This window comes from Varroa jacobsoni, unplaced genomic scaffold (genome assembly GCF_002532875.2).
Source record: "Varroa jacobsoni isolate VJ856 unplaced genomic scaffold, vjacob_1.0 contig01789, whole genome shotgun sequence".
Taxonomy (NCBI): Eukaryota; Metazoa; Arthropoda; class Arachnida; order Mesostigmata; family Varroidae; genus Varroa; species Varroa jacobsoni.
In genome coordinates, this window is record NW_019214694.1 from 3 (window position 1) to 72,091 (window position 72,089).

The 72,089-nt window shown below is 40.0% G+C and overlaps 3 protein-coding genes and 3 long non-coding RNA genes across 13 annotated transcripts; 2 read left to right on the forward strand and 4 right to left on the reverse strand.

Moving 5' to 3' along the window:
• The first annotated feature begins 323 nt into the window (after positions 1-323).
• Positions 324-8,129, forward strand: LOC111272217 (uncharacterized). Its single transcript, XM_022853529.2, has 8 exons — positions 324-1,035; positions 1,364-1,557; positions 1,775-2,053; positions 2,264-2,574; positions 2,764-3,507; positions 3,754-4,328; positions 4,488-5,241; positions 5,609-8,129. The coding sequence occupies exons 1-8, from the start codon at positions 572-574 to the stop codon at positions 7,673-7,675; spliced, it is 5,388 nt and encodes a 1,795-aa protein (XP_022709264.1). The 5' UTR covers positions 324-571; the 3' UTR covers positions 7,676-8,129.
• A 69-nt stretch (positions 8,130-8,198) lies between these two features.
• Positions 8,199-15,938, reverse strand: LOC111272218 (protein phosphatase methylesterase 1). 4 transcript variants are annotated; one of them, XM_022853533.1, is made up of 9 exons: positions 15,890-15,938; positions 14,316-14,563; positions 13,313-13,491; positions 12,911-13,001; positions 12,433-12,617; positions 10,421-10,637; positions 9,887-10,122; positions 9,423-9,645; positions 8,199-9,251 (listed from the first exon to the last, which is right to left on the reverse strand). In XM_022853533.1, the coding sequence occupies exons 3-9, from the start codon at positions 13,489-13,491 to the stop codon at positions 9,165-9,167; spliced, it is 1,218 nt and encodes a 405-aa protein (XP_022709268.1). In that variant the 5' UTR covers positions 14,316-14,563; positions 15,890-15,938; the 3' UTR covers positions 8,199-9,164. The 4 variants fall into 4 exon arrangements, with proteins under 4 accessions (XP_022709268.1, XP_022709266.1, XP_022709267.1 ...); XM_022853531.2 differs by having other exon boundaries at positions 15,665-15,929; XM_022853532.2 differs by having other exon boundaries at positions 15,642-15,929.
• A 5,863-nt stretch (positions 15,939-21,801) lies between these two features.
• Positions 21,802-26,924, reverse strand: LOC147751890 (uncharacterized). Of its 2 annotated transcripts, none has more exons than XR_015315640.1 (2): positions 23,178-26,924; positions 21,802-22,419 (listed from the first exon to the last, which is right to left on the reverse strand). It is a non-coding gene; the product is annotated as an uncharacterized LOC147751890 (long non-coding RNA). The 2 variants fall into 2 exon arrangements; XR_015315639.1 differs by lacking the exon at positions 23,178-26,924 and adding an exon at positions 22,759-22,898.
• On the forward strand, positions 22,413-47,745 carry LOC111272214 (arylsulfatase B). 2 transcript variants are annotated; one of them, XM_022853525.2, is made up of 11 exons: positions 22,413-22,525; positions 40,445-40,695; positions 41,459-41,618; positions 42,029-42,252; positions 42,670-42,852; positions 43,201-43,399; positions 43,725-43,883; positions 44,345-44,500; positions 44,879-45,010; positions 45,375-45,547; positions 46,139-47,745. In XM_022853525.2, the coding sequence occupies exons 1-11, from the start codon at positions 22,522-22,524 to the stop codon at positions 46,256-46,258; spliced, it is 1,761 nt and encodes a 586-aa protein (XP_022709260.1). In that variant the 5' UTR covers positions 22,413-22,521; the 3' UTR covers positions 46,259-47,745. The 2 variants fall into 2 exon arrangements, with proteins under 2 accessions (XP_022709260.1, XP_022709261.1); XM_022853526.2 differs by lacking the exon at positions 40,445-40,695.
• On the reverse strand, positions 38,302-40,436 carry LOC111272215 (uncharacterized). Its single transcript, XR_015315641.1, has 2 exons — positions 39,472-40,436; positions 38,302-38,970 (listed from the first exon to the last, which is right to left on the reverse strand). It is a non-coding gene; the product is annotated as an uncharacterized LOC111272215 (long non-coding RNA).
• LOC111272216 (uncharacterized) lies at positions 42,240-56,072 on the reverse strand. Of its 3 annotated transcripts, none has more exons than XR_015315638.1 (4): positions 48,104-56,072; positions 44,271-44,433; positions 42,715-42,829; positions 42,240-42,445 (listed from the first exon to the last, which is right to left on the reverse strand). It is a non-coding gene; the product is annotated as an uncharacterized LOC111272216 (long non-coding RNA). The 3 variants fall into 3 exon arrangements; XR_015315637.1 differs by lacking the exon at positions 48,104-56,072 and adding an exon at positions 44,865-44,954; XR_002687387.2 differs by lacking the exon at positions 48,104-56,072 and adding an exon at positions 44,594-44,850.
• Between the last annotated feature and the right edge of the window lie 16,017 nt (positions 56,073-72,089).

The following is a 72,089-nucleotide window of genomic DNA, read 5'->3' on the forward strand; positions in this document are numbered from 1 at the left end:
GGTAGTGGTAGTAGTAGTGGTAGTAGTAGTGGTAGTAGTAGTAGCAGTAGCAGCAGCAGCACCACCACCACCAGCACCAGCACTACCACCACCACCACCACCACCACCATTGCTGCTGATACCGCCACTTCTACTACTACAACGATCTAGTAGCTTGTCGCTGACTTCCTCCTCTCCTCGGCCAGCAGAGCCGGGCAGAGCAACAGACAGCGGTGGCTGCAGCAGCCGCATACAGTTTCACAGCAGCATCCTGCCGCCATGTGTTGGTCCTCCTCCCCGGGGCGGCAGTAGTAGCGTTGTTGTTGTTGTAGCCACCGCTGTTTTCGCTGGCTGGACGGTGATCTTCACTGAAATCTCCACTAAGACCACAGGAGCAGGCAGGCAGGCAGGCAAGCCGGGTCGAGTCGCTTAAGTTCCACATGAGTTGTTGTTACTGTTGCAGAGCTACGGCATAATGCTGCGGCAGCCGCCAGGGTGAGCTTCCCTGGTTGCTGCGTTTCCCAGTGCTCGCTAGGCTTCGTCTAGTCTATCTCGTTTGTGTCGAAGCGAATGGTTGCTTGTCAACGGCAAGATGATGCAGTGTGGTTCAAGTGCAATTGGCAGCGGTGGGACAGGAGGTGAGCTGGTCGTCGACGGTTCGATGCCAGGCGAAATGGAGGGAGCCTCTATTGGAATTGACGAGGCTACTACAAGCCAAGAGGATGAGGGGGACGCCGCCGTCACATGCGACCTGTGCGGAATCTGCTTTCTCAGCCTTTCGGACCTTCTTGAGCACCACAAGAAGGAGCATATGAATGAAGCTGAGGCTGAACAAGCTCAGATGTTACGGACTAAACCGTCGTGTATACCGTCACCGCCAGCATCACAATCCGTACTGCCAGCAGCAGCAGCAGCAGCAGCAGCACCTCTTCCTCTTACTAGTTCTCCTCATAATGCAGCAGGCCCATCGGGTTCAGGCCAGGATGATGCACTGGCCAGGCTACAGAGTAGGCTAGGATTGAGCATCACCCCGGTGGCTGGACCTTCTGGAGGAGGGTAGGTATTCACTTAAGACAAACGAGTGACAAGGATTAACAAGGCGGCGGATAATAACGAGCATCTTAGCAGCTAACTAACCACAAAATGCGATTAACGGATGTGCTCAATCAAAGCCGTGGAGCAAGGTGGTTCCTCCCTGGAAAAAATCGACCGTGAAAAGCGCAATTTTTGTTCACTACTATAAAGCTTAGAAAAAAGAAGGCAAATCAATGCTGAAGTTGTGTGACGGCTGAAAGTTTGCTTGACGTTATTGAAATTCAATATTCGTAAGTGATACGTGTGTCTGGAGAAATTTGACCGGTGGAATTGTCTGTGGTTATTGCAGGAATGCGGAGAGCTCCACGCGAAGTAGCGGCGCTTCAGCGCTGTCATTAAAACCCCCCGGTCAGCGCTCCGGTACGATTTTTAAGTGCCGCTATTGCGCGTATTCAACTCGTGTTAAGCAGGAATATCAGAAGCATGAATACATTCACAAACCACTTTCGTGCGAACTTTGCCCCTACAAGACGGTCTGGAAAAGTAAGCATAGACAATTGAATGAAGATTAAAGCAAATAAGTTTTCGCCACGTGGTACAATTATAGTAACAACTGCCCGTACTTTAAAACTCATCGTATATTTAATTTTATTGAATTAATTGTTTATACATAGCAGTAGATGCAATAAATCAGCAGCTTTATTTTAATTATGCGTTCGTTCCATATGCTTTATTTATGCGGTTTCTCTATTCGTATCAGATGATCTCAACAAACACATGACGAAATACCACGATACACCGCCCACTGACCAAGAATCGAACCAAACATCTGCTCCGCCACTGGACCAAAACCAAGAAAAATCATCATTGACAACATCGCTGCTACCCTCCGGGGGCATGCTCAGGAATCTATTGAGTACTCACCCTGACACGGCAACTCAGTCGAGTGGTACGCCAAACGAGTCGCTTCTTTACAAAACCATTCAGAAGGTGACGGAAAGCACGCAACAGTCACAGCAAGAGAACGTCGACCGCGAAAGTAAGTGACACGCCATGACATGATCAAATATTTGGGTAAACAATGGTTGAAAATACTAGTGAACATCGTTTTTGTTGTGTAAACTTTCCGAGCTTATTACATTTTTTCTGTCCCTTAGTCTGTTCGTTTATTGTGTATAATTTAGCTCATGACCTACAGCCCGAACTGCTACTGATAAAAACCAATGTTTGAATATTTTTGGACTTGCAGAATTCGCTGTTCAACAAGATCTGCAGAACTCGGTACAGAAGACACCCAATAATGCGCACTATTTTTGCCCATATTGCGATTTCTTGACGAAAACCGCGTCTCGATTTCATATTCACTATATGCAGCATTTAAATGTTCGACCCTTTGAATGTTCGGCTTGCAACCTAAAAAGTAATTACTATTGGGACATTAACAAGCATATTCGGGGCCGAATAAGCAAGGGCGATCGTCTTCATCGCGCTGCCCGATGCATTTGTATCAATGAAGCGGGCCTGAGAGATTATAGCAAGTACCAATGCTTTATCAAAGAGGTAACTAATACAAAGCTTTATACATGCAAGCTTCGTTCATGTACTTGCTCGAAATCGGTAGCAGCATGCCAAATGGCCATAGTTTAACAAACACAATTGTATTTTCTCGAAATGTTTCTTATTCAGTTTTTCAAATGACCTACGTAACTACTTAGGCCGCATTTTAAAGACTGAAGATGAACGTTACAGGGGCCAGCAAATGGAGAACACATGGAAACGCCGGATGATCAGGCCGAAGCTGGTGTAATGGCCACTCAAGGCCGGATACATCCGTCCTTCATGGGCGATCCAACTGTGCAGGCACGCATTCAGCAATACCAACAACAACAGCGACTTGTTACTCCTCAAGATCGTTCAGTACAGCAGCTTCACACATCACCACAACAACAACAGCAGCGGCAACAACAACAACAACAGTCACCTGTATCTTCGCAGATAAATGCGCGACAAGTGGTACAAGCCCAGTTAGCTCCGGTGCCTGTGGGTTCGATGATCGCTGCGCAGAGTGTAGCAGCTATCCAGCAGGCTATGCGACAACAGCAGCAGGCTCGAACAAACAAGCAGCGAGAGGATACGCACAACTACATGATTCAGCAATTGCAGAAAAAAGAACAGATACGACAACAGCAGCAGCAGCAGCAGCAGCAACAGCAAACTCTGCAACAGCAACAGCAGAAGCAGCTTCAGTTACAACAGCAGCTTCAGCAACAATCACAACGATCGGCTACAATATCCCCGGCAACGTCTGAAGCACCTACAACGAACGGACCACCAGGAGGCGCACTAAAATGCGCCCACTGTGAGTACACATGCGATCATAAGGACATTATGCTTGGCCATTTGGGCGCGCATGCCAACGTGCTCCCGTTCATCTGCACCAAATGTGGTCTTGCTAATAAATGGCATCACACCGCCTGGATACATTTACAGCAGGTACGTTTGTTCCGAACACTTTTGCTTGGCGTTACAGTTGGGTTAGTTTCCTATGCATAGAACGCATAAAACGGAAATGATTTCTACAGTATCTAGGTCAGGTAGCCTTCAACTGAACAGGACGATATACCTATCAAAATAAAAAGTGCTTTTGCAAAACAAAGAATATAAACATATTCCAAAAAGCAAAAAGCCTTTACATTTTATTGAAGCAAACCAACTAATTATTTTGTTGCAATCTTCAAGGTACATCGTGATACGCCAGTAGACCCGAAATATATCCGTTTGCAGCTTACTTACCGACAGAATGGAAATGTATTTCAAATGGACGAAACATCCCAGATAATTAATAGAGTGGAAAAAGTTACGTCCAACGCAGAGCTAACGGGCGTGACCCGCAAATTACGCTGTAACAACTGCCCGTACCGAACCGTTCAAAAATCCAACTTGCAGCGGCATCGTGAAGGACACATTCGCGCGCGTCCTGATTTAATGCGATACAAGTGTCCTTATTGCGACTTCTATCAGGAGACCCGACGACGAATCCAGCGGCACATGTGCTTGCACCCGCAACACGTCAAAAGAGGGGCTCAAGGAGTTCTAGATACAAATGGAGTTGGCCTCGATATAACAACGACAAGTCTCGCAGCGATCTTCTCCGACGTAACCGCCGAGCGCCGCCGCGAAGCTGGAACGGTGGAGGCTGTCAATTCAACGCGAGACGCCGGCGCAGAGGCCAACGGACTTGTGCTCAAGTGTGACACTTGTCCATTTGTAACAAACTCAAACTCTCAATTCATCTACCATAAGCAATTCCATAGGTAAGTATTCCAGAGAAATACACGGAAACACGCATTGTGTACTTTTATTTCTGTTATAATTACTACTATCATTCAACCCGCACTTTACGCTTCCTGTTGAAAATCGAAAAGCCTATATTTTTACTAACGTTATGATACGCACCTTCTTATTAATTGCAGGTACAACCCGAAGGCTAAATATAAATGCGACAAGTGCAGTTATTGGGCGATGCATCCCCATCTGATCACGCAGCACGCAAGAGTACATCAGAAAGGGGCACCTGACCAGAAGTTCCCTGAGGGGTCCTGGCTGCCCCCAGCGGAAATTTCAGTCACAACCGAGTCGAATTCGACTGACAGTATTCGCACGTTCCGTGTTGTTAAAAATGGCATCGCCCTCAAGATGCATAAATGCCGGTTCTGTCCGCTAATGAATCGTAGCAAAGACAATGTTCGATTCCACGAATTGCTGCATCGTGAAACCTCACCTGAACGCTACACGTGCCATCTATGCACGTTTAAAGCCCAAATCCAGACTGAGCTTTGTAATCATCTGAGGTCACACGTAACTCAGCGAGTTCGCAAAGACGATGCGGGTGTTGAGATGATCGAAGAAATAGAAGACACTAGTGATGAGGAATCCTCGGCTAAAGCAGTTCAAGCGTCCTCTAAAACAGCAGCTGGTTCAGCAATGTCGCGTCCGCAGCCAGTTAAGAAGATCAAATACAATTGCAGTGCCGTTGAATCTGAATTATTTAACCTTTTGCAAAGTCGTCAAAATGGAGGTAGTAGTATGCACAGTAACGATTTCGCTGGACCATTATTTCCCAAGCAGGAGGTCATCAAAAAACCAAAAGAAGCCCCCACTCATCAAAAACAGAAAGATGATATTGGCGAGCGACGCAGGGATGGTCTGATTTCCTACCAGAACAAGGTCAGTTGTTGCTCTAGTCGTACCAGCAGCATCAGTAGCACACGTCAAGTTTGTCGACTTTTCTAACTTGCGCAACTTATATTTATTAACTTCTTATTATGACATGGAAAAAGGAAGAATCAATTAACAATATATGTGCATATGTACTAGTATGTTATATAAACGGTACATATGATATGACGGCTGACTAGTCTGGGGCTGGTATGAATATAACTTGTTAAATTGGGTCTTTTTATTTATATCAAAAGACATTTGTTCATCTATTTTAGATATTTCTAATAACATATGCTAATCACTGCAACCCTTCAATTCGATTCATTTGGTGATTGTTAGTTTAACAAGCGTAATGACTCTTATGTCGTTGCAGAAAAACCAACGTAAATGGGTTGCTTGTCCTGAATGCCCCGCGCTTTTCGTTAGCCCCAATGAACTGAAACGTCATCTGAGTCATCACCGTCATCCGGACGAATTTCGCTGCTCAAAATGCTCATACTCAATGAACAAGCCTGTGTACATTCAGCAACACGAGCAGGTTCACACAGAGGAGTACATGATTAAAAAACTAGGCTTCTGTCACAGGCATGCCACCGGACCGGGCACTCGAAAACAGGCACTAAAATTGGGCATGCCACCAAGGCCATCGAAGCCCATTTTTCTGGTTCCAAAAAAACAGCCAGCTACGTCAACGGATGTTCCATCAACATCTACCGTCGATTCATCAAAACCAATTACAAGCCTTTTTCCATCTGTTCCGAAAGACGAAAGACGGGTTAGCTCAGGGAAGGAAACGGTCACACCGTCGAAAGAACGAAAAGCAGCTGCCTCGAAAGAGCAGACTGTGAAGTCAGAAATCTCGGCAGACGAAGATTCCGAGAATTCGTCCACGAATTACGCCAGCGAAGAGTACTCTGTTGCTTTACTAATGGCTGAGCTTCAAGAGTCGAAGGCTGTTTTTGACGGAGTGACCAATGGGCGATACAAGTGCTCCGCGTGTCCCGCTAGCTTCGATAAGCAAGTTGTGCTACGATTCCATGCTCGTCTACACGATGAGCTGATGCGACGCTTCAAGTGTCACGTGTGTTCATACTCAGTCGACGAAAAAGATAATATGGCTGCACACGCTCAGCTACACTATATGCGACATCATCTCAGTACACCGGCCGTTAAGCAGTGTCCGAAATGTCCAGCGACATTTTCCAAACAGAACCTCTTTGAAAGTCACCTCCTTAGACATGTTAGTGAGGGTCGTTTTCGTTGTGAGCAATGTCACTTCGCAACGAATAAATATGATATTATTAGTCGGCACCGTGGCATGCATGACGCTGCAGTGTCGAAGACTGACTCTGGACTTGATCTTGATGCGAATTCACAACAGTCGATTTCTGTGTTATTCCACACAGCTTCTGTGCCTCAGACACTAGTTGAGGACGCGGAACCAATGACCCTGGAAGCGGTTACAAGGACACCAGAGCCTGAAGAGCTGGAAGAAGAGCGACGAATGTTTTCCTGTACAGCATGCCCGCACACCTGCGTCCGTAAAGACGGTATGCAGCATCATATTAAACGGCACATTCTGAAGCATGAAAACGGTTGTCCGCATTGCTCGTATAGTAACATCAATCCGGCTACTCTACGGGATCACGTAAAGACTCACTTCACCATCCCTAAAACGAACCGTGCGCAGGCATTTTTACATTATGACGACCTGAAGATCAAGTTTGAGGACGGCGAAATTTTGTTCGAAGACCGCGGACGACACGATGCTACCCGATTTTATCCCGACAGCATTCCTGAGCTGCTCGGTGAATCTCCCGACCTTCTTGTAGAGTTTATCGAATCGGATGTGTTCGCTGTTGTGAACCAAGTCCTCGACAAGGTATGCGCCGATCGACGTCGGATGGAGCGAGAGGTGAGCAATTCGACAATATACGGAGCTATCGTTCGACGTAGTGCTTCATTGCGTACCTCTCAGGATGATGGTTCTGCACTCAAACGACCAAAACCAACTCGAAGTTCCATGTCCTTTAGTGATCCCTCTAAAGAGAGTAGTGTTGTTCCACAGAAAATTGATATACATAAGGCTCACGATGGGAATAAGGATGAATACGACTCTGGAGAATCGATGAGTCCTAATGTGAACAATAATAACGTTGAAAACGAAAAGTTTAATGAGGTAAAATGTAATGGAATACTAAACAAATCTGAATTTTGTGACACATTGAATTTAGTTCACGATCAAGTCGAAAATTCAGCTGACCTAGATGAATGTATCGGAACTCGACGTTACCACAATGGAATCGACGACGATGGCACAGTCACAATATCCCGTAATGGCCGAGCCACCTCTAAAGAGAAAAGACATTCGCAAGAGGAAGTGCTAGCAGTGTTAAATCAGATTGTCGATAGTGTATCCCAACCAACGCCACATACGTAAGCCTACATACATATTTAAGTTTTGTCGCCCATCCCCCTATTCAGTCGACAGATAGCTGTAGTAGTTAGACGATCGTCGGTACTACATGTGGAGTTTCTATTGTTGGCACTCCATACACTCGTCATTTGAGATCTTTTTCAGGCTCTCATTATTCATGTTGACAAGATAAAAAGGCAGCAATTTCGCACATAAAGTGTATTATAATAGTTTTGCGTTACCCTAATCCACGGGGTATAGTAATATAAAATACCTAACTAACAGGGTCATTCAGTTCTACACTTATGTACATAGAGCAAAAAGTGCTGTTTCATTTTAATGTATGGCCAGCCCTGATGCAACAGCAGACAATGAGTGACGTATCAACCAGATAATATGCTTTGTGTGTATAATAAAGACCCACCGGAAATGTATTTTTGTATTAATAAAAGTATAATAACATATTTTCCAGCAAAAATGCGCAGCTATTCTCTAGTGACAATCGCTGGTATAAGCTGTTAACTAACAACTAAGCAAGTCAACCAAGTTCAGTCAAATGCAAGCGATAGCCCGAATTTATTTTCCGTTAGTAGTTTCCTATAATCACGGACCTCTAATTTACCTACACGAGTTCTGTATCTAGTTTTCTTTACATCGTTCCCAAATATATTACTAGAGCGCACCAATAAAATTACGCGAACACAGTCCATAAATTCGACAAATGCTTGAGATATTCCCGAGAGCTTGAAGGTTAAACAACTTTGCGATACTTCACCGGCTGACGAGGCTCTAGATAGGTTCGCCAAAATTTCTCAGTCCAAGCATATGAAATCATCAAGGTTAGGGGTGCAGTGTAACTTCGCTCTGGGGGTACCATTTATCATCCATGGATTGCCTTTGGCACCTTTATTATATTTAGTTTAATAGTGAAACTGTGATCTCCTGATATTCAGCACCTAAATAGCTTTGGCTTACGATATAGATCAAAGAAGGTGCAGCACATGCAGATACATAAAGGCACATATTATTTAACAATATATGTGGGATACGTATTTTCAGATGGATTCGTTCAGCTGTTGATGTTTCTCTAGTCACTGTAACTTTTATTGTCGTAGGGTTTTTGCCAAACAAACGTTATTTATGTTCTGTCCCATCACTATGTTACGATAGAGACGCGCAGTGTCGCAAGGTATCTACAAGGATTAAAAGTAGCCGACAAAAAAAAATGAGCCTGTATTCTTCAAGTCATTGGCTGATGCTACTGCGCCACGTAATGCTAGCTTCCAAAGCTGGGATACCTAATGTACCAAAGTGGCATGCATTTAGACTTATTGAAAACATTCCGTTATGTAATAGCTATTTGCTAACAACAATTCTCGTCCAGTTGACAGTTGCTAGAAATTAAATGTCATAGCAGCGAGCAGCTAGACGTCGCACAACCGTCCAATTCTGATCGATAAATCCACTTATGAACGAAGCGTTGATAGGCAAGAAGGGACAGAGTTGTTTGTTTTTAACAACAGACCGACGGCGGTGAAAAGTCTCCGATTTTTTCACATAATTTATTCCGTACAAGGAATGATGAAATTGCTTCTGCCACCTAAAATCACAAACAAGACTATAGATTTAGTAAAGACACAGCGATACTCCCACTTTTATTAATACGTTTGTCACTTAGCGTCTCACAGACTAACTGGATGGTGGCACAAATGATGTCAATTCTAATCATTCCTGGAAAATATATTTGCTGTACGTTGAGATTAATAGCTACCTTGACAGGAGCATCCTCATGAACGGCATGACCGACTTTCGGTAGAACCTGCGTCTGAAATTTTCCTTGCATTTGCCCAATGGTTAGGTCACGATCTAGTCGATCAATACCGGCAAGAAGAAGAAGCTTGGCACAGGATTGGGCCAGGAAAGATGAAGATAAGCCTCGGAACCATCCGGACCAATAAGGTTCCGTTCTTGACAGGTCAATGCGCCATGTAAATCTATGCCGGAATGCAGAACGAAATAAGCTTCAGTGAAATTGGAAAATATGTACTATTTTAAAGGACAAATCAAAAGCGTTTTAATTTTCCTTTGATAGAAATACATAATTCCGACTTTATAAAGCATGCATCAAAGTTATACTTAAAGCCAGCTCAAAAATTTGACGCTTTATGAGACTATACGCTCGAGTTGACAATCGAAAATCAGTCTGAATGAACTATTACAATGACCATGCTTTACCCCTGGTTGTTTTGATCGGTCTTGTTAACAGGATTGAAGTCCGCCTTTCTATCTTCAGGTATCACGCCAGCAGCAGCAGCAGCACCGATGCTGTTGTGCGCTTCAGCTGACGAGCCCGTACTATCGTTTCCTACCTCATTAGTTGTAGGAATCGGCGAAGAAACCTTACTCATTTTAATAAGCTTCGTTGCCGGTACTCCGTCAGATATTCGTTTTAGCATAGCAGGCATGGACACCTTTGAAAGATATATCCAATGTTTAACATTATAAGCTGATAGAATCGAAAATATTATCTGACATACTGTCTTAAATGCAATCAAGATTCTTTAGAGTAAAACACTATCGTTGCTTAATGGCGGCGAAGACTACAGTTGTGCTTTTTGAATTGTCAACTTCTTCCGAACTAAGATGCCGAATCAATAATGCCCGCAACCCCATATATCAAATCAATACCTAAAAAATATCGAAGAACTGGGATAAGATCACATGTGGTGATTACTATTTTAGTGGCCAAATATTGAAGCCAAGTCTTACTTTTGCAGCATTAATATTTTTAGTTTGTCCCGACCTGCACGACCATTCCACAGCATAATCCAAACTATGGAAGGAGCGTGGTCTTGCTCGTAGTACAGCCTGCATACTTTGCAGGGCATCCAGCGCTGTTCCTTCCACAACATCGATTACTACAATGCCAGATACTTCCGGTATACATCCTGCAGCCGCGACGTGTACTGCTAATGCACCGCCCATGCTAAAACGTAAATTTCATAGTCGCATATAGACATATATTACGGCAAGAACGCACACAAGTAAAAAAAAAACGTATCTTTTATGCACAAACCGCGGATTTATCAATTTTCAACTAGTATGGTAATGCTATTAAAGCATTTACATATATATAGTGGAGGGCGGCAGCTTAGCTTTGCCGTTGGGTGGTAGGAATAAGCGCTTCATAGCTACTTATTCTGCGCTTATGTAAAGGTATTGATTTATTAATTCTTGGAACATTTCCATCCCGCAACCGGTATATTCTAGAGTCTAGTGGATTCCATTTGACGTGCATTGTCTGGAGTCTCTTCAGGTGCGTGTCGGACGGGGCTTCATGTTTTCCAAAGCGAGTGGCAGAGTGATCAGTCCTGAACACTGTGAGGGTGTTCTACTGAAGTACGCGATTGCAGGTTTGCACAACCAAGCCTCCCGTCGTCCTGAAGCGCGTGATGCTCTTGGGACAGTAAATGCCGTGGCTAAGCAGGTGGATGCGTATCCACTTTTAGCGGCGGATTTGCAGATCCTTTACGGGTGAAATAGGAGAGAACGTATTTTTTAGCGTTCTTCCGCAAGAAGTCCACGTTAAACCTACGTAGGCCCTCCAGCCGTATCTTCTTGTTCAGGAAATAGCATAAGTGTGTAGTTTGGTCTACACCCTAGTTGGAAACGCCAAGACCTAGTCTTATTTTGGCAAAACTAGTCGTGATCCTCTCAGGAATAGTCTCTTCATGAACCTGTGAGTCATCCATCCTTCTAACAACATTCGTATTACCGCATCCCACCGAGGACTGCCTAGACGATCGATTCACTGAGGGTATGTTTTTTATATACATATCACACAGACTGATTTACAATGTCTATACAGAATAATTAACGTAGCCCTGGGGGACGTCTTTTATAGAGCGACAGGATTGTAATCTTACTTCAAGGCAAAGTTTGTAGGAACAGCGAGTAAATTGGTCACGATCTAGTCACGATTAGTCGCGCCTTTCTCTATCATCATGTAAGTTGACCAACGAAAACAGCTGCAGGCAACGGTGGAAACTCTTATTTCACAAGCTAATGGAATTACTAATGAAGTGCGGTTAGATTTCTAAAATAGAATAATGTGATAACATAGCGAAGTGACAGAATGACTTGTAACAATTAGGTTCATTCAGACAGGGTAATGCTGAGAAAGCTCCAACGAGATATTAATAACTGTGACGTAGTAATGGGGGACGATGCAGTATTGGATCGGAACAACTATAATAACAAGTTTAGATGCGAAACTCGGATGCAGGCCCAGTAGGTCGAGATTCTGAACTCGCCTTTGGCTTGATTGGGTAGAATAACAATATGACAGTGTTAGACGGAGCCCGATGTATATGTGGTACGAGAGTTTAGCCCATAGAAAGAAACGAAGAATTGATAAGCTATGCAAGCAGTTAAAAATGGGTGTGGTAAATTACAGTGCTCAGGGTCATACTACACAGATACAGTAGATAGAGCTACCGGGTCCCAATATGCATTGTTGCACGATGAATGCAAAAATGCTTTCGACATTTACTAATTGCTTGGAAAACTATTTAGTTTACTTACTATAAATTTTATGGTTAAATATTTTTAATAATGAAGCAACCTATAACGGTCAACTGTATGTTTACTCGTAAATACCGTTCGGATAGATATATATATATATATAAGAAGCTGACTTTTTTTGTTTTGATAAATACCCAGAAAATATGATGTTTAACGGAATGAATATAAAACTACCGGTACGGTGCGGCGTTGTTTACCTGTGACCAATAAGAACGACAGGCGGTTTTTGTTCTCGGCTTTCATAGAGTTGCTGATAAACTCGGCCAATATCATGGGTCATGGCTTCAACCGAAAGGTCTGTTTCGTCCAAAGCAGTACTTTCTCCGTGCCCGCGGAGGTCGATGGCAACTACTGAACATTCCACCATAGACACAATCTCGGCCTAATTTTAATAACATAAAAAAAAATAAAACGCTTAATTGAGCAGCATAGACAAATGTGTACGTCTAAATTTCAATGTACTGTTCGTATTCTGGTTATGAAACATATTTTCTTGTAAATTTAATCAGTAATAATTCAGCACCTCTGTTTAAAGTGAATAATGTTGTAAATAATTTTCAAACTTATTTTAGGATTAACTGAAGTAACCGGAGTATCGAAAATAGCACCTTATAACGGCCTTATAACCTTATAACGTATGCATAAAAATACACACTACGATAATTGTTGGCATACCGCAAAGCATGCCCACGTCAGGCCGCTGTATCCAGCTCCATGCAGAAGAAACAGCACAGGTCTATCCGGGGGACAGTCAATCGAACTACATCTGAAATCAAAATAACGAATCATTAATATCATATCCACATATACCAAAAACATATAATCGAGAACATTTGAATACAAAAAGCTGACATATTGCTAACTAAACGAAATCAAGCCTTCACAGGATTGATTTATTGAACGTGCTGGACGCTGCAAGAGAGGGTGACGAAGAGAAATAACCGATAAATTGACTGGTTCTATTGATCCAGTAAGTGTTTGAATCTGAACAATCCAAGTGTCAAAAATCGATTTAATAAAGCAAACACTAATCTCGGGTGTTTTAAAGCTCCAACTTTATCTTTTTGGGCCACTTACCTATACACCTTAAAAACGTCCCCATTATCGAGTACAACTTCTTGTTCCTCTGAGAAATATTGGTTTCCTTTTACCGGAGCATAATCCCTGCGACCTCTGCGAGCCGGAGGAGGCCCAGTGGGTCCCGGAGGGACCGCCGGTAGTTTCGAACGTAACATCTCCCGCTGAAGAGATGACATCTAGATAACAAAAAGCAAGATAAACTTTATGAAATGTACGAATTGTGTGAAAACGCTGCCAATAACATCTCCCACTACCAAGTCACGAAGATACATGTGTGTCAGCTGTAAATTTCTATTTTTCAATTTTCAATTAAAACGGAATCATTCTTAACCAGAGGTTTTTAGCTGTACTTTATGTCCATGATTGATGGAAAGCAAAAAGGTACTTGTCCTGTATTTTGCTCAACGTACAGCCCGGCCAGTGAGCGCACAACATTTAAGCACTAAATTATTTATACACATCCAATTACAAGGTATCCTGACGTTTTCCTCATAGCAAGTTGCTAATCTTAAATTATAGTGCTTATCTTGCACCATTATTGCAATTAGAATTTACTGCTGGTTTCTGGATTTGAAGGACATAGATAATATTTTTCTAGTTTCAATAAGCATTGTGCTTTCGGAAGATACGCATTTATACTTTTACTATCATATTGCTCATTTAACTGCAAGTCAAAAATAGAAAAGCCAGTTACTGCTATATATTACAGCGTTCCACGGGCCCGTTTGTTTCTACCATTAAATTAAAATTCAACAAGTAGATACCATTTATAGAATCTGAATGAGCGTGCTGATTGCTGATGGTAAATGTGAGATAAATGCATATCCAACCAATTGAATTCACGTAAATAATCTGTGAACATACTCTATAGCGGTAAAACTGAAAGTACTATTACTATTATTTTGAAAAATATCTGCTCGAAGCGATAAGATTTCGTCTCGATCGGTCGCACCGAATCCAAACTAAATATTTAGATGATGGGTCGCAATAAGAGTCTTACTTGGTGATAGGGAACAGAAGTGGCTCGGGGCGATGGATGGTGGCACTTGTCAATGCGACTTGTCTTCGTTTGTTGGGAGTAACGTGCGCCTCTCGCGTTCTCTTTGCTCGGTGAGTGTCGACGGTGCTTCGAGCCGCAAGCGCGAGCAAACTAGCGGACTAAAAATCGAACGCTTCGCATACCTCTTCCTCTTCCTCCTCCTCCTCACTTCCCTCCTCGGTCTTTTCTTATAGCGGCAACCGCCGCCACTAGCAGACGACAATGATACAAGACCCAAATAGAACAAAAACGATTGACAATGGAGCCGCTGTAACACGGAAAGTGAAGCTACGGACTGCAAAGTAGGCCTATTCCATTCAAAATAAAAACAGGGACTCTCTCCCTGTCCTGTGCTTTCTTAGTTCACTGCCTCTTTCTCAAAATGGCCATTCAAAATGAGGCGGCAATGGGCCAAATATTTCAGATGATTCGCTTGATACCTCGACGAACATGATCACTTTATAACGCTTTCAGGACGCTGTTACAGAAGTGTTATTAATACCTGAATGTTTTTGATCGCATTGACCAATTCATTTAGCAAATGAGCCCTAGACTGAACTTGAAAAATAGCCTGTCAAGAAAAGCTAGACTTTCTAGAGTAGTAAAAGTGGCGCGTTATGCTCGAAGGCTGTGTTTGTCGTGGTATGTTACGGCTCATATTCAGGCAGACCATTCAATTAACGGGCCACGAAGAATCTTCCCTCAAAAATTTTTTTAGCCTTGCGTAATATGTCATCGCTATGGAATTACGCTTAGAGGCGGATCTTATGCGTTATGTTCAATCATTTCCTAGTATTTGGGTTGGGCAGCACGAGTCGGGCAGAGAGATATCTATCTTTCATGTATAGTGTTACAATAATGTATAGCATTCCCTTGGCTGCTGAAGCATTGATTGCAGCATGCCAGAAGAGCACTAATGCTAGAAGTGTGCTGATTATTCGTCGTTAAAGGTTATTGCGACTAAGTGAGTGTTTTAAGTTCCAAGTTCAGTACGTAAGCTGTTCAGCATCGTTTCAAACCGAAGTATTGCAAATACGCTCGAAAATCGCTTAATTAAGTTTATCGACTTCACTATTAAAGTTACTACAACACCGATTTCGAACAAATGTTGCTACTCTATCTACATTCGACCAGTTACAAAGATCGACAATAATCGCTGAAGCTTTGCTGCAGTAGTAAAATCTAGGTAAATACGAACAAAATACGTAATTAAGCCATAATTGTAAATTTTTTACATAAATGTAGACAATCGAATAATTTTAACTATATATTGAAAAAAAAACTTACTCTGACACAGTGTGGATTAGTACCTGATAAAGGATTAGGGCAAAATATGCGCCTCTACGTCTGCGAGTCAAAAGGCAGAGCACTAGTGGAGCCTCTCTAGGCTTTTTCGAAGCAATAGAAAATGACCTCGCGCGGCATTTTGCTCAATGCTACTACTAAACGCTTTTGCACGTACTCATAACAATATTTACAGTAGTGGTAATAATAATAAAAATACAATCTAGGAGAACACACGTTGGCTAACATACCGCCAGAAGGATACGCCTGGAGGTGCCAAACTGGTCTAGAAAAAAGGTGCCAGCATTTATCTACATTAACACGAACCAAAGCTTATATATATATATTCACTAAAATTGATATTCTCGCTTTTTTTTTTTCTAGGTTGCGCCATTTTGCGTGAACAACGTCATGTCCTCTTATGCCAAACGTCTCTTTACCCCTTCCCCCCTAAAAAATCAACCCATTATTCTCTATGAGTATTTCTGAGAGCTGGCCGGTCGATTCAGTTTTAACAAGCTTGACAAAGGCAGAGCGGGTCTTGCCGTTAGCGAAACTGACAGTAGCGCCACAGCGGCATAATATCCACGCGATAACAACATAGCGTTCGTTGTTTCTCGCCAGCTGTCTAGGGTTTTCACAATCATTGACTTCGAAATGAAGCGTATCTCCTGCTATTTATCTGTCTACAATAAATATCCACCCATCTATGTATAAGCCAAGCGAGTGTAGCTCCCAGGACAGGTATCACTAGTTAGCGCAGAATTATATCTATAGCAGAGACTATATTCAGACTCAGATTGAACTAAGTAATTTGCGCATTGAATTTGCTAAGGAATCGTTGCGTAAGTGCAATAAATAATTTTATCTGTGTACACTATACATGTGCAAGGCTGGTTAGTGAGAACGCTGCTTAGCATGTGGCGTTATATATCTTCATATTATAAAAAAAGCTTTGTTTCTGATATGTGATTCTCATAGTCATGGCAAGGCTTCGTGATTACGGTGCTAACAGATAGACACTTTGTGGCCATGCGTAGAAGGATCTATGCACACAACGTAATGGCTTACGCTACAACAACTCATTGTGTAGGTCACCTCAAAATTCGGAGTTTCCATTTCACAAAATATTTGCTTTTTTAAAAATAATTCAAGTGAGATTCGCTATTGGCGTTATAGGATGACTTTCCCGAGGAACTTTACACTGGCTGCTAAATGTCACTACCGCTGCCCTTATTACTTTTTAAATAGAAGTATCGATGAAGGTACGGTTTATTTACTATGTTGAAATACAGTTTTTAACTATGAATACATAACAAAATGAAAAACAGATGGATACACGAGCCGTGTCTTCGCATTCGCCCGCAAAGTCTACCCATTTATCTACGTACCAAGAGAGCTTGTACGAGCTTAGAACTAACTGCGCATATATATATATATATATAATCACTTCACTGAAGCCGTATATATATATATATATATACAGTGGGGGTACTAGCGGTCTGACACTTCTTAGTGTCGACGAGGCCCTCCGCCATGTGGATTGGCTGGTAATCTGGCACACCCTATGGCGAATTATTGTTTTAACTACTACGGCTGTAGCTGTTATTGATCCACAAGAAATAGAGAACGGTAAAATCTGCATTAGCAGAACGGGCCTGATCACGCAGCGGTGAAATGGGGACCGGAGGGGAGCCAGGGGGAAGGGGCAGGACTTTATACATCGATGAACACAACTTTTAGTTGGGCGAAAGTATTTTATCTTTCGGACGCTATAACTGTTACATTTTTGCTAAAAGCAATACTACGAGGCAACCAAAAGAAGGAGAACGCTTGTCTATGTCTTTACTGAACCAAGAACCATTATAAGAACTTCTTAAGTGGTGCAAATATACAGTTTGAGCAAAAAAAACTTTATCCATGTTAATTGTGTATGATTCGAGGCGGTCAGAATCTCTAGTTACTTCATGATCCATACAGATGCATGTAGACGATGCCAACTTTAAATTGATGTTGCATTGCATAAAAACGTGACTTGGCTTCAAGCTGATAGTCGCTGACTGTCGGCTTTAACACAATAAATATTCACGCAACACGCAAAAATGTTTAAGATTTTCTTTATTTCTGATAGTATATTAGATCCTTTCCAATATGCAGTTAGGTGTTGTCGGAAAGTTTTTTTTTTTAAACGGTATAAAGCATTATTATTATTATTATTATATTAACGGTACTAGAAATTATTTTCTGTCGCTATGCTTTGGCGGCAAATAGAAGTTCGATCAGTATTTGGTCGCACTGCAACTAAGCAAATTTGAGTTCGAACTCTTCAGAGGAAACTTTAACTTTAAAATGAGTATTATAGTTATTTGCTGTTTTCAGGATTTGGCTTAGAATATCGGTGGGATCGATGTTATTTCCACAAGCTTTCTTGGATGTCTGGCCTTGGCACTTCAGCGTTCTCGCATCATATCAAACCAGAATTTTAATTGACAGGCCAAATTTTGATCACTTCACTTGCAGTTGTCCAGTAACGACAAAATGATTTTTTACTTTGTCAGCGGTTCTACGCTGCAGTAAACAGAGATAAACAATCGTACGTTGCTCAGTGGGCTTGGTATCGTTGGACAGTTCTTAAATGATGACATCATGGGTGCTTCATAAATTTGGTATCATTAGCGCCACTTGAGGGGTCCCGAAAGTAGAATGTCCCTCTGGGTTGAAAACTTCAAGGATCGCTATCAGTATTAATAATATTATACTTTGCGCTACGCACATGATTTAGATAATTCATTATGTTGTCTTACATTAGTTGCTTATGTATCTGAAGTCTACGTAAACAAAAATTCCGGTTTGATCATTTTTGCGCTGTATTCCTGATCGGCAGAGGTGTCAAGAGAAACCAAGACAACTTCAATCAACTAATAAATATCATTTGAGTTACTGAATCGCGTGGAGTTCGATGCCAGCTGATTAGACAATGGACATGCTAAATAATAATTGTTTCACCTTTACGGATTTTACCTGTAGTGGGTGGTGAATCCAACAACGTAATCAATGTCCATAGCTTCCGTTTTTCTATTCCAGTTTCATAGGAATGGTATCTGCGCCGCATATTAGCGGCAGTTTCAACTTATGTAGCATATGCACATTAGCTAATTGGCCTTTTGCAGCAGGTAAGCTATTGATGACAAATAGCAAACATTCAGCAACATGTTTCAATAGTTCTTCCAAGAAGAGACTGTCTACTGTGCCAAAAACATTTTCCTGTTTAATTTAAGAGTTAGTAAGATGTTTCTACTCTTGTCAATGTTTGTGTTGTATCGGAATAATGACGAGTGTATTCATTATAGAGGGCCACTGACCCAACTGCGCCCAGCTATGGGGTCGAACACTGAGTCTGCCAAAACGAATGACCTCGATGAAGGAGAGGGAAAAGATAATTCCGGTCAGAATTTAATATCAAACTTATTTAAATGGCTTTGTATCCTTGTTTGATCTGAATATAAAAGGTAGTCGGATCGGACTGATAACATTATCACTGTTAAAAGCTAGCGGAGTTTTTTTGTACCGCTATTATAAGCAAAGCTGATGAATGATGGAATTAAGTTACTTTTTATATATACACTGCTAGCAGATGAAATTTGGATAGTAAGTACTTCTGCGTTTTAAAAACTTGTGAGTAAAAGCCAGCTGAGTTTACTCCAGAAAAAAATCAGTTCAGGAAGAAAACATCTCGGAGTTTTGCAAATTGATGCTTAGTAGTCAAGTTTTGGCTCCCCAAAGGCTATAGCGGCGAGAAATTTCGTCGAAAATTGACTGATATTAAACAAGCAAGCCTGAAACAAAAACTCAGCACGTAAATGGTGCAAACGTTTCAAGATGAGGAGCTGGACTGTTGAAGGTCAACGGTGAGGTGGCCAGATGTCGGAACACGAAGAACAAGAGCTCATCGCCGCAATCGAGGAGGCTTTTCATGAAAGAAAAGCTTAGGGTCAGAAGACTCTGTCGGTCAGAACTAATACGCAACGTGTCACAGGATTATAACTGAAAGTGCGGCAACCGAGTAAAGAGTGGATCCGCGTAAATTGACTTGAGACTAGCAGGTTACTTCGAAGTAGTAGGTTAGGGTGTAGGGTGATGGTAGTAGTTGCAACGGACATCAGGGGTATCAGCTACCATAAGATTCTTGCTGAAAAAGAAACAATGGATGTAGCCTGCTCAAGCTCCTTAATAGACTTATGGATTGTTGGTGCGGCAATCGAAAACACGCAGTCTGGGTACTTGATGACAACGCCATGCCTCATTAACTTCCTAGATAGGATAAGAGAATATCCAACCCGCTCATTTTGCAGACGTAAGTACGTGTGGTTGCGTGGTGGTTTTACTGCCTAAAAACTTTTTTGCTATCGTATTGTATACTAGAAAATGGCAATATATTCAAATTTCTGATTTTTCTATTAATTTAATATTTGCATGGAATTTCGCCAATTAAAATTCGTTTCACCTTAACATAACTAGCAGGCCGCAGTACAAATATTCATTATAGTTGGCAATACAGAAAAACAATAAAAAAAAAACCGGTAAAAGAAAATTCTGAGACAGTGCTATATACGCGATTCTCTTGAATTTTCTAACCATTGTATCTATTCTGTCTTGATAAAAAATTTCGGTTCTGATGTTGAACAACTCCAGTTTCCAGTCAGGATTTGGGACCTTCTTAATTTTTATGCTTGCCTTACGAATTTAGTTTGTCAGTGGTCGAAAAAAAATGGTAGACATAAGGCCGAGATATGGACAATACAAAGGATGCCGTAGAAAAGTCTTCAATTCAGGCAGGGATAGGTTGGTCTTGTCTATCGAATATTTTCTATTTGTGTACTCAATACAAGTGCGCTGCAGGCGGATCCTTGCCGGCCGCTCCATTCTTCTCAAGATGGGTTGACTGATCTAAATCTACGCTTAGATGTATCTCTTGAAAGCGTCCATTAATTTCGGTAGTTCGTATTGATGCGTAGGTATTTTTTTCGTCGCCCGTAGCCATTCTCTTTGGTGCAAGAGAGTTATTGGGGAATCCTTGTTCCTTGTCCGCCTAACTCAGTTTATAGATCATATACGCCGTTCATTTTGATAACGTTCTATAGATTAAAAATGCTCACGTGTACACAGCCCGTTTTTAAGCAATTGACGAAGATCTTTGAGGATTGATTCCGAAATAAAATTGTCACATGGTAAAACAACAATGGGACTATGGAGGAGAAAGGGAAGTGATTTGAACAACCAGTTGAAAGAGGCCAGAGGTTAATGCTTTGGGTCTCATTGACAACTACGCAATTTGTATGAGTAAAGGATTGTAAACAAACAGCAGAACGATAAGCTCCCAATTAATTCTTTAATTCAAAATAACGCCTCCAGGCTGTTCCTATTCGACAAATAAATGTCCATTGTATAAAAAGGTATACAGTATACTGTACAGTAAGTACAGTATACTGGCACAGAATTGAAACAAGCTGCATTTAAGTCTGGCAATTAAATAAGCCACTAAAAAACTAGTTGAAGACTACATGTTGGATGTGGGGTATTGTTGTTGACAGATTTCAACGACATAAAGAATCGGCATTAGATCTAGAGTTGTCAATCGATGTTACCGGAATATTTGGTGATGTGCAATCACCCAGGCTAGATCACTAGATAGGCCGTTGCATATTTGGTAATGAAATGAATAATTTTTTTTACCATACAACCTCAAAACGGACGTCTCTCTCTCTCGAAAGACGAGGTTGATTTTACATACACTTCATTACACCAACAGGTCGGCTTGCATTGGAGAAATATGGAAATTACTTGTATCTGCTAAGTGGTCCGTGTATGCACCATATTCTCCGTTCCTCTAAGGTAGGAGCGATTGAGTAGAAGAAAACCTAACGGCGGTATAACATAAAAGGCACACGTTTTTTATGACTTGCTTCCTGCGTTTTCGATTTCTACAAAATAGGTTATACTTTTAAGCTGCTTAGATCGTGTTACTTTAGTTGAATAGCTTGCTATTGAGGATCCAATGATCAGAGGAAAGCGCAAAAACAATAGATTCATCTAAAAGTACCTAAGACTGTGCACACTCGCAGACGTCGTAGCTTTGTAACGACGGTTAGAAAATACAAGTAAATTACAAAATAGTGCCCATTGCTGTTTTATTAACGATCATTTGCGTGCTTCCGACGAGTTTAGCATTAAGTAAGTAACTTGATTGTTGCTTTCAGTAACGGTCCGCAAACTTCTTCCGGAGGCGAGAGAATTGGGCGAGGGTGAACAGTTGGTCTTTGACCACCCAGTAGCCAGCAGCAGCAGCTTACTTCAAACAGGACGCACCATCAGTTATCATCTTCTCTTTAAACTTCGAGTAACACAGAGCCCACCGGGCCGCACTGCGTTCCCAAGAAGACGTAGCAGCAACAACAACAACAACAGCGAATAGAGAAATTTGCAAGAGCAGAATCCAGGGGTGGGTCCAATGCAGCTGAGTTCTCGAAGAAAGCGGAGCAGGACGGAGGATTCGTGACCAGCATCTGGTCCAGAAGAAGCAATCGTGATACGGCGATCGCTACAAAGCGTTGATGACACGCAGAAAAGGGGACGATAAAATGTTGCTACGGAGCCGATAAGAGCTGCACTATGGGAAAGTATCCCAATTCAATCGATGTGTCCACCAGTCAGATATAGCTGCTTTAATTAACGTCGTGCGATCAGGCGGAACATTTCGAAAGGCGATTGTGCTCCCAACTAACTAGTAAAGAGATAAAGAAACCAAAGGAAATATGACTACACGGAAGAGGATTTGGTCGGATTAGTGCCAATCAAGCGAAAACTTGTCCACAAGGGCAGAAGTATGGGTAAGTATAATGTTTTTTAACGGTAACACAAAATCGTAGTGAGCCGTACTATAAAGTCTCCTTCGAATTCACAGTGTCTGTATTTTAGCCAACGAGACGAACATTGTTGAGCTGTTTTCCTCTACATATTCGTGACCTTATCATTTTATCGAAATCAATAGTAACCTATTCCGATTACCATCTCTCCGAATAATATTTTCCAGAGTTAGTTAGTATAGCGGATCTTATTATACTTATTGACGGTGTGTCGATATGGCTATCCATCGAAACCGATATACAGCCTCTCCTTTCATCGAAGTTGAACTATACTCGCGTTCCAAAGCAATTTTCATTTCGTTATTCTATTCGTTTGAAAACTATTATACAATATAACTTCTACTCTTGTTTTTTTTTTCTATTGAAATTATGTAGCTCAACTTTCGCATCACTCACTTCCATTAGATAGATACTTGTAACTAGTATATAGTAAAGCATGTCCTTGTCGTGTTAACATGTCTGGCATGGGACACCGATCGATAACGACCAATCAATCATACTATCGGACAGAGTTTCACCAGCACTCATAGACATGCCGATACAAATATATTCGGCTGAAGCTATCAGCAATGATTCTAGCGTCGATAAGATACTGATAAGAATCTATTATACTTACATCTCTCCGATTACTTCAGCAGACAGGATATTTGAACTCTGCATTGCTATAGTTGGTCTCGAGCGTTTCAGAGTTGTTGTCAACCAATTTATTAGGATCAAATATATACAGATATAACTATGACGCAATAGTAATAGAATATTCTAGGATAAATGGTCAAGCAAAGCGAACCGCAGTGGCGCAAAGCGGCAGGGGTATGAATTTCGCTATATGTACAGATTATCAATGGATAGAATACAGTAAAAAGAAACCGTCTATTTCTATCAGAGGTGGTAACTTGATGTAGTCAAGTGGTCACATAAAGCGATGTCCGTGATTTGTTGAATCTAATTTTAACAACACGGATCGGCGATCTTGTGACTGCCACGTTATAATACAGTCTAGCATTTGCTGGAACACTGCAATACACTGACGTTATAATAAAAAAGAAGAAAAGGCCGGCTTACTGACCTATCTTCGAAGCGTAAATGACCTAACTTCTACACGATATTCTCTTCTTATAGGGGTCATTTCAGAGGTAAAAGGCTTTCTAACGAAACAATTTCGTCGCTCCTCTATCGAGCCCTAAAAGTTCGTTCCGTAGCTGTACACTTTGAGAAAGGTCAATGCTGAGCTACACAATGATAGTGATCTATACTAAACTTTCTCCGTAAATAAAGAGTTCCTCTTCTAAGCTTCATGAACTTAATTAGATCAGTTCTGCTAACAAAAATCTTTATTTCCAAAAAGATTAAAATTTCACGTAATCGTTATCTAGGACATAGATTGGGATAAACGTTTGAAACTCTACTATGTTCGGGAACAACTTCTTCAAAATGGAGTAGTGCTTAGTACATTGTCCACTCCGCTATTTAAAAAAAGGGAGGTACTTAATTAACGCGGCACTGCCTCTGTGAAGGCTAAGTACACGCCAAAGGACTCAAAATTGTCTAACGGAAGGACAGAACAAACATTCCGTTTGAACTTAGCGTGAGCCTGAAGCATTTTGTGCGTTTTGGTGTGGACCTTCATCGGGAAACAGTGTCAGGAAAACAGTAGGCCTTATTACGTTCTGCGATGACACTAGAGTGAAAGGACCTGCAACTGATCTTGGATAATTAGCTACACTGGAAGTCACCTTAACAAAAAAAAAAAAAAAAAAAAAAAGATTACAAATTGTATTATATAGCTCCTTACAATCGATGAACAAATAGCGAAAGTAGAGTCTATTGTGTTACAACGAATGCACGGTTAGTTATGTTCAGAATGTTTGGGGTGGTTAGAATGAAACGTTCTTGCAGAGGCCTTGCATTGTAGATTTTCTTCTGAGTCGGTCAATTTCAAGTCCTCAATAGATATCAATTTGTGGCCTTGAGGTATAAGGAAAGCTGAGTGGAAATTTCCATAAATGTTTTTCTGAATTCATGCGGCTCAGGAAATTTCTGCTGCGTTGCATTCCTTCTCTGCTCACAGGCGGAGGATGCGTGGCCACGCACCGGGCCGGAAGCCCGTGTACACATGAGCAAAGTACTAAGTTTCAAGAGTTTCAAGAGACAAAAGCTGCGAGGTATTCCTGGCAAAGGGTCAGCTAAGGAAAAAAGCCGACTTTCATGTACTTTTGACAGCGACGCATAAGATGTATATTACTAAAAAACAACGAAAATCTTGCTCAAAGCCTACGTTAATTTTAAATGTGCTTGGTAGATCCTAACAGACGGATCCGTAGTTTGTATTGGAAAATTTAGAATCGTTTGGGATATAATCGTTCGGTCATTAGTCTTTACCAAACGCATGACCTTGACCAGTTAATTCAATCAAACCTTTAACGGAAATGCGCCTTTATTGAAACAATGATTGCAACCATCATGATGAGCTCGGTACACGTTACGAGACTACATAGGTTATTTTCATTCATTTATTTTATTCATATACGTGCTGTGAGGAGATTGTTTATTTTAAAAACATATACATACAGTATAAAATACAGTCATAACCATAGAAGGACGATATAGAAATCCATTGTGTCTCTCATAAATGGCTAGTTTATCAATAGCGCTAACAAGCAATGCCCTGGGTGACATAGGGTACAGGATTCTATATGTCAGCGGGGACCGTCTTCAGGAAACGATAGCCCTGCGTATGGTAGATAATTTGGTGGATCATGTCATGTCGATGGGTTTTGCCACTGTCCTTCCAGATGAAACTGGTCTTTGCTTCCGATAGAATTCCGGGTTGATATCGCTCATTTTCAGTTAGTAGTCGTTTTATGCTTTCGTCTTTCTGGTCCACTTTTGTTTCTTTGAAGCTAAACGCGCGCTGGCATATAAAGTAGGTCAAGAAGTCTGCTTTTCTTTGAAACGTGGAGACCCACAGCATACTTATATATTTAGATTTACTCGGACGAAAAATTGCTTGCCAGTAAGGCGGTACTGCACAAGCGAGAATATATAGGACGTAAAAGGACCCCTCTTAAAGTTGAAGACGAAGAAAGAGTGTTTTTGGGTCCTATGTCCTCTGTGAAATGTCTGCTTCGTAGTAACATAATTCCTGTAGCGTTCCATATGAATGAACCGCATCGAATAAAGGTTTCACTGAGTCTAAGTAGATCTGCTGCGGCAAACAGGATTACTCGGCGAAGCTTACACGGTCGTTCACAGGTCAAGCAGAGTCGTCAAGTGTCTTTGAAGAGAATATCGTCTAGCAGTGTAGATAGTAATATATAGATATATGTATATACAGTATTTTTAACGATGCGGCGTGTTAAGAGCACGTTGCACATCTTCTAGGAGAATCCTACAGGCTGTATAGGTGGATTGTTAAGGCTATAAATCGTATTCTCGGAGGTAATGCCCCCAAGGTAAACTTGCTAGCTCTAGATAGTGCGAGAGGTAATTCGTGAAAAGCAGAGACAATAAGTCACAGCAATAACCCTTTTTAACAATTTCTAGCCAGCTGGATGATTTTTTAAGGTGGCTTTTTCCTTTTAATGTTACAGAAAGTAGCGCTTTTCAATTGAAACATCGTTTATCATCAGGTAGGCATCGAATGAAGCCGACCCACAAAAAATAGAAGGATTGTCAATCGTCATCTCTTGTAGTTCTGTGTAGGTCAATAAGGTCATATGGTAGTTGATTCAAGATAGCGGCGTAGACTCTTTCTTAGATCGTGTGGGACCGTGTCTCGTCTGGCATAGTGTATCTTTAAGTGTTAGACAAGGGCTTTAGTTTCAACGGAGCATGCTTTGACGATCAACAGGCAGAAGCGCAAGTATTAAGACAGGAAGCTGCGAAAATGATTAACTTATCTTCAGATAAAAAAAAACTCGCCTTTCCTAACGTCCGCTTATGGCGCTCGGAAGCTCCATGACAAAAGCTCAGCAGTAAACTGAGCCAAGGCGTGCTTTCCGTAAAACTATCACCTTGAATGTTGACGTTCCCCATATTTCTGTGAGAATAAGGACATCGACATCAGTAAAAGCGGAACGCGAGAAAAACTGCAGATTTTTCACTTTTCTACTGTACAACGATAAGGCCCATTTGTGCCGGTCGCGCATTCAGTGGGCCCGAATCTCCCCATTCATTTAGGGCACTTTCAACCGTCGAAATGATGGAAACATGAAGAATGCCTTTTCTTAGCGATGCGTGGCGTTTCTCTGGTTGTTTCTTGATGATTTCGGGGTTTCATTGCTGCTATCGTTGCTGGTCGTTGCTGATCTTGAGTTTTATACCCGTAAACTTTGCCCTATTTGAAGCGACGCTTGTGGCCACTTTTTAGGACGTGTCGTTGTCGTACCGATATAAACATTTCGTGAGCATTGGCAATTATATTCGTTAAGTTCCGAGACCGTAAAGCCCTCTTTTTCAAAAAGCTCTCCCAACGATTCGTTTGTTGAACTCAGTCTATCCCTACTGCAATAATAGAATGGGGTAAACGATGAACTTTGCATCGGAAGCAACGGTCAACTTTGCTTTTAATTACATGCACAAGTTAGAAACGCTTTCTCTCGTCCGGAGGTGCGAAACAGTTGTACAGCTCCAAGTGGACGACACTCTTCATAATTAATTGGGAAACTTCCTACATCCTCCAAGTACTTACTGTATGGACCAAGGTCCTATAAGCCAAGTTCGAATCTTTGCTGATAACTTCCCAAAGGAGGCAGGCTCAAATATTTGTACTACATTGCTCGATTGTTATTATCGATTGTTATAGATATTTAGATATCCCCAATATAACGAAATCGCGCAGTAAATGCCAATATTGGCGAAGGCCAATTAACCTAATTGACAAAGCAACGAGGCCTATGAAAAATAATTTATGTATGTTTGTAATTTCGGCGGTTGTCGGTGGGCTTTGGTGAGAGTGGCGATAGTCTCGCCCGGAGTGACCTGGGCAGCCGTTATAGGCTCTGTGTTGCGCTGAGCGTTGCAGTAGATGCTCAGTTCTAAAGTTAGAACTTGGTTATTAATCTTGTCAACTCTGCCGATCTTCCGCGTCATCGAGTTTCAGCTGACCACCAGCCCCCAAACTCTCCATTAGAGTGTACTTGCATGGTTTAAGTTGAAATGTAATAAAGAACCAAAATAAATGTTTAGAGTAATCCGGTACTTAGTTTACGTTGTGTAACGAACACGTTCCCTCGTACGAAAGAACTTTGTTTATGTTCTAGGACAAACGTTACAAAAGTAATGCGCAGTTATTGCGACTTTATGCCGTCAACAGTTTGGCATTCCTATAATTTTTCCGATCGTTCGTACGATTACCGAGAAACTACGATCTGAGTCCTAGCTTACAGAATCGGCGAACTTGATAACAGTCATTTTACGTTTTTTCACCCTATTTGACAATAATACGAACACTTCCTCATAGCTACAGAGAGCTCTAAACTACAGTTTTTAAAAACAATCCGTGCGCTGTGTGAACGGTGAGCTCTAACTTGACGACTGTTTACGTATACCAAGAATTTGTTGCACCGTCGGTGGTATGATCCAGGCGACTGCGCATTTTATGCTTGCTATCAAAGTCCCATTTGTGAAGATGAAGCTCTGACCGGATTTGCATCACTATACACGGGGCAATTAAAAGAGCTATTTTCTAGAAGGTTGTCGATAGCATCTTAAGTTACGCTGTTGTTTCTATTTTCGTCAATGAAAATGATAAGGAAAAGAATAGATACAAGCAAAGAACTCGCAAGATGTTTTTTTCGTGCGAGTATTTATGAATATTTCAATGCTAACCACGTTCTCGTTTGATTTTTTTGCCAGGTGTCAATAGTCCTATTTATAGTACTAGTTCTTGTCTGGCTACATGAGTAGTTCAGTTAAAGGACAACACGTAATAGTTTCGTATCGTACCGCCAAGGCTGTTTTACAAAGTAATGCAGGGCTCTTCAAGACGACGTGATGGATTCCTCTGAATAGCAGCAATTAATGATAACTTAACGTTTTCAACAGTTGCAGCCATCCTCCTTAACAACTATTCTGTCTAGTTAAATCCAGTTCAAGTAGAATCCACAACTTTATCTACGAACGTCACGCTTCTTTATAGTGGAGCTGTGCCACGGCAGTTCCCTTACATGCGCTGTTGCGAACGTTAATTTCGTAAGGACTTTCTGAGCCTAATTTAATTAACTTAGAAGAAGATAGCAGTGTTTCAAATTTAGGACGATTTGAGCCCTTTTCACGGTAATCTGTACGCTCACAGCATCGTTTGTGAACTACATTACTAGAATCAAGTATGCGGTGTCACTTCTTTGGCGAGCTATATTTTGTTTGGAAATGGTTTGTATCATCGCAGTGCTACTGGCCCAGACTTAGTAATTCGAAATTTGAGTTCGACTTCCTTCGTAATAAACATACGATGATTCATCTGTCGTTGCCTCGCGGGGCTTTATTTACAAAGGAGATCTGTTTTTATTTAAAATAATTAATCCCTTGCTGTGGCGCTAGAAATGACACAAAATCGTTTTGTAAATAGCATCGTTCTATAATCAATGGTCCTTTCCTAGAGCTTTTGTTGCTTCTTTTTCATACCTGCTTATATGATGTACGTACGGTTAGAACCAAGTGGCCATGACGCGATCTGGGGAAAACAACATGATGACTACGAGCCTCGTACGAAGCAGAGAGAATTACTTCTATGGCATACTTGCTGCTCACTCTTATTAATCCATCCACCAAAAGGGGTGTTCCGGAAGGGTGCGGCTGTCCGTTTAATTCCATGTCCATTCCATTAATTAATGTCCATCATTTAATTCCAGATGACATAAGAGAGCTTTCTTCTCGTTCGAGCGTGCCTCATTAGAGGACAATTCTAGTAAAGTATTCGAGCAAAAGAAATCTCAGGCGTATGAAGACCTGACTTTATTAACGGGTACAACGCAATTCTGAATAGCAGCATCCAAACGCGCCCTATGGGAGATTCCTTTGCTCGTAGCAAATTCTAGCATACGCGTATCATAATGTTAATATTACTTAGAAAAGCTAATGCAGTACATAAGCTCAGTTAATGTACAATTTATCATTTTTTTTCTAGTTTGTAAGGTGAAAATATATGTTTTGGTAACGTTGCAGCTCGAGTCCATTTACGTAACTTAATTTCTCAGACATTTCTACCCTAACCATGGAAATTATCAACACGATCCTTATGTATAAATACATATACATTCTATTCTTGCTATATATAATAGTACGGCAGTGATAATAATAGAGGGTCCACTGCGACTGTTGTGATAGGTTTGCGATGATTGTAGGATGGACGTGCCGGTTATTTTTGCTTTTCATTAAGGATAGGTTATGGCTGACCACAAAAGTTATTCATTTAATTCTTGTTATGTTCTAAGAGGCACACTCAGAACGAGACTTTAGGCGTTAAGCCGAGACGATATTTGTACGGGTAGATAGTTCTTCTTACAGTTGTTTTCACAACTACGTTCATTTCGAAATTATTCCATAGTTTCTAACTTGCGCGTATAATGCAAGACAACTCTGAAAGCAGGCCATTTTTTCGTCACCCGTCTTTTCGCTATCGGTAGTTTTCCTGGCTGGAAGATCTGATGTAACCGCGTTGGAGGACACGCGCAAAAGATGCTGATTAGAGAAATGTGTTTGCATACATTTTATGTTACCACTTTGTGCGAAATGTTCCCTAAGCATAGGTCGCCACACGAGCATCGACAGCGGCACATAGCTGCTTTCCGTCCGACTTGTCCAAGTGTATATAGGCCTATGACACATTATAGAAACCTGTAGGCTATTTGTTAATAGAACAATGCGAATGTGCATACGCACTGCTTTATTGTTTTGTAACTTCTAGCATATCAAACGCAATAGCTGCTCAACGGGTAACGATCGTATCCCTTCTAACAAGCAGGACGTTAGTGTTAGGCTTCTAGATATAAAGCATGTCATTGTCCACCCTTTAACCGGGGTGATAGATTAATTCGCTTGTACAGGCCACCGTTTCTGTTTCGCCTCGGGTAGTTGTGTCCGTGTTTCCTGTCCTTTTACCCTTATAATAAAATTGTCATTCCCCGTCGTAACCAACCGTATTATTCCAATTGATTTTCACATATCAGCAAATTATTAGACAAACATTTGTTTAAGTAATAAAACAAGAGTTTCTATCAGTAATTATATATATAAACACCGGGTCATTTGAAATGGATGAGACAGTTCATAGCGCAATACTTCAAGAGGCGCGTTGAACTGCTAACAGATAGATAATTAGGGTATAACGGCCATATATATATGAACAAGAAATTTCCAAAAAACGTAAATGATAAGGAAAAATATGTGCCAATATTTGATTAGCTGTTTGAATCTCATGTTTACCATATTCGTTCCGGAGAGCCAATCAACGACTAATTATAATAGTTTCCAGAAGTGCATGAAAAGGTCCCAATGATTCCAAAATGTCGCAATTAAAATTCACATCTTAAATGTAATCAGATCAGCTACTTTGTATTGTAGCCAAGTATTGTGTTTCGCCACTTCATGGTTCTTAACTTCTAGGTTTTTTTTTTAGACGAACTAACTTATTGTTACAAAGTGCAGTGGTCGTGTTTAAGAGAGTATATGGGCTTATAATAATCTTGAAGTAGGTTTTTCCATAGAGTTGCATCGCGTCGCAGTTAGCGGTTACGCGATTAGCGAGCCAACGACGTCGTATTCATCAAGCGATAAAATAGGCTAAAATGGCTTGAGAAACTCTTCGCTGTAGGTACAAGCTTGGCAAATAGGTTTGCAACCTGAAAGGTCTACCACCGCTGATGGAGGTCGATAATATTTTTCCGTCAATTCAAGCAGTAATACATTGGCTGTCCGTCTTTTTATTGGCACATCTTATTTATTATTATTGGCAGCTTTATGTGTGTACACTGCACATTAGCCTATTCCTATTGCCCTTATTGACTTTGATAGAAAAATATATATCGGCTGTGATATCACGCGAGTGCATGTGCGTTCGCGTCTGTAGCAAAATAAGGTACAATTGAAGCTTCTCGTTAAACGTAAGGATGATAAGTTAAACTAACTTCTAGTTCGGGAACGATAGAAAGAGACGAATCGGCCGGCAAGTTCAACGCTAAAAAATCAATTGCTCACAAACGGCACTCATGGTATACTTATGACCACATCAAATAAAATACTTTTGTGGAAAGACCTTGTTACCGGTGTCTTGAATTCAGTGATGGTTCACATCAGAAATCCTTACCATCTGGTAAAAACCGTGACTGACATGAACATTAGAGGTATTTCGACCCGAATGGTGTTTATGATATGCGCAGGTAACTTCGATTACATTGCTTGCCTCCAAAGGCCACATTGTGCTCAGCCCATTGCCGAGGTTTATCTTTAGTAGAGAATAGGTAGATTATGAAATCGCTATAAATAGATTAAGATAGACTACCTTTTTTTTGCTCTCGCTTGAATAGTGCAAGGAGCGGTAGTAGAGTGACGGCTCAGGCTACTCTTTATTGTTCAATGGTATATTTACCGGGCCCAGCAACGACGAAGCAATAGAATTAAATGCACCTGCTGCTAATACTAGGCAGTAAACGAGGCTTTTTTTTTGTTGGCTGCTTCTTAAACCAGCGTTTCTGGAAGGCCACCCTCTTAGACGTTGAACCCAGATATCTTATATTTTTATTTGCTTGCTGTACAACCTGGCTTTGGCCACAAACGAAAAGATACCATGCTCATTTATACTAAATCTCCTCAATGAGACGTAATTTGGGCTTTTTAGGTACGGTAGCTTAACGCTTAAGACACGAGTTCTTTTCAGTCTTTGCCACCCGTTCGTAAGTTACTCAAGTGTTATGATCAATATGAGATCAGCGACAACCTCTCGCAGTGGCAGACTTTGTTTGAAGCGGCTCGCGTGTATCCTACGTGAAAGATACGCTTTGTTTACCATAGATTTTTTCAGCCATCGCCCCTAGGCGCCAGTGCACGAAGTCGATTTCATCCAAGTCAATAGTTTTTTCTACTTATTAAGCAGTACAATGCGCTGGGTCATATAAAACAAAGTGAAAGGTATCAGTACACGCCCAGCTCAATCACCAGCAGGTAGTTTTCTTCTGTTTCACAATATAAACGATGATAAAAACAGAGCACGACAGAGTTATTTATATTTTTGTCGCAATGAAATTTAAAACACTGTGACTGGCTTTAGGTCGTCCGTTGTATTATTATAATTAATGAGATAATAGATAGCTAGGATTTCCTGCTAAGCTAGGAAGCGTTCATTTAAAGCATGCCGCCTAGTCACAACGTGATCGCCATAATTGTATATAACAAATGCTCAGCTTAAGAAACAACATCAACAACAGCGGCCATAGTAACAACTGGCGCTGTTACTTCGTTCGAATGAAATAGAAGTAAGACACGTTAGTTGTCGGGCAGTGAGCGCGTCTCTCGCGATGACGTAAAATCTCTGCCCAAATAAGGATTACGCTTGACGGCGCACAATTTACAGTTAATTGTTAAAAATATCGAATTCAGCCATCTTTCTACTATGTTGTCTGTAGCTATTTTTAAAATCGTTCCTTAATAATCTGATCGCTCTACGAGAGCTCTAAATTAGCTGGACCCATCTAACCTTGAGCAAAGAATCGCTGGTGTGCCAAAGAATTTTTTGACTTATCAAAAGTTATGACAGATTATGGGTCAAGCAGTACGTTAAGTCTCTGTAGTGACTCATAAACTAATTCAAAACTTAAAATCCCACGGGCAGTTGCGTCTAGCGTGAGTCAGTCACGCTTTCTCCTAACCACCAAAGAGGTTTGGCAATCTTCTATTGGTTCATGTTTGTTTATACACAACTGCATTACCAGCAGCTTCTTAATGGGCGATGGCGCTTTAGGACAAGGTCGTAATGATAAAGGAGGGACCTAATTAACCTTAATGGAACAAGCCAATCAGGCCAAAACGACGTTATAGATTTAAGCTCTTAATGCATGATCTTTATCAATTTATTATTACTGGAAAAATTCTAAAACTGAACGTCTTCCCGACATTGTTTCAATGTAATTAATTATATAATAATAATTGTAATTATACAATAAATGTAATTTCTTAGTTATCGTAAAATATATCTAAGATTATATTTTGAGCTATAACGTAACTATTCTAAGTAATATCGTTTATAGAACTACATTCATGTTTAATGTTGCATGATTATTTGTTGTAGATAACCGTTTAACTTGAATCGAACTTATCGGTTCGCAATTTAAATGTCTAGCTTTAATGATTACTCTAAGTACCAAGAGTTTAGGTTATGCGCCAAGTGATTTGTTTGTTACCTACTAATATGTTAGAATTGTTTTATCATAGATGCTATCACGACACAGGTACTGATAGAGAAAAAAAACAAGAACGTTGGCGGTATTAAACGAACTACTGAAAAGGAACTTTTCAGTTGATGCCATGTCAACTAGGCTAGTCCTTATGCAGCTTGCTATCTAAATCTATGACTTATGATGCTCAGCCCTCGATAACAATCACTTGCGCTCAAGGCTGATATTTCTCTATCCGAATCTAAATAAACCAGAAACCTAAGCCTTTCGGCATGTCTATTATATTCATGTATCGGGGCGGCATGTATGTGGTGAGAGCGAACTCCAATGGAGAAAAGTCTGTTTCAGCATGAGCCTGAGTTTCGCCGTTGACGTGTTTTTTCACGATAATTTGCGTCTACTCATCAGGCCTGCTTACTGAAAATGCTGAACAAAAAAACGTTGAGGCAGTTTGTCGATAATCGACACCAAAGACTACCTAGCACTAAATAATCATAATTAATAAAGGATAATAATAATAAAACCAACATGAAATTGAGAAACATATATATGATATATATATCATAAATGACCACACGTTGTTCCCCATTTTTCTACTGTAAGGACACACATAAGTTTACTGCGAGAAAGGACAGTACAGCTGAAATCGCGAAAATCGGACGGTGTACCTTTCGATGCGAAGGTACCAATTACAAAAAACGACGGGGTCAAGACATACTAGCCTCTCACTAGACTCAAAATCAATTCTTCGGGCTTGCTTTTACTGCTGCTTGCGTCCTTCTGTCTCCCCCAATCTTTAGCTACATTGGCGGAAACATTGACGACGAGGCTATTTCAACCGAAATCACCACACAGGCAGTAACAAATTCGTTTACTCCTTCCCGTCGATATTTGTGGCGACTTAAATCCTCGACAAACGTCGTCAGGGAGTATTCGGTTGAAGAACTCGATTTTCGTACCTTTCTGCAATAAAACTAGGTAATAAACATTTTCAGTTGATTATAGCCATGATATTGGTAAACGTATTGATATGATGCGTTCTCATAGAAATCAATCTACCGTCAAGGATGTATACTATAAGATTGAAGATTTTACACCTTTGCGCACTGAGGTGGGAATGTTCACTGGAGTGCCTGCTGTGTCTCAACTGACGGAAGTACGTCTCAAAGCGCTTTCAGCAAGAACAATGCAAGTCAGTCATTTTAGGTACTAACACAGAGAAATATTAAATCTCTCGTGCGTTGGTTGTCCCTTGAAAATAAAATGGAACACTATGGTGTTCACTTTAATGACTATAAACTTAAGAAGAAATAATGTAAAATCCTCGCTAGTTCAATTTCACCTATCAAGAACCCCCCTTCGCGTCGCGCCTTCAAAACCAGCCGCGATTACCTTCACTTTTTATCGCTACCTTCACGCATAGGGTTCACAATGTAAAGCATTGTCCTTCTCCTTGCCGCATATCAAAAAGTTAGGCCAAATATTATCGACGATATTTGCACTAGAGGGGGGGGGGATTCAACTCTCGGATGACTTCCGTCATGATTGGGCCGTTCCGTCCTGTAGATCTGATACTTGAACATCGGAAGCTTATAGAAGCCGGGAACCACTTAACCCAATTTTGGTCTCTTCAAGCAATCTCAATAAGCATTTACAGTCACAAGGAGTCTAACTGGTTAAAAACCTTCGCACACTCTCCCTTCACACAGTCACCAAGCTCTCATGAATACTAATGTTTTTATATGTTCATTGTTTGACCCAGAAAGTACCCCATTCTTCGCACTTGAAACCGTTCACGTAGCCTCGATACTAGTATAATCACAAGAGCCTAGCAATGTACCTGTCATAGAGCTGTCGCTCGATAACAGTTACTGAGGTTTTTGGTAAGTTCAAAACAAGGTGAGGTACTAATACCTGTTGAGAAGACGTAAAATTCTGCCCCATGTATGTCACGCTTGACATTGAAGCCGTTGCCGTTGATTTCTACAATAGCATCGGCTTTGTGAGCTTGCATTCTGCTATGCATCCAATGTTTGCCACGGAGGAACAGGATTAGAATTCTGGGTCATCTAACCGGTTATGTGATCCTGTGTTTATGTGTGAAGACACTAACGACCTTAAAATTGACTGGTCATTGACAATGGTTAGTAGAAGCTCATCTTCGGAAACCACGTTCGATTCCCAACCTCCTACAAAGCCAATCAACTTTTTTAAATTGGTCAAAGCATAACCCGGCCGGCCAGAGGCAGCATGGCGGAATAATGTCCAATCTCGTAGTAGTGCTATTCCCCTCTGATTGATAATCGATCTGTGATTGAGTCCTCGCTCAGACCGTAACGCCGTTTTACTAAGAGAAATTACCGACCCAGTGGAGCTTGCCAGTGTCGGACAGATTCGTATAAATCTAATCATCAATCGATAACGACTACTCTGTTTGTGGTTATGATGTTGACAGTAAGTTCAATCGTCTCAGGGACTATTTACAACACCTGATCTTTTCCTTTTGTGCGTTTTCGCAAGTGGCACCTTAAACTGCGCAGGTTAAATAATGTTGTTGATGGTATCTTTCAATTTCATCATACAAATATAAAATTCACAAATAATCATAACCAAGAAAAACTCCAAGGAGTTTTTCACATCGAAGGACTACATCTTTGAAGTTGGATAATTATTTTCTAATCTCTCATAATCTGGCTACAGCTGAAATGCTTAGAGATCTTTTTGAAATCGTACCTAAATTCCATGGCCAAACATAATTGCAGCCTAGAAAAAATCCTCTCATCTTGTCTGAAATTCTTGCGCACTCTCTTGCAAAGCACCTTTCCATGATAATGACCCGAACAGATCCGAGGATGGATCTGTTCCTAATTTTCTCAGAGTTTCACTAGTTTGTTTAGCTTAAAAAAACCATAGCTGACAGCATTGTAGTTTATTTAGTGTTGAGACGACCCTTTAATATTGACGAGCATGAGTGCGGGAGGGGTAAATTAACAACACTGGAGCTTGTTACAATAATCCGACTTCGTCATAACTTATTGACTGCGAAGCTTATAAAAAGGAAATTGATTGTTGCTTCACAATTTGGATAAGAAGCGATCCGACGGCTCGCTCTTTATGTTGAAATTAACGACACTTTTAGTTATAAATGAGCATGTTCCCCAGAGGTTCTTTAAGGCCTGTCTCGGTCTTTTTCGATATAATGCTTCTATGATCGATGTGAGGAATGTCGTTCGAGAATTTCGGCGAAAGTTATGTCCCGATTATTTGAGGCTGTATGGTTGTTTTCGTTGTAACGTCGATCATTCATAACTTCAGTGGGCAGCAGACGTTCTGTAACGAGATGCTCTTTGTTTGAAAATATACCGATGTAATTCACAGACATTGTGATAAACACATTGTAACGGTGTGACCATTCCTGCAGTGAGCTACGTGAAATATCTAGAAGTTAGAACTTGAGCTCGATCATTATATTAATCGTTAGTCTTATTTTACTATGCCCCCTAATTAAAGATACGAGAGCTTCATTGTTTTCAAATTTCTGTGTCGTTCCGATGTTTGGAGACCCTCTATGAAGGAGCACATTGATGCTATTTAATTATTGCGAAGACCGTCTGTTTGTAGAATCGTATTTAAATGCGGGGTTAGGTAGAACTGCTCCGTCACTTCAGATATTTTTCTTAGATCTTTATTGCAGTTTAGGACAGACTTTGATACATTTATTAAGGTACCACGAACAGCTTATAATACTAATTAATTGAAGAGCCGGATTATTGGTAAAGTATATAAGGAAGGAATTGATGATTGATAAGTAATGCTCTCGGCGGAATAAGGTCTGCGCGAACCCCGCACTCATCGACGCGAGCTGGATGAACATTTGAGATAAAACACTCCGCAATGGACCGGCACTAAGGGCATTTAAGGCGGTTCGCATCGAGAGGCCTTGCTATTGTATGCTTTCCTAAAAAGATGTCCTGGAATTTCGTCAAAATTAAACTCAGACAATGTCACTTGTGGAAAAAGCGTAATACAAAATTGCTCGGACCGCTAAAATATTACAATTCTATTGTTAATTATTTTCTTTTGGTGAAGTAAAGATCATGTTGGTAACCTGAGTTGCTTGAGGTAGAGGTCAACTTCGCACGACGCTTCATCACCTTTTTCAGCAAACTCTAATTTAAAGTTTGATACTTTTTGGCAGACGTTTCTATCTTGTAGATTTAATATACTCGTACGGCATATGAATGCTGAAAGATGTCGAAGTTTAACGCATAGTTAGGTTGACGGAATTGTACAGGCTTAACATGGGAACGTACCAGTTACCAAATGCTAGGAACTACTATCAAGACTCTAGGATTGACATTTAAGTGCGAAACGCTAAAATAAAAATACGCCAGCAATTTATTTTACCGTTAAGTTATGGGTCTATTCTGTTCCAACTACCTGTAGTTTATGGGCTTGGATCATCCTGCGCTTTTTACTGCTTACCTAGTAGGTCGGTCTACAGGAACAGAAGAATAAATAGGTCACAACTGTATGTCGTTCGACCGCCTTAGCGTAACTAGAAGTCTCGTTTTTGTTACGGTGGTTTTATCTTTTATCATAGAATTTGTAGAAAGAACGCTGGTTTCTAAGTATGAACAATGTAAACAATGGGGGGGCGATGGGGGTAAACAAATGGGGGGGGACAAGTTAGGTCTGCTATAGCTGGTCAGCGTGGTGGAATATCATTCTCTCAGTCATCATCCTCCATTTTCATCTACTTTGCGTTTTATACGTTGAGAAAAATAGCATTTCCAAAGAATTCTCGGATCCACCATAGGCATTATAATTACGATAACGAAGTTTTACTGGCCAGCACCAGTATCTAACAACATTGGCCAAATGGTAATAGCAACTTTCTTGAGGATAGCCATGCTATTTCCAGTAACAATTGCGAATATTGAGTACTCTGCGGATTGTACTGAGGTGGAGGGAGTCGTACATGTAGGAGTGGGATCCGTTCTCCTTGAGATCGTTGATTGCCTGAAAATCGTGAAAGTATGAAGAAATACACTTGGTGTTTCTGGGATTTTCGATTATTAAAATCCAACTTTCGATTATTAAAGTTGGACCGTGGCAATACATACAACTCTGGAACTGCACTATCTTCGCTTCTTCTACTCTCAGAACTAGTTACCCAAAGCTTAGTAAGCACTTCAACTCTAATTGATCAACATTAAGCCCAGATTTTCGAACCGCAGCGCCCTTCTATAAACCTGTCAACTCGTAATGTATGCAAAGCCATCAGAGTCCTATCACAATGAATATAATGAGCATATTCGATTAGGGATCATGTTAAGTCTATTCCCAAACTAATTTATTGAAGTATTTAGTATTTAAATTTTAAAAAAAAACACAAACACGATGATAGGTAACCTGGGCCGCAGTATATTTTTCAACTATTGAAGCCATTTTAGTGGAAATATGGATGACGCTTGAATCATACGCAAATGACACACGTCATACTGAAAGCTACGTACATACCGAATGAGGAGCACACGAACGACCGAACGTAACATCAGTTTGTTTTTGTAAAATTTGCAGAGGTTTTTCACAACGAATATTGAGTAGCTACTGAAAACGTAGGAGTGAGGTAAATGTATGTTTATTCCGTTCGCTGAAGCACAAATCCGCCACAGACGTATTTGCCACATTGTGTAGAATATAACTATAGGTTGCATTGAGATTCTTGCGTTGGTGACTTGCTCTCCAACAGACGCCGCCGCTCATAGACGGCAAACCACGAAGGAATATAATAAGATAATTGCTGGAAGGTATAGCAACGGGTCTGATGATGGGCACAGCCTTCATGAGAGTATTGCGTTACTTTTGTGTATAGGAGCGTGTATAGTAAGACAGTATTTATTGTTTATTAAGTTAGGGCTACGAAGTTTCTTGTAGTGAAAAACTACAGCAGACACTGAATCAGTAAACACGTAATGACGTAGCCTCCAATATGTCGACCTTCTTTGGCTCGATATAATCTGGGCAGCTTTGGTAACCAATTGCCATCTGCTTTAATCGAATCAGATTTGCCATCAGCAATACGACTACCAGTGCTAATAGTGCGAGCTAGATCGATCGTGCAGGCTAATTTTTATTCATAAGAGATTTGCTAAGGGCATCTCGTCAGTTGAGACGTTTAAGGGCTGCTAGAGATACACTGGTGCTATTTTATTAAGCATTTATATCATGATTGCTACGTTGTGTTATAACTGCTGTTATTGTGTAGAGTTATTGCTTCATTTAAGTTTCTATCGGTGTGTACGATTCCTGACTATCCGGATGATTTGCATATAGAAGAAAGAAGAAGCTTGTGTTTCTATTAAAGACAGTACATACTTCTGCCGCAACCGAGACTTTGTCTTTCAACCAAATTAGTTAGCATGGAATAGACAGGATAACGAAGTGTCCAGGCCCAACAGCGTCCTGCCTCTTTCTACATTTCTGCTTGCAGCATGTTCAGTGGTGAGGCGCTGGCCGCTCCTAATTCTGGGTTTTGCTATCGGAACGCGCGCGCAAGAGTACGATTATGGCGATGCGGACTACCTCGACCCGCTACTTGATAACGGTCTTAGGCTTAGCCCTGACACTCTGGGTGTTTTTGATTCGTTCGGGCTACCTTTCGCCAACCCAGTAACATTTCGAAGACATGTGCAAAGACCTCAGCGGAGACCGAATGTGATTGTCATCCTTGCCGATGATATGGTAAAACAAATTATTTTGACTGGAAAAATCATTGGAAATAATTATTCTTGCTTACTAGATAACGGCACGCCTATACTTTGGCTTTTTTTTTACATTCAACTCATCAGTCGCAAAATAGATGTCCTGAGAACATATGTGTAAAATTTCCAGATTTTAGTGAGTTCGCCTGTTCTGACAATTATGGTTCCAGTATATAACTAGAGACAAAAGCTAGTGTTAACTAATCAGATTGACAGGCCCTTAACTTCAAATAACTGCCTAGCGTCAGTCGCTTGACCCAATTCGAGAAAAACATCTATTGAGCGCCATAGGCACAAAAAGTACTCACACTCGCGTTAGAATGAAGCGTCATATTTTGCTTCGAGCACTGTACCACGTAAAACGGACGCTAATTTTAATATTTTTGGTCTTAAAATTTACGTCGTTGCATTGTTTCTCAAAGTTTTCCAAATAAAGTTAAACCAATCCAGCAAAGTGGAACTTTAAAAATCGACAGTAATGTATATGACTGGATAGTTCCTCCTTAAAACGTCCCTAAGACACTGTATCTTGTTCTAGCTATATGTTGACCTAGCGAATCTGGATTCATTCTACAACTAACAAAAACGTAATCTGAGCTTTAAGTTTCTATGTTCTTTAACATTAAGTTGGCATGAAATCTTTGCCTCTATTCCGATTACTTTACGGAAACCTTTCATGAATACCCCCTGAGCATTTTCTTATATCCTGACGCTATTAAAAGTGCAATTGATTTGTTTTATAGGGATGGAACGACGTGTCATTTACTGGTTCGAGTCAGATTCCAACGCCGAACCTGGATGCCCTTGCTTCCTCCGGCGTTATGCTTCACCACCATTACGTTCAACCCTTGTGTACACCTTCCAGGGCGGCCCTTCTCACAGGGATGTACCCCATCAACACGGGTATTCACTGATCCAAGGCAGTTGCCATCTTACCTGTTATGCTCATAATTCTGCTGCAGTCCGGCACCCGCTTGCATAATACAATGAGTAACTTAAAATTGAAACGGAGTTTGATTGAATGGATGAAAACGGAAGACGGAGCTTTAATATAAGAGCGATCATTATTATTGCAGATTAGCCTACCGATATATCATGCCTATTTTACTCAGTCTGATATGCTTCATTTCCTAATAGAACCGCTAGTGGCGGCGACGTGGTAACATGTTTGCCAAACAAACTATTGATTGGGCTCGAAGCTTCGTTAATGTATCAGGAAACTAGAAAGACCCGACGTCTCCCATTTTGATGAACTAGCCACTTAAGTGTGAATTGCCAAGCGATCATACAACTTACAAATAGGGGTTGAACAGGGATGCAGCACTACGTGATTCGGAGCCGTGAGCCCTGGGGCCTTCCGCTTGATATCAAGCTTCTGCCGCAGTATCTTAAGGAACTTGGCTATTCGACGCATATCGTTGGAAAGTGGCACTTGGGCCAGTTCCGTGAGGAATATTTGCCAACGAGAAGGGGCTTTGACTCACATCTTGGGTACTACAACGGATACATTGATTATTTCTCTCATAATCATACGTTTGTAAGTTTAATCCTCTACTTGTTTTTTAGTTAAACTGTATTATATTTATATCATGTTGTCTCGAGTCATGCTTGCTTAAGGAGAGTGTTTCCTTGTAGCATAGGTAGTCCTTGTGTCCTGAACAGGTTATTCGCAGCATTCTCCGTTTTCGTTGACTTCAGCCCGTTCGGCTATCCCAGTGTACTTTTTATACCTATCAGAGAAGATGAGTATGAAAACGTTGATGTAAAAAAAAAAAACAGAATTTAGCTGGTTTAGTTTGTTTGGCCAATAGTAGATCCTCTAAATGCATGATTGAATACATATGTCCTATGTATACACATGTCCTATAGGACATGAAATTATTCACACTTTAAATGAAAAAACATAGCAATAATTAATGAATAATGTTTACTTCGTTTACCATCAAAATTGTAGCAACAATACAATGCGCTAGACTTTTTCCTAAATGAGAAGCCATACCTGACTGATGAGTACGCAACTCGTGTATTTACCCGCCGCGCCCAGGAAATCATCAGGGACCACGATGTTAACCAGCCACTTTTCCTTTATTTTGCCCATCTTGCGGTTCATAGAGCTACAGATAAGGACCCGTTTCAGGTACTTTCTTACATATGTTTTCATTTCAGTTCAAACTGTACACGTTTAATAAGTAGACGTTTCAAGGCGCTTAAAGTAGAAAGCGATTTGGTCCGCTGAAAATGGCTATGTCATTAAGCCTGTTTCGAATCTGAACGCAGACAAAGCTGTGGAAACCGAACTGGTTGTCCCGAAGCACAAATCCATATTTTAATAAGATTGAATTACTGCGTAGAAATATTTTTCATCGATGGCCCGTACAGTTAAACGTACATGAACGCAGGTAATCTTCCTCTGCCCTAGTGCGGTACGGATACATCGCTAGAGGTATGATAATTTTGCGCTTTTAATACGTTCACATATCATTAGGCTCCACAGGAGACAATCAACAAATTTTCGTACGTAGGAGATAGGAACCGTACGACGTTTGCTGCAATGTTGAAAGAGCTGGATATTTCGGTGGGTCAAGTTGTGGACGCCCTAGCCCGAAAAGGTATTCTCGATAATACCGTGATTTTATTCTCATCCGACAATGGGGGACAGGCTACAGCACCTATGGAAAACACCGGTACTTTCTCGGTTAATTCTTAAGTTGATCTGATTTCCTAGAGTGACTAATTGCAGACGATTCGTCTCTTCCTCGTAACGATTCGGAACTGAACACTGTATAATAAAAATTAGAATAATCAAAATTATAGTGAATGTATTTTTTAGTACTTCAGGATGTGTGTAAATACAATTCGGGTTAGGTCTACCACAAATTATGAAAAATAGTTCACTTTTAGGCAAGACAAAGGCAGGCTCGCATTCACAGCAGACCCTATTTCAGCTGACACCAGTACATATCAAACAACCCTTTCGACTCAAGCAAGCTCAACGATCCCACTTTTTAGGGTCTAACTTCCCCCTTCGGGGACAGAAGAGGACTTTATTTGAAGGCGGAACTCGGGTCCCAGCATTCGTATGGAGTCCCCTCATTCGTAGACCAAGGAGGGTTTTCCGCGGAATCACTCATATTGTTGACTGGTTGCCGACTATCTACCATTTAGCCGGTACTCAAAAGTCTTTGAACAATTTTGCCATTCTATCTACATTAAAACTCTGAACAATTTGCTGCTACTTCTCTGTGTTCCGCATATTCATTCTTATGGAAAACTTTCGGATTTTTGCTATCTCTTTGGTAGGCGTTGATGGTGTGGACGTTATTGAATCTGCACACTGGTGCTCGATCTCTAAAATTGATAGTACATTTCTTGTTAGTCACTATATTTCGTTAAGGAAATGGTAAAGGAAAGAAGTCGAGGGTTCTTTGCAGAGAATTTAGCCTCTTTTTTCAAAACGAAACATATGTTTACTTCGCCATTTTCATAGCTGTGCGTCTGTATTGTTATATTTTACATCGTATTATCACATTGAACAACGCGAAGCGAGCATCTTACCTAACCTAGGTGGATGCAAATTTGTTTTCCATTCCGTGTCACTGATTCCGTCCTTTTATTCCATACTTCCTCAGGGGGTGATGTAGCTTCTCTTGATCATCTAGATGGTGTAAATATATGGAGTTCGTTGTCTAACGATGCACCGTCCCCACGCACTGAAATCCTGTACAATATCGATCCGGTAGACAGGAATCTTGCCATTCGTATAGGCCGCTACAAACTTCTTTTCGGTACGTTTCCTAATTTTAGACCACTAAACTATATGACACTATACGATACCAAAGATGTATAACTGAAAGCCAACGTCCGCAAACCTAACAAACCTTGTGACGTGGAACGATGTTGTCGTCAAATTCAAAATAAAGTCGCAATTATACATTATATAATATAATCTAGATTATGGGGCACTGTAAACAACTCTATGCAGCCGATTAGCATATTGGATAGTTATAGTTTATTTTTACGAGGGCGCAACAAGCGACGAAACGCATCGACCAAATAGATGGATTTCAAGTACAACGATAAAAATCTTAATATGGCTGGAATGGTCCTCTTTTTAATTTCTGCGAAGATTTAAATCAGTTATGTATTTACTTATTGTATTACAGGAAGACAATCCAATCTCACGGGATGGTACGATGGGCGAGGTTTCGGATATGTGTCACATTTTGTCCTCGAGAAACACATGGACCAGTCTGTTGTGGCGCGTATATTCAAAAATCTTGGATATTGGTGGAAAGGTATAAACAATTTGGTTTTGCAAATCTGACTTGCGCCCACATAAAAAGTCTAACCTTTACTCTAACTTTAAGTCGGTTTGCCATGCGCCGAAACCTCATCAGAACTCATATTTAACATATTTCAATGTAGTATTTAGATAAATAGCGTCGATTAAAACGAATCGGAAATTTCAACGCACTGCATATATACATTAAAACTAGATGTTAGTGCAAAAAATTTTTTTCTCGATTGCTTCTGGTCTGGATTATATCGTTCCGCTAAAATTAAATGATAAAATAACAGTTAACAATGGAGTATCATAATCGATACCTGAGCTGCTGTATTGTCGTCAAGACGTCTATATCTATTCTGATGAAAATTTAGGCCCTGAGCAAAATTACCAGAGTAAGCCTACTTGGCAATGGCGTGAAAATGCTCGCGTACAATGTGGACGTCACCCGGATGCACAGCCTTGTGTGCCGGGTGAACAACCTTGCCTCTTCGACCTCGCTATCGATCCCTGCGAGTATAACAACATATACCAACAGTTCCGACAGGTAAAGATGAGTTTGTAAATGAGAAACACCCAAGGAACTCCACTCAGCTATCGCAGGTGAAATTATCAGTCAATACAAACAGGATGAATGACGAACAGTATTATTTACGTCAAGATTTTTTTTTCTAAATGCATTGTTGCAATGAAAACTGAATAAAGTGAAACCATGCGCGCTATATAAATTCTCTGAAGCACTGAATCGTCTTGTAAATCCATTATCTATACCGAAAACACATACCATACATTAAAGTAACTTGACAGTACTTGTTTCACATCTGCACACAAGGAATGCTTACAGATAAAACACACGATTTTATGTGTAGATATGGAGTCAAATCATCTTTTGCCTTACTTTTTTTCGGGAGATTCCTTTTAAATAAATAATCTGTAATTTATATATATATATATATATATATATTTATATATATAAAAGAAGGAATGTGTTTTTGATTTTGGCTATTACAGGATCTAACAGTCGTGTGAAACACCTATTCTTTGGCAATTTTTAACGGTTTTATTCGAAGAGTTATTAGTAACGCACAAGTTTTCTATTCCACTCGTGTTGCACTTGGACCTGTATTGTCCGGTGCAGATTGCAGATTACCTTCTTGCTCGATTGGAGTTACATGCTCGTAATGCTCGACATATAAACAACAAACCGGATGACGACAACTTTAGACCCAATACCACATGGGGGCCCTGGATCTACTAATACTTAACGTCCGACGCTAAATTGAGTCCAACCAGAATGTAAAGTGTAACTAGCTGTAGCTATTCTTTTTAAGATTACTTATGTCTGATGATGTATTTCATTCTAGTAATATTCGTTTACATAACGACTTGACTTAGGAGAGATTTCAATATTCGTCTTTATTTCAGAAAGTATAGATATCTGACTTTTGTATCTAAGTTGTACTTGGTAGAGAAAATAGCCGTTGTTCAAGTTTTAAGCTAAACTTATGGTATTTGAAAAAATGAGTTGGGTATTTAGCAGAGTTTACTACTTAATGGCATTTTTTTTTACAACATAGCTCGAAAGTTGCCAGCTGGCGGTTAGATTTAATCTAGGAGTAACACTGTGCATGCCTAACTCATTCATCAATACGTTTCGCTGGCAGCGATATGAAGAACTGAATTTCGACTTTCTTCAGTCATCAACAAGTAATTAGATACTTGGTTCTTTAAAAGGGCTTAATCCCTGGGTCTTCGAAGCAACAGTCGTAATCGCATCGCATCAACTTATCTAGCAGTCATAATGACCCACGTTTTAGTTTGGTCTAAATCGACGCAACCTGTTCCGCAGAATGTTTTAACTGATGTATGAACTGAGGTATCTAAGTTACGAATAGTTGAAAGAGAGAAGCTTTTTCTATAAGCCAAGTTATCGCATTGCCAAGAATTATTAAACTAGTTACTTAAAGTGATGAACGACGTGCTCACTTTGCGTGAAAATGCGGTTCATATTGTATCTTTCAATCGACGCTTATACTTGAATGCCGAATGTGTGTCCAACTAAGACAGCAGTTCATTGCTGTAAATGAGGTATACTCTCAGGAGGTTGTTGGAGGCAACTTTAGTTAACAATTGAAGGTGATTTTGTAGTTTAACATTAGTTTATGGACACAAGTTCAAAATTGGCTTCATTTGATTTGAAGTGTGAAGGAGTTCAACGACAAGCTCTGTCAATTAGCAGAGACATTGTTATGTTTAATAAAAGCATCACGCTGTGATGCAGCATGATGATGTTTTGAAGTTAGAAATTGCTGTTTGAATTACATAGAGAACTCCAAAGATACCTGCAGTTTTGCAAATTGCATATTTTCTACCCAGTTTTTAGATTTACTTTTTTGACAAATGTAATTAATATGTGTGTTTTAAAAACGGCCAGCCGAGTATGCAGCTTAATGTCTTAGGCTTGTAGGTAATTCCATAACGAACGGACTTGCTCATTACGTCGTACGCTAACGTAGTTTTACTCCATTCAGCTTTATAGTAGCACTTCTTCAAAAATATAAACAACGTATAAAGTAGCGTGAATTATGGCTGACGTACCGTCCCATCGAGTTGACCATTACTTAAATTTTGCAAGAAAGGTTAACCCTTCACGGTTGTTCTACTTGATTCTGCAGCTATCGACTTGCGAGGAACTATTTGAGAAAATGTGTAAAAATAGCATTTAATAAATAGCAATTAAAGAGATGATTCGATTATCATTGTCGTATACAGCGATAAAGTATCTCAAAGATTGACGGTCAGTTTCTAAACGTCAGAGCAGCAATCTATTTATTGGATGACCCATATCACTCACTCCACGACTCGCCCGTTGTTAATCTGATGCCTACCTTCAAACGATGGTGAAGCGTCTAAAACGTGCACTAGTGAAATAAGCTGCAGGACAATTGAACCATCCTAACCAGCTTCTTGATGCAATCAAACTACATTCAAATTAGAACACACGAAACGTACAGACACTGAGGACAAGTTACAAAGCACAGTAGTACTTGAAGAGATTCAAGTTAAGTAAAAGAATTAATTGAAGAAAAAAAGTTGTATGAACCTGCAGGTTATCATTTCCCTTGTTGCCCAACACGAGCTTTGAAGTGGACCCATAAACAAAATACACACAGACGACGATGCAACGAGTTCCACTGATGATAACTTGACAGTCGCTGCCCGTGCAGAGACGCCCACTTGTACAGCTGCAGCTTCGGCTACGATGGCTCACGGTCACGACCTCGCAATCAGAAGAGGAAACATCCGAACCAAATACAAAGCCTCATAGCAAAATTACCTTCTCAATATAGGTAGGAATTGTGCCCTCACAATTCATAACCAGACAAAGATAATGGCCGTCGAGTACCCGCTCACATACCCTGGTAGCACTTGTGAATTACCACTCGGTGCGCTCGCTCTCACCCGAAGAGAAAGTGGAACAATAAGGACAGCAAAATCTTATCTAGGAAACCATAAACAGCAACAAGTTTAGATACGGCATTAAATGCGACGCATCGGTCTCTATCATAAAGCTTATTGATGCGTTCCAGATCCAAGAATGGGGTGAGTATATCTTGTAACGTCAAAATGCTTGAGTTTCTGCCGTCGAACGCACTATAGGTGTAGGTGAATGCGCTTCACAAGGAGATGCATCTCATCGGAACACCTCACAAAAGCGACCAATTAAAGAAAAATTAACTGAGGATTGGTGAATTTTATGCTGTCATCAAAAATATTTTCGTTCTCAGTATTATCTACACGAGGTGCTGCGAAGATTATCATGGACGTTGCTGAAATGCGCTCGATCTAGTTTAACAGAATAGTTAAGGCTTGAGAACCAGAAAACATAAATTGCCCATAATCCGCACCCTACTATAGGATTATTTGCGCTTTAGTCACTAAGATACGCCTTTATTGGATTCCATACACATGTGTACGCGCATAATGTGTTGTTTTGATGAAGTAAATCACTCCTCTGCTTTAACTGTAAAACTATAAATTATGTAATGACAAGCGAGAGACTACTCCACACTCGATGAGAAATATAAAAGTAGAAATATACTTCGCGGAACTTCACGTTAACAAAAGCGCCCTAGATCTTTTGCAAATGCTTTTCACAAATAGTACCATAGGTCTGCTAATATGAGCATCACGAAATCATTATGATTGAACTAATTATCTCTAGGACTGAGAACTTTGTTAAATGGTGCCGATGCAATCGCTTGAACTAGTTTTTTTTTTTAGCTACACTCTTAATTAGCCAGTAATTAAGAGATATATATTTAACAGGACGAAAGGCACTACATGATATTATGCTGAAGATAATTAAATGGGTTTGTTGAGTATAATTGTAATCGTATAATCGAATATTTTTTTAATTCGGCTCTTAAATAATTTTTTGCAGTATTTTGCAAGCTTTGTTTTGCTGCCTGAACCAAATGTTTCACCTTTGAAATGTATATTACATGTATGTTAGTATGTAGCGAAATGCAAGCAGCTATAGTCAGGAAATTCTAAACACGTAAATTATATATATGCTTCAATTTACTATCTACGAAATTATACGCGCATAGTGACTGGAAGCTACGGGAAGTAACCTATAATAAAAACAAATAACTTATATTTCAAATAAGAATACAGTCAAACATTTTTGGGCATTAGGTTGCTTCTAAGCCGACAGTGTTATAGGATATTAGTAAGGGAGAAATAGAGTAGGCGGGAGATAGATTTCAAAACCTTTAGGCATAAGACTTCATAATATAATGCAATAAAGACAATCTTCTGTTTTTATATCTCGATTTAAGACCTGGAAAGTGATCTTCCTCGATGATTTTTAGCAAACACTGGAATGGTCTAGGCCTCAATAAGGAGAAATGGAACGCTTACTATTTTCTCACTAGTTTTTGTTTTAAGTGTATAATATGATGTAAATGAATGCTTTAGGATAGATTAAATTCGCTGAATAGAATTCTCCAAAGAGGTCATAATAATGCTTTTCGAATAATAAGATTTTTTCAATAAGTGCTTGCTCAAATTAAATTACCTTAATATGAGGATAGCCTTAATTTAGCTTAAGGCCAAGGGAAGTAAATGATAAAATGTTGCCTGTTAAGTACGTTTTTTACATAGTATTTGGATGACCTAGCAAACGATTAAATCGATCGAAAAGCGGTACGTAGCGTCCGCACGCTGCCTCACGGCAAGCTACCTAGCAGCGCTATTAGTCATCAAACCATCCAGCAAGAGAGAGGATAATATTCCACAAGCGTTGGTTTTATTTAACTTCCGTGAGGTTAACTAACTGGCGATGCGGTTTGACAAAAGTTAGACAGTAACTGAACGAACGCAGACATCGTGTGGTGTGTTCAATGGTAGCCAAAATAAAGCCGGCATAATTTAGATAAAGGGAAGCGTTGAGTTCTACAGGAACTGACATAACATAGATAAAAAGTTAAAATATCTATCTGTTTAAAATGTGCTGATAAACAAACATCAACAATACCATCATCCCAGCGTGGCATTTATGCGTGCCACTGTCTTATACACGCAAGTTAGAGATGGGTTTTTAGTAAGTTTTTTTTTACTTTTGTTATACGAAGGACCGCTAGGACAGTTCGATGACGTCCTTATTATGAAAGTGAGGCTTTACTGAGTGAGTGCTACAAATTAACGCCATATTTTAAGCCCTCGAAGAAAACCGTATTATCCCCTGTCGTTAGACCTGAACTTTGCCGTATTGTGGGTATTAGGCACCTATTGGAAAATGCTGAAACCGAAAGAAAGTCAGCGAAAATTTGATATATAGATAAAGAAAAACGCTAGTTTTAATAGATGAGTCTCGCTGGGGCAGATTTTCTGCAAAATAAAAGTTACACGTTGTACGGTCATTTGTAGCTATATTTGTGCATACAAATTCCAAAGCACACACGCACTCGCGCAAGACATAAATAGAATATTCGGAGAAAATCTAATTTTTTTTTCAAACACGCTATTTAATTCCGTTTACCATTTTGGCCCTGATCACATCAGTGAAAACATCATGTTGCTTTTTCAGTTACTATCCAATGTACATGGTCATTTCCAATAATGAAGTCATAAAATTAAATAAGGTACATTGATTGATTGATGTCACAATCAGTGTAATAAGCACAGGATTTTTATGGTTCTGCCTTTAGCTAAGGCACTCTATGTGTAACAACAGTGTACGGACTAAGGGAACACAGATCGTCCCCCAGATGTCTTTAATTAAAGTCGTATTGATCGAACTGTAGTATTTCCTAACGTCTAATATTTCTCATTCATATACATTCCTTCGCACAACGTAAAATAGCCAGTTGGCAAGATGATGCCTGCAAAAGATTTCCCGTTAAATCGTAAATATCTCGTTCGCAAGCCAAATTGTAACTAAAATTCTAATAAACTAAAGCTCGTCGCGGACGCCACCTGGCCGCCGACGGAAAACCCACAAAACAGACAGAAGGAGCAATCGGGCAAAGAAGACTCGAAATGCGTAAGCAATTCAAGAACCGATTCCCATTAGAAAAATCGATTTATTGATAACTTTAGGAAGAAGATGGCGACCAGGAAAGACATCAGGAGGACTCACGAAGCAACAGCAACAACGTACTGTCAGTAGCCCTAGCGTACAAAGATTTAAGGAGGGAGAAACAGAAAGTAAACTATGAACGATATGATAAGAACATTTGCAGCGGCAGTGAGGTCCAGTGGGATTCGCAGTTTCCGTGAATCGCTACTACTGCTGCTGCCGCCACCTAGCGTCGTTCAATGCTGACCACAGCGTAGAATTCCAACAATCTGACCGTGACAAGCCCTCGACTTTTATTGCTCAAATTGTTTTATGTTTACGGAACATGGCCGAACATTCGCGCCCCATCTAATGACCTTTCTAGACTAACCTTTATAGGCCTGTCGTCGCTGTAGCTAATAGAGCTTCTCCTACCGTGTCGATGACAGCAGCGGGAGTAACGACTCGAAGGCAACATTCATCAGATGTTATTATTGCTTTCTGTTGTTTGTACGCGTGAAATCTCAGCTGAGATCAGGAGCGACTGTTAACAATACTCTTCGCCGAGAGCCGTTGGCGACGGCTGAACTAATGGGAATGTCCGAAAGTGGCCGCAAGTTTCCTTATTTCATGGTTCTTGTTTTGCTCTTAACTTTGCTGGCTGACAATTGATGGCAGTCATCGTTGTTTTGATCCTACACTCGATATCTGTATATAGATACTGATACTGGATGTAATAAATGGTTGTCGGTGATGACTGCGATTAGCGGCTAGTCCATCAATAAGTTGAGTGAAAAACATCGGGGAGCTGTCACGTTGTTCGAACGTCGAATATAGAAACGTAAGCAGTACAGTGTAGTATCTCGTTAAGCCCCAGCTGAAAATAAATTTCACAAAATCCATCTAGTTATATAGGCGTATGATATGACTAACAATATACTATAGTCGTCTTCCTATGGAGCTACTTAGCACATGAAGGAACTAATCTATTTTAGAGTGGTTTCTTATAGTTCAATTTTGCCAACTGGAACTTTTATGGCTTTGGCCGATAGTGATAATCTCTTAGTTTTAAAATGAAGACTAACTTGTACAAGGTAGCCTCTCTGAATCTGTTGGTTATCGTTGCTGTTATAGGCGAAGAAAAGAATAACTTGCTGGATTGAATGCTTTTTCTGAAGAACTAAGATATTACGTCATGTTTGTTATTTTCAAGTTCAGCTTTTGATTCTGATTGTTCACAGGTAATCACTATTCTCTGGTTAACAACGCTTGAAGACAATTGACTTTATTATGAGCAAAACGACAGTGTATTTAGGTAGATGACTGGAACCGTCTTAGAGAAAAGAAAGAAAAGCAACACATATGCGATAATACGATAACGGAAATGTAACGAAACGAGGGACCATTCAATATGTGCCTCACCTGCTTGACTAGATATGAAAACAGATAACTTCATTCATTCGGATGGAATCACTGAGGGGCATTATGCCTAGCAAGACATAGCTTTTATCCAATGACGGTACTTTTAACTCAATGTATGGTTTGATATCTAAAAAAGCATTTAACTGAGCGACAAATAAGCTCACGATGTCTGTCGTTCTGCTTCAATAGACTAGTACAGCCACCCTAAGCCCTCTTCCGAAATTTCCGAGTCCTGCATGAAGTAATATTAAGATTAAATTCAAAATTATACCGGGAATCTCGTCGGCTTTCTCGGCTTGAACCTGCCACGAATTAGATGGGATTAACTGAGCACGATTTTTAATAAGATCACGTCAGAGCACGTTCGTTGGTTGGAACACGAATTAATTTATTATCGTATATTAATAAATTTTTAGTTGCATCTCTATCGAAGCATGGAGAGTGATCTACAAGTAGATCAACTGATCAATCAGCATTATGTCGAGAACTGCTCTACATTAATCGCCAGTAGTAATATAACGATGTCTTATCGTATTGTCTAATGAGCAAGTAAAAATTATACTTGCGAATTTATGAGCGATCAAAAAAAGAGCTTCACTTGTTTCTTAAAAATGAAAAGTAAAAAACTTACACAGAGCTACTTGTGGCCACTTCCGGTCTCGCGCTGCTCATCATGAACAGAATCTATGTAATTTGCCGAGCCTGTTTCGCTGCGCCTGAATTTTCGGAATTTTTTGGACCTTATGGCTGTAGAGATTTACGATAAGCCCATATGTCGCAATGGGCGACCGCCGGACCAATATTACTGATGGACAGTTAAAGCTTGTTATTAGGACGAGATATAAAGAAAAGCTGTAGATTTTTTTCTATTGTATGCTGGGTTCTTTCCAAGTTCGCACTTAATTTAGATACAAGAACAACTAGTCAGCCTGGAACAAAAATGTAATGAGAGCGGCTCTTTGGAATCCACTGCAGAGGACGCTGCCCAGGGAAAGGACCTGAAGAAGGCTGCATCGTTTAGAGCCGAAATTCATCTGCAATCCGCAGGCGCATTCAGCGGTGTTTTAGACCCAATGATGGTTCTAATTCTGTTAGGGGACCAGTTACCGAAACAGCAGATACCGACAATGCTGGAACAGCGCATACTGACTTTAACGGGTTTTCTACGTATCAGTGACAACTTGGCCCTGACTTCGATGTTCTGAATGACCTAGATATCATTAACGCTGACAGCTCGCTAGCTAATGTCGAGTACTATTTACAGAAACTGGTAAAAAAGCGGAATAAGACATTCGAGGAAATTTCTAGCTCTGTTTGCAGGGAATACAAAAGTGCCATCTGTGAGGTCCAACCTTTGACGTCACTTTGAGACTAGCCCAGGCCTTAAGCCGTTTTTGGCCGCTATTGGTCCAGTTTAGAAATCTCGTGGTGAGGTCGAAGAAGCCCACCTCAGTTGTCAGATTACAATATTCTGGAAGATACAATATTCTATACCATCTATAACCAAAACCTAGTCCATAGGCAGCAGTGCGCGTAGCGATCAAAACTTTTCGCCATCATGCAGTAGTCAGAGACACAAAATAACTGGGCTTTCACAATAGGCGACAACGAACTTTCTGATTGTATATATATATACATTGATTTTAATTGATTTTAAACCCACGTTGGAAATAGTTACTTAGGACAACTACTCAGAGGAAATCAGTATACCGTATCAAATTGTTTCTGAGAAGGAACATTTGGATACGAGTGAATAACAACATTTGCTCTTTTTTCCCAAGTCGCGTCAGGCCAACCGCATGAGGGCAGTTCTTGGTCCTTATACGTACTTACAGAAACACCTTACGCCTACGAATGTATACGTATACATTCGTAGGCGTAAGGTGTTCCAGGTACACTAGGTACGTGAAAATGTGCGCAACAATCAATGTGCTGTGAACGGTTGCTTTACAAGAGTTGTCGTAACTTTTTTTTGAAAATGGTCTTTTGATCTTGAGCCTAAGTTATCTTTGCCATATCTCGTTTGGGGCATAGAAATTCACAAAAGCCTTAAGGAAACGTTACCTAAACCAAGTTTATGATGATGTATCTAGTTGTGCCTACAGCCATTTCTCTGAAGTGTAGTGCTCCTATAACCGAAGTTACAGCCACTGCCACACGAAAACCTAACTTATGTGGATAATAAGAACGTTTATTTTTAAGAATCCTAAATTATACACACAACTGTATAAGCAAAACACTCTTCCTATCGTACTACACGCTTCATCAGCGCGAAACACAGACCTATGCAGAGGTGCAGAGCTATGATTTTGAAGACAGAAAAAGGTTCATGTGATAAATGTGCTATCGTTGTAAAACGCCGACCAGCACATATAAGCATGAGGTAGCCCGTGAGGGAATAACCACACAACACAGCGATGCTTAATTAAGTAAACCTGCTTATATGATGGTCAAGCTGTGGCGAGCGCTTTTTTGATAGGGCTCAGAAGTGGTGAAAGCATTTAAACAACACAAGCGACTATAATTAGGTCGAGGCGCAGGAGTCGACTCCTTGTTTACGCAGAATACCAGCCGCATTGCCTGCCATCATCTTTAGCTGGTTTTCTTACCCTATCACTGGGAAATAAAAGACCACATTGTAGCAGAAAAACCACTTTACTATGTTACTAGCAATCTTTTCACTCGGATAGTCCAATCATTTGTATAAGCAAGACGGATAACCAACAATGTTTAGCGATTTGCAGGGCGAAGCCTCATTCATGATACTGATATGTCGAGCTGAACCAATGTGTGATGTTTTGTAGATTTTCCACGCTTTTTTTTCTTAGAGAAACTTCATTCAGTTTCCTCGTTGTGAATTTCCCATTCTACCGGAGGAGACGACGCCATGAAAAACAATTTGTTTGAAACAATTTGAAAAAAAAGTTTGCAGTAGGTTCGTCTCTGTTGGAATAAAACAACTCTCCTTTATTTTATGCTAACCGAGATTTTGTTCACTGAGCACTGATTAGTAACCGTGATCAATTCGCGATTCATGGCGGTACGGACAGTCGCGACCTGCTTCAACATACTTGAAAGTTTATTCAATTTACTATGACGTAATATTATCATAGGCGTGTTGAAGAAAAAACACTAAGTTTAACAGCATCTATTTAAAGTAATGCCTCACGTAACGTAAAATATTAAGTGTAATTGAAAAAAAAAAGCATTTGAAATAGGTCTTATCTTTTTATTTCTCTACGTCCATGCTTTTGTGTTTTCGTTCGCCATTCTTTACGCCCGAGCGTCTGAGTCGTTTATCGTTAATTAAAACGTCCATCGTAGTTGCAAACTCGAAGGCTCATTATATAAATGTATTCAAGAACATACACACAGAATGATAAACGCACAGTGCACGATACGTCTGTGTAAAAAAGGTAGAACTACTACACATAGAGGACATTACTGGTTACGATCTAAGTAACATTCGTATGAGCTATAAGTTTTCAGCCAGTTTTGCTTGGGGATTTTTGTCGGGGCTTTGGTTTGTTCTCTTTTGGGGGCTTTGGAAATGTTCTCAAACTCGAAATGAGACATGGATCTACACGGGAGGAACAAAGGTTGATTTTCTTTCGGGGAACGAAAGATTCAATCAAGACCACGAAGACCTCCAAAGATGAACCAACTTCCACGCAAGCGCATTTGACTCAAGTTTTAAAATGATACAGTCAACGTTATTTGGGCTTTGGGACCTTGGTTCTGCCAATATTGGGTTATGTCCGACACTTACCAGGTCCGGATTCCAGTTGAACTATGTGAAATGTAACAGGTATAGATATTCATTTTATGAACATATTTTTAAGTACAATATCGAATCAATGTGCATGGGTTCAACCAGATTAGAACCTGAGACCGCCTGGGACCAAATTTCTGGCTATACCACTTACCCCTTTACGCGGCTAAGTTTGGACATACGAAAAGCACACACTCGAAAATATATTTAACGTAATTTTTTTGCGGTAAGCTTCAGGTATATATGTTTAGTTGTCAAGATCCAACTTATGGGCTCCTTTATTTGAAAACTTGCAAGTTACTTCCTCGACAAGCAATCCTGACTACTTTCTACATACTGTGAAATGAAGTCTACTGTTCCCTGTGAATAATTGCAGTATACGGTACGTTTATGTTTAAGTTAGATTCGATATGCCACGTTGACTCAAACTGACCTTAGTAAATTCATTAACATTGCCCTTACCTAGCAACATAGTGAAGTTCATTGTGGACAAGTGGCCAAGTGGCCAAATTTGGCCACAAAACACCCATGTCGACTAAGTAAAAGATGTCGATTTTTTTATAGCCATTCCATATACTAAGTAAATTATATACAAAACCCTTTGCTCGAACAAAAGGAGCAATACACGCGCAGATCTGTGACCTGTAAATAGATATTTATATACAATTCGGAATGCCTCAAGTCGGATACTTCTTTAAGACGCTGAAGGCCATTCTATGTTTAGTATCGCAGTATAACATATCAAGCTTCATATAGTAAGCTGTCATAAACGTATATGTTTTAAGTGTCGGATGCCACCTGACAAAGACGGGAAGATGATTTTGACTGATAGGTTATTGCAGTGACCCAACTATTTGGCTAACATTGATTCAAAATAGAATTGAATAAGCTTGGGCAATGAAAACGCGAGACTTCAACTCAGTGCTCAACCGATATTTATGACGATACATACTTCAACCAATACCAAACATCATTTGAATGAGACTAAGACGTTGAAGATTATCGCAGAAACTTTATAAGTTAGCCTTTCTCCCGTAAGTTCGTGAGCTCTTTATTACATACATGTAGTATCTTGACAGCTGGCTGACGCTAAGTTCAATAGTTCAACAATTAAACGTTGCCACACAAAAAATGGTTCAGTTTATTATTTCTTTTATCCCTAGATGTTAGTTTGAGTGAAAATGAATTCCAGTAAAAAAAAAAACTTTGAAATTGTGTCTACGTATATAGCGTCCCAAGCTGAAATGATCGATTGTATCCGTTGTGCGTCATATGTTCTTTAGTTGTGTAACGCTAGCATTTTTATGTTGTCTAGGAAAAACAACAAAAATATTCCAATATTTATGTCTTAACTTGATGGTGATAGGCGTTTTCTGTTTTCTACCCATTGCATTACATTGTATCGACGATACATGAACAGGTAGAGAATGTGTATAGAGGTAGAAGTAGACTGCGGGGGCATGTTCGTTTCAATTGGGCAAATTTATTAGCTTCGAGATAGACTTTTATTATTTGAAATTGTCGAATACTACCTTCCAGTGTTTGCCGTTAAAAAATACTTGGGCGGGGCTAATATTCAGGTAGAGGAACACTGGAGGCTGGTAGAGTGCAGTTTACAATAAAGACTCTAGCAAGGTAAAACACCTGGCTTCCCGGTGGGTTTTGCCCGACCGCGTGCCAAATATATCTTTTTTATTTTACGCACATTTCTGCCCTTATTTACCCTGCGTTATGGAAGACTGAATTATTGATCGTAATTATCTCTTACGATCAGATAGAGCTGTCGCTTTGTCTTGAGCCTGGATGAAACGCAAAAGAGTCGCGTACCAGAAAGAGGTCTGGCAGAAGTAGTGAGCCTCCCAATGCATATTCGGACTCCAATTTTGTAGGTCAGCTTTTAACCCGGATATATACAACTTCGGTGGTAAACAACCATAATTTTCTACAGGTAAAATAGAATATTATAGAACAGTTGTCCCAAGCGAAAATGAAGTGAGCAGGACAAACATTAATAGATTTCAGTTCAAAGCAATAGCGTACCTTCTAAGTTGAAGAGTTTGTTTGTAAATATCTGTTGCAAGATGACTTTAGCGGAACTTCATTTTGTTGATATTCAAAGGCGATAGGCCATCTTGTAATGATTGACTTGGATGAGCATGCTGCTGTCAGGCTCCTCAAGACAAATACCAACTGAATTCGTTCATTCTGCCATACTCACGTGGAAAAAAAGTGCAATCAAAGAAAAAGATCTCTATGGCTTGCTAAATTATCGATTAGTAACACAGCAGCAGATTACCACCTATGAACACTACTTGCTGCTACCAACCAGTAATATCACTCAATTAAATAGGAACGCATATGAAAACTGTTACCTTTAAATTGTTTAACTACTTTTAGATCACAACATCAACTGGGGCCGAAAGTATTTCATAGTCCTTTTTCTTTTTGAGTTGACATTTGATAAAAAAAACAAACAAAAGAATGCAAATGACTTCTGCGAAAAACCCAGTTGGGACATTTAAGACGCTTAACCAACAGATATCAGCGGTTATTGGATTGATAATATAGACGCCGCTGGGCTAAGCAAGGGCTCATACGATGTTAAGTTGATTAGAGGTATGTGGAGCACGAATTCCATATTGAAACAGGGCGTCATTCTCATCGAATATTTATAACTGTTACTGTCTATTCTATATTCGTTCTATTGATAATTACCCTTAATATAGAACATAGATAATTGTTCGTAGCGAGGTGTATGATGCGCTAGATTTGAATATGTGAGGTAGAGGACTTCAATAGATCTCTTGAATGAGTACCTAAACCTGTGCTTTGCTGTAGTAACAGGTTTGTTATGCAACACAGTTCCTCACTTGAATAATTAGGACAGGAACACCTATCGTTTCACAGACGCTATATAACGTCACTGATAAATACTGCCCAAATCCTAATCGACAAAGTCGGCTCATTTCCCTTTTTACAATCTTATATCGATCAAAATAAGAAGTCATAAAAAGATAGAAATTACCAAATTGTGTGTTTTATTAGGCCTAGTAAAAAGTTCCCGTTGACACCGACAGATAACGCTAACATTGTATCGGCTAAGCGTACTTCCTTGAAACTTCCCTGTATGACGGTTTCGATCGTTGGGCGTGTGCTCGTGTGACGTTGACGTCTATTGAGATGTTATGGTTAGAAGTAGTGATTCGGTGCATCGGATCATCGAGTTCGAAAAAGGAGGATATCCGACAAAAAAACACTTATCGCTATTTGCTAGTTGAAAAACACTGCCGAGGCAATAGAAATGGTCTGCGGAGCCAGAGCTGAACGTGCAGCAAGCGTTACTGCTTGCCAGATTTGGCTTACTCATTTCAGAGTCGAAGATTTCAACTAAAGTGACAAATCGCGCTCCGAGCAGCCATAAGCAGCGAACGAGGACGAAACGCAGGCACCCGTTAAGCGAAATGCAGCGCAGGCGACATGAGAACTCCTTCTTTGCACAGCTAAAAATTGACTAGATGACGGTTGTCAATCATTTGCAACGTCACCTCATGGACTCATTGGTAACGACAAGAGCAAGTCTGACAGTATGTTTCTCGTTGTTTGCAGAACAGAACAGAAGAAGTCATTTCTACACAAGGTTGTTCATGGCAAACCCTATCCAGACTGATCTTTTGCGATACCTCCGGGTGCAAACCAGAATGAGTAAATCTTCCTACTTCGATGCCACAAAAATATGCACGCTTAAAAGATGTATTTATACATATTGTAGGATGAGAAAAGAGTATCATACTATGGGCTCTTCGAAGCCCATTAAAAAACTAGAGGAGGCCGTCGTCTTGAAATCGACAAATAAAAAGCCTAGGACCGACAAAGGGCAATATGTCTAGGCGTATAAAAGTAACATTGTTGCATGACAACGCTACACCGCAGTAAGTATTGATCAACCAGCGACCGCTAACTGATCGCCAGTAGGAAACTTCATCTGATTATCGTTTGTTTCAGTCAATGTAGCATAACCAGGAAGGCCAACACTTTAAAACAAAGATCGAAGTCCACAAGTGAATTGACGAATACATGGCGCCAAGAAGGAAGTCTTTCTTCGCGGGATTCATCAGCTCTCAGAAAGTTAAGCGAAATGCGTAGGAAACTAAAAATACCACATTTCGATAAGTTACAATAGGTTGTATTAGGTTACAATAAGTTTATAATAAACAAATAAATAACAACAAACAAATAAGAACTTTTTCACTCAACTACCTCAATCAAAGCTTCGCCATTTCTCAAAGGACCCACAAAAACTGACGGCATGACTGAATTTGTATGAATTGTGCTTGATGAAGATGCTCGGATGTTCCCGTTGACAAAACTCGGCCCGAATCGATTTTAGGGAACAAGGAAGTTAGAAACCCTCTGAGATGATTAAAGCCCGTGTCTTCCTACCTTAATCTGTTTGTTGTTTTTTTTTTTGTAAGCAATATTTTTAATAATACTTATTGCGTTTCGTACTATATAGTCTTTATTCAGTGTAAATATTATTTGTGTTGCCATAAGTCACAAGGTGAAAGCATACTTTGGCAGGTAAAACCCAAGCAAATTCATCTATAAAGGGTAGTTTAAAAATATCACTACAGCAAAAAACAATGACCCAACACTTGCGACGCGTATTGCTAAACTAAACAGAGTATTAATTCTACGTACATCTAATCGAGGGATTTCAATAGCATTCAAGCCACACTTGTAATATAACTTGATATCTAATTTAACATTCATAATCTAACAGCGCGTGGTATCCAATGCGTTTATTTTTATTTCTAGCTCACCTTGGATTCAGGTAGCAGCTGACTAGCCTCAGGATAACTATACTGTGAGATTCCTAAACTACTGATAATAGACTCTTCTTCGTAGTTCTTCGTGCGAGCCGTAACTGTCCCTTCCTGGTCGCTTATTAAAAATTGTCATAGGATTTTGGGTATTCGAAATGTCATCTATGTGATAGGTGCACATGGCGACGATGATAGCTGAGCAATGCGCTCGGATTGTTCAGATAAGTTGGCCTTCTCCTTTGCATACGAACTAATTAGTCTCCCTAAGAAACGCACACCGGACACCGGTAAGCGATACATTAGCTAGATGCCGTGGTCAGACGTTTCTGTTCCTGTTCCCGCTATAGCCACCGCTATTGCTTTTGATAACAAAGCGCTTTCAGAGCTACAAAAGCCGTGTCAGCTTCAGTAGTTGGCATAAAAAAGTAGAGTTCAGGGGGAGAAAGGTGCACAATAATAACACGTCAACGATCTATTTCTAGCGGCAGTGCTGACGCACGGACTTCACGTCGTGTCATCTTCGCTGGAGTCCCACACCACCATTAACACTCTCACTCTCTCACCTACCACAGGCGCAAACACACACAGCCGCCATAACTCTCTTCGACCCACCCAGAAAAGACATTGTGATTCATGAGTGAGGTTAGATGAGTCACGCTTTAACGTGCCGTGCGCCGCCCGCGAAACTAAACGAGCACTGTTAGCAAAGCTATTGGCTTTTTTTCTTTTTCGAATAAACGGCTTTCGTATATTTCAGGTTGTGTGAATCGCGCTGGGTTTGCATCAGTGCGTGCTATATTTTACAATTTTAGTACGATAAAAGCCCAAATTCTGCTCAGGCCTATGAGAAAATTTGTACTACTCATAATCAGTATATACCATCGAAAGAAACGTCTCAAAGATGGATCTGTTATAGATATTTTGTTATGTTTCGATAATAAACATGCTCATCGTCATAATTACAGAAAATATCAATGAAATCAGTTAAGCAAAATCAACGCGTGGGTAAACATCCATCGTCAAACGGTTTTCCACTATTTTTATACAGCTGACTTTGAAAAAAAAAGAAGAAGTTGGAGTTCAGATACTGGACGCAATAGATTTGTTCAAATTTTTCGAAATACAGCCAGATCGAGTAGTGGTTCGTAGAGCGGTTGATCAGGAGTGGATCAGGAGTACATGCCAGAATAATAAAATGTCAATAAGAAAAGAACAAAAAAATGTGATCCACAATCCGTGACAAAATACAAATTGACATCGTTAATTAGATAATTAGATAGAATTAATCGTTGCTACCCGCCTACAGAACAACCTTTATCGTTAACAACTAACGAAATTATAATAAGCCACGAAAAAAATCGACTGGAACTAACGAACGGGGAAGACGTCGTTTTTTTATCATGACGATGCCGAACTTCATATTTAACTAGCCGGCAAAAAGGGAGAAAACATTGATGGGAAATTTGAATGCACCTGCTCTACAGCCCTGACCTTGCATCAGGAAGCTATTATTCATTTCAGTCTATGCAAAACTCCCTTATTGATAATGTCATTTCAGTATAGATGGGTAGCGAGATCACTTGTCATAGATTTTCGTGACTGGGCTGTGGCCTTATCAAAAGACGCCGTATCAAGTTTATTGATAATAATTCTGGCTTTACTGTAATCGGCAAAATAAAATATATAGTGAATAGTTGGTTCATCCACTAGTGCATACAAAGAACTGGTCTGTTTCTGGAGGTACAGCCATGGGTTATGGATCATTATTCTAGATAGAACATAACAATCTATAAGTTATTCAGCTACTCTTCGAATAAAACCTTCATCTCAAGTTTTCAAATTCTATTAAATGATAGAAGTGAAATAGGGAGAAGCAATACGGCAAGGATGCAAACAACGACAGCGTCCATGAAATTCTATGTCGAATGGTTAGCTCAGCCGCTTACAAGTAAAAAGGGGCCATATGACATAGCTTGGGTATTACTGTTAGAGACTTGTTATGGTCTGGGTTCGATCCCGGGCATAGAGAGTTTCGTGCTGGGAGCCAGCCGTATGATGGAACTAAGTAAGGATGACTTTGCGTTTCCCGATGTCAGTTATTAAAGAGCCTCCGAGCACAAGTAACGCTAATTCGATATGGTGGCAATTTCATGTGACGAACTTCTCGTGTTACGGCGCCGCGTAGGTTTCATCATTTTGAAGCGTTATTTCCAATAGTTTTTTCGATAAACGCTTGAAACACTTTCTAGCAATAAACACTCATGCGCAATAGCCGATTGAATGGGTCAAGCATGGTCAAAAATGTTTATCCTTTCATAGGTCATAATGTATCACTGATGACAATTATTTTTTTCTTCTAGCTTACAACAGCAATGAACACCTTTAGATTCGTGACTTGTCACAGATAGGTGGTAATGTTACGGTATTATTGAGATGTTTTACACCGTTTTTTTCATGCGTGCTCCAACCTGTTCGTTCGATCAGTAGCTCATCGGGAACAAAGCCTGGTAAGCGCTTTGTGCGTCCACGAAATCTATGATTCTCCAATTTATTTTATGCCGGTTATATGGGCTCTAATATTATAAAAAAGAATATAAAATAGTTATTGAGGATAGGGCGTCTTAGTTAGTTCTATCTTGGCTCTATCCTCGAACTGGCTTTTCTTTAGTTAATCCAAGAACCTAATGTACCTTGTATATATATATATATTTATTCTGCTTGGCTTACTTAGCATCAAATGCAATATAGTGGACTCTAATTCTAGGGACTATCTACCACTATTCTTTTACTATGCAATATTTATGACATTTTATCTATAGCTTTGTTCCGTCTGCATATCAACTTAACGGGGTACGAGAGTCACTTTGAACACTTAGCGAAAACAAGTTCGACATCATGTCCACATTTGAACGATTTTTTCTTCTAAATAGTTGTTGAAAAGAGGAAGAGAGAAATAGGCCTCGTCCGAGCCAGGACCGATGTCGACAACTGTAGCTCTGCAATTTTGGCTTGCGTGGTGTGAAATCAATCATTGTCGTGCTATAGAAGTTCATCATCTCTTCTCATAAATGTTTACTGTCTGATACGGAGTTCGATCATAGTAACTTTCAATTATTGGTAATACATTTCAGTCATTATCAATAAATCAAAAAGCATGAAGCTTTAGCGGATAATACCGACAGCATTTGCTCCACAATGATTTCCCGCCAATTCATTTACATCCACAGGACTGTCTGTAATTATTACATAAGATTAATATTTCAAGTTACGATTCGACGAACAGATGGATCACTGTTATAGCAAAAAGAAGTTAGCATTTCTACGTGTGCTTTTTTGATCCATGTTGAAATCATGCGACAATCGTTTATTTTCTTTTTACCTCACTACGTTGACCTAGGTGAACAAGTGGTCCAGGTTCAAATCCGGGCATAGACTCATGGGTCGTTCCATACCAGCTGGAGCCTGTCGTCTGATTGAATGCCTGCCTAACGGTGATACTACACGTAAAACTCGAAAAATAGAGGTGAACAGATGCAGTATTTTTAAACTTACCTAACCTGAGTGTTAACACCCAGGTACTTTCCGATGGGCCAATTTTCACCGCGACTCTCACCGTTTCGCCTAAGGGAATCTTCCTTTAGACTCAAAATGTTCAAGTGTTTGTTCCGAAATATTCGAAATCAACGGTTTACGGTGCCTGCAGTAGTAGTAAGGCCTTCAGTAAATACAAAGTAAGTCTGTCTACAGATACGAAGTGTCCGCTGCCATCGTTTCAAGATGAAGCCTATATTTCTAAAGCAACGCGCCTGTTAAAAAGGCCCGAGGAACAATAACCGATGAAGGGCTAAGATTTTTAGAATTGAATGCAAGTGCACATCGGAGACAGAGCAAGTCAGAAAATATCGTACCGTCTTTAAATAAAGGCCATCGTTAAATAAAACAAAGGCGTTTGTGGCATTACCGAATAGCATCTAACACAACAGAGAAATCCTAAGATCATGCGTTGTATATAATGTGTATAATTTGGTGTAACGGGACAAAGCGTTTGAACATATATTTCCATCGGCAATCGCGTCACTCTTCTCGTAACTGCCCAATATGGGTGTATTTATTTATGCTTGACGCAACACTGTAAAATATGGTGGTTATACGGTGGTCTAATTATATATTGATTTGTCCAATGAACTGTGAATCAAGAATGCATTTATATGTGCCAATGATGATCGGAGCTTTTTCTATTAAATTTAAATAAAACGGAAGATATATCATTGTATCTGCGTCTTAAAAATAATTTCGGGGCATTATTTATCATGCGTTTAAGAATGTGCTTGCCGAATCCGCGCAGTACGGGCCACGCGTATCTTAAACTAAGCTAATTGAAGCTCTTTGAAGAGGCAAGCCTCATATTGCTCTGCCCTCTCGCAGAAAGTACAGTGTATGAATGGATCACTGGAGGAGTTCTGTTCCCAATTTTTATACTTGTTACATGTTTCACTACGATTGCACAAAAAATCTTCACTCAAATTTAAGCTATGAGCAATTTTTTAATTGAGAAATCAATTCTCTGATATCAAACAACTTTGCCCACTCAATATATTGTCCCGAAAAGATCTTTTTTTTTTTTTTTTTTTTTTTCGTTTTTCAAGAAATAACCTCACAGTCGTTTTTCTACTCGGTAGGGGTGAACTTCCAACTATTCAAGGGGGTAAATTTTCAATTAGATTTTAGCTAAATTGCAAGTTCTGAAATCCCATTGAAAAGACCACACAAATTCGGGCTATCCAAACCCTATGTAATAGGGTACATCTCGCGCACTTTAAAAGCATGTCAATTTTTATTGTTACTAGTAGTTGGCAAACGGACAAAGGCTTTGGATGGGAAAGCCAGATATAGCTGGCTAATGTCTTGCTATCAACATAAGCTCATATGATTAAATGAAAAAAAATGATAGTAATCCATAATATTATTAGTATATAACTTTTACCTAGAAGGTTATTATAGCTATGCCTAATACTTTTTCTACAGATTACGTCAAATGGGCCGTTTCCCTAAATGACGCTAAAGACAACTTGTATTTAAGAAATTCTATTTTATTGTACTGATCAAAGAGGGGTTGTTGAGAAAGTCTAGGTTGGGGCCTAACGAGATACTTCTATTATGTGTCTAAAGATTATACACGCTTTGCAGTAATCTGTGTAAACGTAACGAAGAGGGTAAATCACGCTACGTCAATACGTTTTAACAATAACGCTTCCCCAAGCGTACCATCATTTCACAAAACACAACATCGTATAATGTTGCTTTATGCACAGCGTTCTTACACTCACTCTTCCCCAATGTGACTGATGTAAAGAACGCGTTTTACTTGTAGAGCTTACCGTCTCCCTGATCGAAGATTATAACAAATACTATTTATTTACTATTTATCAGAGCCCACTGTTCGACAAGACGTATCCGTCGTACTGAGTGTACACAACAACAAGTGTAAGACAAATAATTATATAACATCTGTCGGCTTTTATCTAATATCGTTTATAGCTCGCGCCTTCTTCTCGCTAATAATTTGTTGTCTGTATATATATATAAAACTTGTCATCTAGTCAAGCAAACCTTTGACATCTAAGACAGAAGCATAACAATTATTCTGAAAAAAAAAATCTTTTCACACAGAATATTCAATATTATTGCCCGCTTTGTTATTATTGTTGTTCTTTTTAACGTAAACAGTCCCGATCTAACGGAACGGCGGAAGCTGTAAACATAGAGGGCTACTACAGGGCAGCTAAGTGGAGGTTCAAGGACTAGAATGCCTATTTTACTTAATATTTTCTATTTTTAGTGCTGTTACTCTATTTAACAACGATTAATACAACTTGTGTAATCGCGAAAGTTTTAGTGGAAATTTCATAAAGGCCTAACAACAGTGGATTTCTTTAGTTTTTTTGCACGAATAGGCTTACAGCCTTCCTCCAAGATCACTATGGTCCTCGTTTTCTGTGCACATTTTTACTACTTTGTCATTTTATCTTGCTTTCCAGTTCATGTTATGTGCTTTCTTCAACCACCTGCTTCAGTTGGGTGGTATACCTTTTTACGCTGAAGAATGCTAGTGTTCAACTTCTTCGACCGCGGCCTCAATAAATGAATAAATACAAGTGTTTATAAACATTTTTTCCAGAAATATTTGTCACATTTCGAAACATTAGAAAAGAAAATATCCTTCTTTCTAGTTATTTATGCACGTATCGAAGTCGAGGTATCCTAAAATTGAACATGTACGCTGATGACAAAATGGCGTACGCGTGTCCAAAAAAACACCTCAGTCGAACCGTTCGGATAACTTACTATAGTACACTTAACTTAATCTCTTACTTCAATCAAATTTCAATGAGCTGCGACCTCTGGACATCATTATCTAGAGAGATTTTTGGCTATGGCTCGTTACACTAACTTTAGCCATCCTCATGTAATGTAACTGGTTCCACCATATTGTTCTAACCTGTCATCACTTGCGGACAACACGGTCAGCTAGACCAATATGCTGTTTCAACGTACGGATGCATATATAGTGGATTCAAGCATCCGGGAACAATCACTGTCTCTGCGCATACTATTATCTTGAGCGGTTTATTCAGAGGTTGTTTGTTTAGCTTTGCAGTCATGGATGGTCATTTCCGTCCGTTCATTTTCCCGTAGTTACGTAGCACGTAGCAAAACGACCTAATAGTCGTACACGGTTAACTTTCACGTAGCTCAACATTGACCTCTGAGTTAATTATCATTTTGTCCAATCTCGGTATCCCACTTCGAACGGAACTCTTTAGTTGGGTCTTCATCAGAAGAAAGATTAGATTAACGGTAAATCCTTGATATTGTTGCTGTTAAGAACAACAGAGGCTTTGGCAGACAAAGATGTCTGAATACCTATATGAAAATCGAACGAATTAATTTGCGCTAACACCTAGAAAAGGACTTCTAGGCCTTGAGGGTTGATCATTTAGGCTTTCAACACACCCACGCCTGACGATCAGGCTTGCCCTGCTACCAGCACGAAACTATAGTGCTTGCCCTTTACAGGTGTAAACATGGACTAATGAATTTTGGTCAGGTAGCGACCGCGATTCTAAGTACGCACAACTATAGTTTTCAATTAAATTTGTCAGACCTGGTATTAAATACAAAGTAAACCTTAAATCATAAGAAACCTTAGCTCATCTCAGTCGGGTTTAGCTAATGATCTTCTATACATGCTAGCATACTTGCTTTGCGTAAGTAAAATAGAAGTAAAGATGCCGTCTAGCTCTTTGCCATTGCGGCACTTCAATTTAATTACACAATATGTACATATGTATATCGTGCGATACTAATTTATAACCGCTAAGTTATAAACATAAGCTCCTCTAATAACATTACAGTAACTTAATAGCACCATTGACCCATCAAGTCCAGTTTTAAAGTAATATAGCTAAATGTTTATAGAGAATGCATTACTATGGAAAAGACCTCCGCTTTTGTCATAATTGGAACATGTGGTTCAGTTACCTATATAAACCTCTGTGAAGGAATTGCAAGCAACATAGAAATAGACAAGAAACATCTAGATAGTTATTATTAGTTGGGATTCTAAGAAATCCGGTTGATTGAAGCTTTAGATTAATCAATTTAGATTTAGATTAGAGATTAATAAATAAAATACGTACCTACCAAGAAATTAAACCTAATGATTGGGGTAAATTGAGATCGGATCTTTGGCCTGATGGGGCAATATTCTGTTCGATTCGACTAGGACGCACATCTCGCAGAGAAAAGTGGAAAAAAACGAATAAGGTGTTTCGTACGACTTGGTTATCTCGGTCGGTTCTTATTATTAACATAGAAAATTTCAGGGGCAGAGTAAATGTAAAGGTCATTTTTAGGCCCCATTGGGGTATCACTATTTGATATGTGCATTAAAAGCTTTTATCAATATGTTTAGGAAACAAACGATCGATCGTTACCGTGCCCTTTCGTAGAAAAATAACTCTACAGTATAGTATCGTACTTCAATTGTGCTCTGTTGGGTCAGAAGATCGAGTTAACCAGAAGGCCTGGGAGATCAAATGAAGTTTGGCATCATGATGTCATTATCATTGACTCAGTGTAGAGAATTATACGTCCTTCCCCAGCTTCATCCCCCTGTTCGATTGCCTAACCAGTGCCTTTTCCCGCTATGTATGCTATTTTATATCGTGCTAATGAATAACTTGTATAATTTAAATGATGATCGTATGCACTGAATAGACGAATGCCAATGAAATAAGGACACGAAATTAAGTAATCGAGTTGATTTTTTACACGTTTTTATTGGTATTTTTCTGTTATTTTTTCTGCCTTCCTCGTCCTACTTCCTCTTCCCATTTCTATATTCTCTTTATTATTTCGCCTTTTTTTTTTCTTTCCTAGTTTACCGTTTTGTTCACATGCGTTTTTACATACGGTTTTTCCGCCATTTTCTTCCACTCTCCAGCTCGTTCTCTACCCGCTGATATTTCTCTTTCATATGCATCTACTCTTCGCAATATGTTACCTTCAATATTTACACTTTACATGGTGACTGTACAAAAATAGATCTTTATAGTTTCTGTTGCTGTTGTTGTTGTATTTTAATGATTTGTTGTGGTTGTCGTTTTATAATTCGTTATCATCTCCTCGTTGTTATCCTCGTGACCATCTGTGCCCCCTGATCCTTTCAACCATCTACCGAGTAAGAACTCAGCTATTATTAATATGCTTTTACCATTACGAATAGTTAACATTGTCATCTGCGATTATTATCCCTTGTTCTCTGAACTCTAAGCTGTTGTACACAAATTTCTATTGGGCATTTTGCCTACCGATGCGCGACTTCAATGGTGATGCTATTGCAAACCCAATTATTGACCACTGTTTGTTGTAGATTCGGCAATTTCTAATTGAAGCTGCACCATCGTTATGCTCTATCGTTTTTTACTTGTCGCTGTAAACGATGGGCATCTGTCGTATCAGAAAATATCATGTGCTTGGAGATAAAATGAACGAATGAGACGAACATCTACAACCCTCGGCGTTGCAGCCGAGAAGTTTGATTTGATTCATTGCTGAACGCGTGCGGCACCTTCAGCTACGTTGGAATAGAAAAACTATTATAAGTTACGATTTAGTGCTATTCCTGCTTCTAAACTCACTTTGTGTAACGTCGGCCTTCGCCTATTCGTTTGATTTGTTATAATTAGAACTTTTTCAAAGAAATAAAACAATACTGTTAGTTATATGTTGAATTGACGGCATTAATTCTCTCGTAGCCATCGCCGTCACCATCATCACTTGCTCTATTTCTGTCGTCGTCGGAAATTGGATCGAATCGACGGGGAAGTTTGTGTCGACCAGCATCAATATTAAAATAAATACTATGTTATATATACTCTATCAGCATTGAATCCATCCATCCATCCATCCATCCATCCATCCATCCATCCATCCATCCATCCATCCATCCATCCATCCATCCATCCATCCATCCATCCATCGCCAATTATCATTTCTCGTCATGTCCCGGTATTTACCGGTCGCATGGTTACAGTGCTCCTACGCCGTAATACTAATAATAAATTACGACTATTTAAGTATTAATAAATTACATTTGTAATAGTAATGATCAGTAGTATGTACATAAAGGTGTAACGCCTCCACCGATGGAGGGCCAATCGGAGCATGTCTTTGAGTTACAAAAGAATCTACAAAAAAAATGGGGACTGCCACCTTCGATTTGTTTTATATAAATAGGCGAGCAACATCATTCAACGCTGAAAACAATTGTTTCGGATCGTATATTACATTCAACAACTACCACACGACCGCTTAGAGTCGTTATTACTAATCATAATAGAACCCTATCACTAGTATTTAGTCAGACAAGACCTGCGCAGTGACGAATCTTATTTTTCTATGAAAATTCCATTAAAGCTAAAGAGGAGTCTTGTAGTGTTTTTGCTGGGACAAATGAATATCATACAAAACGGCTATAGCAGACAAATGGTGTGGGTAATGATGCTTCTTATGGCCATGGGAACATTGATTTGTTGATGCGAACTGGGATAATCGTAATGAGAGCATGTCTTTGGGTCCGATTAGACTATCAGACTTTACGGCCCACTCAAGAAAAAAGCAGTCGATCAACAACTTGGATTATTTGGCAAGTGAGGTGATCACTTCACTTATTAATGGCAGATTATAATGGTGCGGCGGCGGAGATTTCTACTTAAAAAAATTAAATCAACCTGGAGATGTGACTGCAAAACTCCAGGAGAAAAGTGTGCGCGGCTGACGAGCCACGATGACGACGACGACGACTCTTATCGATCAGACAAAAACGATGACCTAAGTCCGGCGGCCGCCATAGCAGCGCTGGTAAAGGTAGAAGGATGCCTGCAGCTGTAGCAGGAAACTGTGGGATTTTTAACAAGTGAGACTGGTGCACCCCAGCCGCTCA

Excerpts from the sequence above, each read along its gene's own strand:
- LOC111272214 (XM_022853525.2), top strand. Across the intron at positions 42,253-42,669 it reads TCTCTCATAATCATACGTTT|CAACAATACAATGCGCTAGA; the intron begins GTAAGTTTAATC and ends TCAAAATTGTAG. Across the intron at positions 45,011-45,374 it reads TCTTGGATATTGGTGGAAAG|GCCCTGAGCAAAATTACCAG; the intron begins GTATAAACAATT and ends ATGAAAATTTAG.
- LOC111272217 (XM_022853529.2), top strand. The coding sequence starts at position 572 with ATGATGCAGTGTGGTTCAAGTGCAATTGGCAGCGGTGGGACAGGAGGT. Across the intron at positions 2,575-2,763 it reads ACCAATGCTTTATCAAAGAG|GGGCCAGCAAATGGAGAACA; the intron begins GTAACTAATACA and ends TGAACGTTACAG. Across the intron at positions 5,242-5,608 it reads TGATTTCCTACCAGAACAAG|AAAAACCAACGTAAATGGGT; the intron begins GTCAGTTGTTGC and ends ATGTCGTTGCAG.
- LOC111272218 (XM_022853533.1), bottom strand. The coding sequence starts at position 13,491 with ATGTCATCTCTTCAGCGGGAGATGTTACGTTCGAAACTACCGGCGGTC. Across the intron at positions 13,002-13,312 it reads GACGTTTTTAAGGTGTATAG|ATGTAGTTCGATTGACTGTC; the intron begins GTAAGTGGCCCA and ends TTTTGATTTCAG. Across the intron at positions 9,252-9,422 it reads ATGAGGATGCTCCTGTCAAG|GTGGCAGAAGCAATTTCATC; the intron begins GTAGCTATTAAT and ends TTGTGATTTTAG.